The sequence below is a fragment of the Apium graveolens genome, chromosome 8 (assembly GCF_009905375.1).
Source record: "Apium graveolens cultivar Ventura chromosome 8, ASM990537v1, whole genome shotgun sequence".
NCBI lineage: Eukaryota > Viridiplantae > Streptophyta > Magnoliopsida > Apiales > Apiaceae > Apium > Apium graveolens.
The window spans coordinates 260,943,114-261,015,202 of NC_133654.1; the positions used below are offsets into that span (position 1 = coordinate 260,943,114).

At 35.2% G+C, this 72,089-nt stretch overlaps 3 protein-coding genes and 3 long non-coding RNA genes across 8 annotated transcripts in view; 2 read left to right on the forward strand and 4 right to left on the reverse strand.

Moving 5' to 3' along the window:
- Positions 1 to 426, reverse strand: part of LOC141678396 (uncharacterized) — a 912-nt gene extending 486 nt beyond the window's left edge. Inside the window, exons 1-2 of one of the 2 annotated variants that reach the window (XR_012557740.1) lie at positions 170 to 350; positions 1 to 65 (exon numbers count right to left, since the gene is read on the reverse strand). The exon at positions 1 to 65 is cut by the window's left edge and continues 91 nt beyond it. This is a non-coding gene — a long non-coding RNA (uncharacterized LOC141678396). The other variant, XR_012557739.1, reaches the window with a different exon arrangement.
- Positions 427 to 19,414: 18,988 nt separating this feature from the next.
- On the reverse strand, positions 19,415 to 20,320 carry LOC141678459 (uncharacterized). Of its 2 annotated transcripts, XR_012557760.1 has the most exons (3): positions 20,064 to 20,244; positions 19,804 to 19,959; positions 19,415 to 19,661 (listed from the first exon to the last, which is right to left on the reverse strand). It is a non-coding gene; the product is annotated as an uncharacterized LOC141678459 (long non-coding RNA). The 2 variants fall into 2 exon arrangements; XR_012557759.1 differs by having other exon boundaries at positions 19,804 to 20,320.
- Positions 20,321 to 35,166: 14,846 nt separating this feature from the next.
- LOC141680792 (uncharacterized) lies at positions 35,167 to 35,655 on the forward strand. Its single transcript, XM_074486914.1, has one exon. It carries the CDS (start codon positions 35,167 to 35,169, stop codon positions 35,653 to 35,655), a length of 489 nt encoding a protein of 162 aa, XP_074343015.1.
- Positions 35,656 to 38,147: 2,492 nt separating this feature from the next.
- On the reverse strand, positions 38,148 to 38,645 carry LOC141676986 (uncharacterized). Its single transcript, XR_012557275.1, has 2 exons — positions 38,543 to 38,645; positions 38,148 to 38,400 (listed from the first exon to the last, which is right to left on the reverse strand). It is a non-coding gene; the product is annotated as an uncharacterized LOC141676986 (long non-coding RNA).
- Positions 38,646 to 53,908: 15,263 nt separating this feature from the next.
- Positions 53,909 to 54,397, forward strand: LOC141680793 (uncharacterized). The gene has a single exon (XM_074486915.1). It carries the CDS (start codon positions 53,909 to 53,911, stop codon positions 54,395 to 54,397), a length of 489 nt encoding a protein of 162 aa, XP_074343016.1.
- Positions 54,398 to 63,441: 9,044 nt separating this feature from the next.
- On the reverse strand, positions 63,442 to 63,813 carry LOC141680795 (uncharacterized). Its single transcript, XM_074486916.1, has one exon. It carries the CDS (start codon positions 63,811 to 63,813, stop codon positions 63,442 to 63,444), a length of 372 nt encoding a protein of 123 aa, XP_074343017.1.
- Positions 63,814 to 72,089: the final 8,276 nt, after the last annotated feature.

Consider the following 72,089-nt stretch of genomic DNA (forward strand, 5'->3'; position numbering starts at 1 on the left):
GATCAGTACAATACTTACATTAATACTTACACTGAGCTAGTTAGCAAATTTACCCAGAGTTATACCTGTAGAGTTGTAAGAGTAAGCACTTAAATTAATACTTACACTGAGCGCGCACATATATATAGAGAGGAAATTAATACATGTGCAGAAAGGAACCAACGCGGACCTGCCCGGCAATTTACATTATTTGCAGCGAGCTTAATATAGAGAGGAAATTAATACACAGAAAGGAACCAACGCAGAACTTGCCGGGCAATTTACATTATTTGCAGCGAGCTTAGGTGTCATTTAGTTCAAAATATGGTATTGAGTACGAATTAGTAATCCCGTTAGACTGGTATACAGATCAAATATCATATTTGATATCATGTATAATCCATATATACAGAGAGGAAATACATGTACAAAAAGGAACCAACACGGTACCTACCTGGCAATTTACATAATTCTCGGTGCACTTAATATTAAATTGTGTATGCCTAGCTATGAAGTACTCTTTCGTCCCTAAAAACGTTTTCTCTTTGTACTTGACACGTTTGTCAATGCACACTTTTGATCGTTAATATCTTTAATTTCGTATGAATATTAAATGTAAAAATTTCACCCTATTAAAATACTCATAACACGAATCCAACAAAATCACTCATGACTATATTTAGGCTTATAAATTAGATGTAAATTAATAATTTGTCTCATGTTATGAACAGTACCAACATATCATTTAGGAATTGTTTAAAGGAACAGAAGGAGTATCATATTACTTTTGAACCCCAGCCAGCGTTTTGTTTTTTTTAGCAACTTAATTGCACTTCTTATAACGTTTTTTGGTCTACATTTATTAAATACGTAAATTGAAATTTATGTGTACATATGCAAACCTAACTAATGTATACTAAGTCATGTATAAATAAATTAAAAATTTATGTTTACTGACATAATGCAAGAGGCTTACCTGTGTTAAACCTGATCTTTTTTCAAAAAAATTAGGCTTACAGATCTCATGATTAAGTATTTATTCTTAAAAATTCGGCATGACATACAATAATCTCTTACCACTAAAGATATCTCATCACACTTTCAATCATAATTCTAAATTAATAGTGACATGTAAAAAAGTGTTCTAAATCTATTTAAAAAAATTATTTTTAATATCTCATTACACTTTCAAACATGATCTTAAATTAATAGTGGCATGTAAAACAGTGTTCTTAATTCACTACAAAAAAACTGTTAACAAATATCACTTATTTAATATTGGTTGCAACAATGTTATAGGATTTTTAACATCACTGTTTTCAAAAGCGATGTTAAAATAATATTTACACATCGGTTGTAGGCCTTTTTAAAAATTAAAATAAACATGCGGTATACACATTCCCCGAGCTTAATAACATTCCACCTTAGTTAGTTAAAAACATTTAACCCAACCCATTTTCTTTTCCCACGCTTGTGTACAAACTCAAAGGAATTTCCTTTTTTTCCTCACAAACTCACTCTTCTCACAATCTCACCTTTCAGTACTCTCATTCAAGAACTCTAATTCAAACTTTATCAAAGCCCTTAATTTGCACTCTAATTCAAACCGTAGTTTACAGATTCTTAATTCAAACTCTACTTTTCGAACTCCAATGTTGAATCCTAATTACCTTTAACCCTATCTTTTTATTTTAGTAAAACTCTAGATTTTTGTTAGTTCGGTGTAGAGAAAACTTTATATTGGTCGACTGTGATGTTATCTGCTTCGAATCCGCTCAAATTAGTAAGTATTTTTTAATTTTGTTTCAAAATTAAAAATTTGTTTTTAAAAAACTTTTTCTTTATATTGGATCATCTACAAAGTAAGTTATTCTTCGGTTTTAATGTTATTTTTATTTGTATATGTTAAGTAATTCTTGTGTGTTTTGTTATTTGCAGGGCTTTATTTGTAATTTTTGCTTGGCAAGTGAATTGAAAATCCTATTGGTAAGATCGAAGAATCTAAGGTATGTGTGGTGGAGTCATGCTATTACAATATGCTTCTTATTTTACTCAGATGTTACTAGTATGTTGTTGACTGTTAGATCTTCAAATTGTCATTACTGTTATAGCTTATGAGTTACCAATTTAAAAATCTGAATGTTCTTAGCCTTCATATCTATTTGTAGTTATGACTCCACGTGTCTAGTTCTGCCTAAGTGTTCTGTTACTTTCATCTTTTTGTTGTCTTCGAGCTTAAGAGCACCCACAACACGGGGTCATTTACTATCTAGAATTACGTGAAGTGGGTTAAATATGAAAATTGGGCCTTCCCTACCATTGTATGAAAGAGGAGAGAAATGGGCAGTCCCTCCATGCTGGGACTGTCCCAGTTGTTTACTTTAATATATTTTAATAACAATCATAATCATATATTCAAAGTCATTCGGTAGACATTATTTTTGCTTTTTCAATTTAAAGAGTTACTCATTGATATTGCTATAATATAAATATTTTATTACATAAAAAACCGTGAAATGGACCTATCATTGGAGGCGCGTAGCCAAGATTTGTCCGGAAACCATTTTGCTTAGGTGGGGTCAATATATTAGAAAAAAGGTATGAAGCGCTGGGGTTGCTCTAAGGTCGCAGGCTGATGCTAATTATTTCTAATTCTAGTATTTTGCACTGCTTGATACAAAATTGATTGGTATTAAAAAAAAAGAGAATAGACATTATTTACTGAATAGTCTGAGCTTTAATTAGTCATATCCATGCAACAAAGTGTGTTATACTGTTCCTTTTCTTGGCCAGGGTAACTATAGCCATTCAACTTGTGTTTTCAAGCATTGCATGGGGGACTTAAATTGAGCTTTATGAGAAACTGCTCCTCAGTGTCTTTGATGTTATAGATGAAGAGAAGTTCACTAGGATTTTTCTATGCTTTACATAATAAAGGATGATTGTATAAAGTTTTAATCTTGTAAGATATCATATACTATTATTATACATAAGAGAGTTAAACTTTTTGAAGCCCTACAATCGACTTGACATAAGTTAATTATACAGGAATATTTGGTACCATTTAATAAAGAAAAATAAAAAAAAATAATGAGAGTATAGAATTTAATAAAATATGTACGAGCTAAAATACTAAAATTAGTTTGAGAAGTATGGTAATACAAAATATTATATTAATGCACTGAAGTTGACTCGGCATCGGACCTCCCTTAAGTATTGAATAGGATTTTGGTTGTTTTTCTTTCAACTATGGAAGAGTTCTCATGGTTTGATTTTTGTACGTGCGTACATAGTATGCGTTAAGCTCCTCATAAGGTTTTCCATTTGTATATCTGTAATACTAATACTAGACTACTCTGCCCAACTATACTTGTCCAAGTGCCCTTTCACTATAAGCAGCTAGTTGATGGGGTTTCTTGACATGGAGTTGGGAAATGGACTGAGATAAAGAATGCTTGTTTTTCCTCATCTTCCCATCGCTTAACAATTGATCTCAAGGTATTTTTATTTCTTAGTTTTACGGTTTTCCAGCGCTTTTAATTTTGAATCTTAAATCTATTTTCTTTTGGCTATTCAGGATAAATGGCGAAATCTTTTGAGTGCTAGTTGTAGACATTTTGAGACGAACAAAAGGGTAAGTTATATTGTTGTGACGTTCTGCATTTGTACTCCGATAATTGTAACTTTTTGTTCAATGAAAGAGTCAGAGCTATATTGATGGTAGTATGTTTTAAATACCATTTATCAGACTTTAAACCATTATCTCATCTTAATGCCATTAATATAACTGAACAATCATATTATGATTACATTTTTCCTAAAAATGCAAACCTTTATGCCAAATATGATATCATAACTAAATTGTAAAATAATTTACATGTTATTTGTGGGAGCAGTAGACAATCCCTAAACTGCAAGATAATTTATCTAGTAGGCAGTAATTTATGTATAATGCAAAGTAGAGGGGTCGAAGGAGCTAGTTTCTTGCAAGACTTTTGATGTGATTGCATTTATCTTTGTACTGTGACATCATGCTGCAAGGCCAACAATTCAGCATCCATATGAAAAGAAAGAAGAAGGTTGCAAGAGAAAGATATTGATCTGTAGCGTTTGAGAATTTCATTTTGACTTGTAATATTGTCGTTTTGAGAATTATGTTTTTTATTTCGTCAATGTTGTATATCAGAATCCTTTGTATAGTTTGATAAAAATAATAAAATTGTTATTTATATATGATTGACTATGCTTGTTCCTCTTTTCATTTTTGCTTTTGGTATCTTTGGTGCAAATATATATATATATATAACACACACACACACTAGCAGATATCGTAGTATGCCTAATACATCATTTCTATTTACACTAGCAGATATCGTAGTATGCCTAATACATCATTTCTATTTACAGAAGCATTGTTGTACAAGGTAATTGACATAGTTAGAAATGATGTATTAAGTCATCTTTCACATTAGTCCAAAACCGATGTCAAAAACAGGTACATATTTTTTTTTTGCTAAGTTGAGTATATTTAGACAAAAAGGACACGGATTAACCCTTGTTCTAGGATAGGCCCCTAGAAACCACTATCTATAATCAATCTAAATAAAGATTGAGGATAGAAAGCCAAAACAACACAAGGCAAGAACCTAATCTAGGACTACCAATCTGCAATGAGCCCTATACAATCTGAATTTTTAAACCATACAGATGAAGAAATGCGAGCCATAACATCCACTAGGATACCCTGGAAGAGTTTGTTAGGGCCAAACCTCCCAAGTATGATAGCAAAAAATTTGAAGGCATAAGAGGGTCAAGGATTTTAACGATTTATGCTTCACTGCAAGGCAAAATTCCAGGAGCTGCACCCAGGTGGTACTGTCAAGAGTCATCTTTAATTTGCTGAAAATGGACTGCAACACAAAACTACTATAAGAGCAGCTAATGAAAGGATGATCATGGGACTCGAGGCCACCTACACATAGACAACAAAAGCTATCCACTTTCAAACCAAATCTGGTTAGTCTATCTTGAGTTGGGAGACGACCTAGACAGATTAACCATTCCAAAAATGCATAACGCGGAACCACCAAGTTGTGCCAAACACCAAGACTCCGGGAGCATTCTTGACCTCTATACCGAGTCTTGTCCCAAATGAACCAAGTTTTAATTTTCTTTAAATCCAAATCACACCAAGTTAGTGTATCAGATTTTGAGGAATCAATGGCTGGAAAATTAAAAGTATGTATCCAGGAAATTAACTTTGGATTAAGATGGTGAAGACTTGAGTTCAGCTGTGGGAGTCTCCAAGTACCCAAGTTGATAATAGAAGAAACCTTTACAGTCATAGTGGATCTCGCTTGTAAACAAACATTGTCATTGCTATGATTTGCAAGGCATCCATTTTGCCACCAAGGGTCCATCCAAAGAAAAGTGTTAGCACTATTACCACTGTCATAAGAAATAAACCGTCTCGCATTATCACGAAATTGAAGAATTTGGCGCCAGATCCAGGAGCAATCAGTAGGCATGATCACTAACCAGATGGAAGAGTGCTTGAGGTGAGCGGAGAGCACCCATTGCACCCATAGAGAGTCCTTACGGGATACAATCTTACATAGATAGCAAAGTAATTGAGAGTGGTTCCACTCTTCCGGATCCCGAATGCCAAGCCCTCCTTCATATTTTGAAGACAAAGTTTTTGCCAACTTACCTTGGCTCCCCCTTTTTCTTAGTATCTCCTTTTCATAGAAACCTCGTTAGGAGCTTACGGATGTTCCTAATAAACTCCTTTAGGAAGCAAAAAATGGTTTGTCCAAAACGCTTGAATAGAATTAAGGATTACCTTGATGAGCAGTGCTCTACCAGCAAAGGAGAGCAAAAAATTCGTCCAATTGTCCATCTTGGAGAGCAACTTCTCAATGAGAGGCATACAATCATTAGTACTTAATTGGGAAGAAATGAGAGGGATGCCTAAGAATTTCACCGGAAGAGAACCATGCGGGACCCTATAATGTTGATCGAACCAGTGCACAACTTCAGTGGTGCATTTGCTCAAGAAAACAGTGCTTTTGTGTATGCTAGGCTTGAGATCGCTTAATTTGGAGAAAGCATCAAGGCTGCTCATAATATGATAAATCGAGTCTTTGTCCCTTCGAGAGAAAAGCAGCATCATCCACATAGAAAAGGTAGCTGAGTTTGAGGCTCTTGCATTTCCAGTGATGATGAAAGTTACTCGGGCTATTGGAGAGCAAACAAGACAAAACATTCATGCCAATAGAGAATAAATACGGGGAGAGAGGGTCACCTTGACGAAGACCCTTCGCTCCTCTAAAGTAACCTGTCAAAGCACTATTAATCTTCACAGAGAACCGGGGCGTAGTGACACAAGCCCTAAGCCACTGCACAAATTTGTCACGGAACCGCATTTTGTTCAAGGAAGCAAAGATAAAGTCCTAGGTAATCGAGTCAAAGGCTTTGTGAAGGTCAATCTTTAAAGCACATCTTGGCACACCTGATTGACGTTGATAGCCTCTAAACAATTCTTGAGCCAATAAAATCTTATCCGAGATGCTTCTCCCAAGAATGAAAGCTGATTGAGAGGAGTGGATCAATGTTGACATTAGAGGTTTCATACGATTCGCAAGAATTTTTGCAATACACTTGTAGGCAACAGAGCATAGGGAGATTGGCCTATAATCTTTCATGTGAGTTGGGGTTAAAGTTTTCGGAATCAGGGTAATTGTAGTGGAGTTAATTCCAGGGTTAATTTGCCCCGAATCAAAGAAGTGTTTAACAGCCTTGCAGAAAACGTCCCCAACAATGTCCCAAGTGGATAGGAAAAACTTCACATTAAAACCATCAGGTCCCGGGGCACTATTCTTCTTCATGGTCTTGAGAGTACTGAGAATAATTTCTGGAGTAATCCCCATCAAAAAAAGACTCGCCTGATTTTCAGTTACTTGAGCACACTATAAAGATCTAAGATCAATTTCTTGATAAGGAGGAGGAGACCCCAAAGAATTAGAAAAGAATTCTACAGCCACATTAGCAACAGCTTGGTGACCAAACACAATTTCACCACTGTTATTTTTTATGGCTAAAATTTTGTTCCTATTCCATCGACCCTTGGTTTGGTTAAAAAAGAACTTCGAGTTATTGTCTCCCAAGTGAAGCCAGTCAACTCTAGCTTATTGTTGCAAGAGGTTTTCTTCTTCTTCAATGCATTTATCGAGATTTTTTGTAGCCACCGACTCAGACTTGCACAAGTCAGAATTCAAGGGGTCCATGTCAATGGCTTCCTGAATTTCTTGCAGATTAGTACGAGCGATAGAAACATTGGTGAGAACATTACCATGCTGTTTATTGAGAGACTTTAATTTAACCTTGACCTCCTTTAATTTATGGCATAAAATGCTCATCGGGTCCCCAAAGCAAATATAGGCCCATCCTCGCGTCACTGCCTCCTGGAACCCTGTTATATCTCTCATAAAATTAAAAAATTGGAAGGGCTTACGTATCTTTTCAAGCTACATAGGTATGTGGAGCAATAAAGGAGCATGGTCTATGATCCCCTTTATCTTAACATGGACCAAGCTTTCAGAAAAATCGTGGAGCCAAGCTGCATTACGAAGCATTCTGTCAAGGCGCCTATGGACCAAATTATTAGGGCGTTTGTTCGACCACGTGTGGAGAGGCCCTATAGTACGAAGATTGCCAAGGCCAGCTTGTAAAATACTATCTTTAAACTGTTGCATATCCGGGGTCCATTGCTCTCTACCACCAGCCATTTCCTCCATTACAGCGACGCAATTGAAGTCACCACTAACCACCCAAGGAGAAGTGATATCCTGAGATTGCAGTCGTAAGTTATTCCATAGAGGGACTCTTTCATGGGCCTTATTGAAAGCATAGACAGCCGTAAGAGTGAAATGAAGCTGCTTCTCAATATGAGTAACGTGACAGGTAAGATGTTGAGCCGATTTGGAATGGAATGTGACAAACCATACGCTCGGGTCCCAACCAAACCACACTCGGCCGTTATCATGATATTCATAATTAAATAACCATCTCCAGTTTTTATTAATACGCTTTGAAACTGCAGCACTATTAGTAATTTTAACTTTTATTTTAAGACAACACAAAAGAGAAATTTGATTTGCATTAATAAAGTCCTTGACTTCACGTTGATGAGATTTCTTATTTAAACCTCTAACATTCCAAGTGCCTATATTCATTGAGAAGGATGAGTTGTTGTTTTAAGACTAGCGAGTCTCACACTTTTCTTGCCCTGAGCTTTTACTTGCTTACCATTAGCCTTAATGTCCGCATGATCAGTAGAAGAGTCAGTGGGAGGCTTGAGTCTCAGAATAATAGATAGGGAAGGAGGTGAGGCCTTTCCTTTACGTTTACGACTATTAGGGGGCATTCCACCCTCCTCCAACTCATTAAGGGTCCCAAAGGGATTGTGGGTTTCAATAGGTTCCTCAAAATCTTGGGTAGCAACTTGATAGTCCTGAGATGGATATTGGGACTTGGCATGAGATTAAGTAGCGCGAGCGTTGGGCGCCTTGTCTGTGCGTAGAGCTGGGGACTTGACTACGCGCTTCGTAGTTCGAAGGCGGCCTGGCGATTGGTAACAATCTGAAGCCCTAGGTGAGTCCTGGGACTCAACAGGAAAAACTTGTGTTCCCACTGGATCCTTTTGGGCAGATTCACCCACACAGCATTTTGATCCACATCAAATTCATCCAGATTATCTTCATTATTTAGGTTTGCAACTCCACAGTTTGCTAAAACTAAGTCATCATCCATTGTGACGTCACAGCCCAAAAAGGTTCCAGTCACTATTTTAGTCATATCATTATTTGCCACAAAGTCTTCCATTCCTTTCTTGTCTATCAAATCATTCTCAATGACTTCTGTGTTCTCAACAGGGGTTCTAGTACTGGACCTGGTTTCTGCACTCTTGGTTCTCCCTTGATTTTTGTTGACACTATTGTTTGGGTTCTTAGCCCGTGGTGGTTCTCTTTCAGGGTTATCTGAGCATCTAGAGAGAGATTGTACAAATGCCTTGCAAATGTTGCTACGAATAGGGTAACTGAGAGTATTCAACCTCCACCCTAAACTTATCTTCCACTCCTTTGCTATTGAGTAAAGGAACCATAATATAAGGAGGCCTTGGAGAGTTGTACTCGAGTTCCACCAACACCCTAGCAAATTTATAGGGAGAAATCGACTAGTGGCCTCATCAAAATTTCATCACTCTACCAATAAGCTTAGCAATCATAAAAACTCCAGAGCTTGAGCAACAATACGAAGGTGGGATGTTTCACAACTTGATCCAACAAGGAACTTTGTCAAAAACATTTCTTTTAAATTCCGAACTTTCCATCCATGGCTTGAGAAAAAGAGAATAACCTCCCATTTGGATAGAATTAAGATTCAACACTGCTTTCATATGCTCAATAGTATCAAATTTAAAAGTGAAATAGCCCTTCGTATTATAAAAAACATTAAGCAAGCCACGATTTTTCCACAAACCCATAGCTCGTTCTCTAACAAATTTGAAGTCAAAATTTCCCCCAATGAAGTGCCCTATGCAGCTTGTGTCCCATTGTTGACGAGCCAGACTAAAAATTCTCGTTGAGGTATCAAATTCAAAGACCCATCAGGATTAGTTGTAAAGGCAGCCTTGTGTTCAGAGGATGGATTAATATTTGGTATGGACTGTTTAACACGATCACTCCAAGTGACAATTTTTTGACCCCCACATTGTTGTTTGAAAGGGGGGTCCTTAGAACGTTGTTCAGCCCTCATCGCAGTTAGGTTATTAACAGCAACAATATCCGCAGCAGCCGACACAGTGGCCCAGCTGCCCCAAACGCCCCAATATTGGCCACATCCGCATCAACGTTATGTTCCACATTAACATCTTCATTAACTACTTACATGTCTCGCAGTACTTAGAACAGCATTATGTTCACAAACCAACTTAACACCCCATTTTTCACTGCAAAATTATCTAGGAGATTTTCAAGTGATTTTGACATTACCTATCTATACATCGGTTTTCACAGTTTTTAAAATCAACCCAATCGATATATATTGACGTTTTTTTCAGTAGTGATCATTTATGTATATATGCGCATGATAGACTTAGACATTAAATTCTCGATTCCTTTTTTTACCGTCACATTGGATTGTGTGCAGTCAAATTTTCCAAAATTTGATCAAAATTTCTCAATAATTTATAATTAAATGAATTTAAAAAAATTAAATATTTAAAAAGTAGATTCAATCTATTTTAATATATAATATTCAGTTTTATTAATAATACTAGGCCTAAGACCAGTGCACGGTTGTTTTAAATAATTGTTGTTTATTATTTTAATTTAATATTTTATTAATTATATTTGTTAAAAAAGAGTAATGTCTAAATAAGTATAACAGAATATATCTTCCATTAGTATATTATAATAGTTATTTATAATAATTGCAATTAGGTTTTAATATAAATAAGTGTAAAAACTAAGCCCAGTAAATAGATGTTGAAAATATATACTCGGACCCAATTAATAGATCTTGTATTCAAAATAAAATATTTTAATTTAGAATTACTCAGGTTGAAGATGAAATTCAAATCTTGGACTACTTTATATAAATAACTATTACTATTATATCTAATCATACATAATAACTAGGATTTTAGCAATCACACTAAACCGAAGTTTAATGAGATTGAAGTGATTTTTATTAGGTTACCTTGAGAAATATTAGCATGTTGTTGAATGGTGTACTTAAAAACACACACTTAAAATGGACGACGCAAAGTGGTGACATATACAATCTATGTGAGTGAACTAAGACAGCTAGTGTTTTAAGAGTTTGAGTTTAATATCATGTAACTTTTAAAATTTATTTTGAATGAAATTTTAAGATTTGAAATTTAACATTTAAAATATTTAATATTCTAATTTGATAATAATTATATATGCACACACATGACTAATATAATATTTGATAAATAACTAATATTATTGACTTAAATACATATTTTATTGAAATTTATAGGTATGTACACAAATGATAATTATTTTTACATTAGAAAATAAATTTTAGTCTAGATTAAAAATGTGAATTACACAAAGTTTATTTTTAATCTTTTTTAACTCGGATCAATCATACACATTATATTATTTTAGCCTAGTCACATTATACCACTCAAATTCAACTAATTATATTCAAATATAATTTATTTTGTTTGAACTCGGATATATGATGTAATTTGTTAGCCTTGATAAAAGTATATATTATTTTATTATAATTACCCTATTTTTTTAATTTGTATTATCTTAGACTAATTGTATAATCTTTTCACGTGTGGTGAAAGTCTATATAGTTTTTTTTTATTCTGACACTGTTAAACAAAGTGTCGAATTATCTGTAGTTTATTTTAATAAAGTAATATATATATTATAGACATAGACCCGTAATATATAAGCTCCTTATATCAACCAAATCCAAATAATTATATTTAGTTTGTTTTGAATTTTATTTTAGTCCCACAATATTTTATTTTAGCCCGGATGGATGAGTAGTATATTATTTTTTTAGCCCGATATATATCATATTGGCTAACGAATTACATTTCAATTTTAATTTTGTTTTATCTCGGTTCAATAGTTAAATTACTTTAATTGTTTCAGTAGTATTGTATTATTTTGTTTCGGTCGGGGTCTAACATATTTAATTCTATTTTATTTAAAATAAAATGGTATGGATACTATAGTCACTAAAGAAACCCGTAATTATATAAGCCCGTTATATCAACCACATTCAAGTAATTATATTTCGTTTATATTGAAATTTTATTTTAGTCTAGTTTGAATATTATTTTGTTTTATTCCTGATGAGTAGCATATTATTTTTAGCTCGAGCTCACTAATTCACTATATCGACAACGACTTATCTTTCAATTTTAATTTTATTTTTCCAGTTCAATTATTGAATTTTTTTAATTATGTCAATAATATTTATTATTCTGTTTTATTATGATGCGGCAAATTTATGTAACTATATTTAGTTTTTTATTTGTTATTTTAACAAGTATTAATAGTATAAATTTGTTTAAGCCTGGATGAATCCTGTATATTATATTTTATCCCGGGCCATTATACATATTCACGAATCATCTTTTGATTGTTTAAGATGGTTCATTAGTATATTTTTTGGCCCGGGTGAATATTATATATATTTAATTTTGGTCAGAGTCTGTTATACATATTTCGTGAATATTTAACTTTTTTATATAATTATAAATTTAGAGTATGATCAAAATATAGGTGATCAGACTAGACTACCAACAAAACCTTTATTTGTTTCATGTTAAATATAACTGACTAGATAAGCCCGGCCCAATCAGCCAGACCCCAACCCCTAAAAGACCAAAGAACAGGCACAAGTCAATTCCCTATTAAAACACTCACGCTCGGCCATACCGAGCACCACCTGACAAACCCTATAAACACCCTGACATGGGCGACTGATATCCACGTGGGGGATTTTGACATGCCGCTAGCAGTCACTAACCCCCATACCAGACAACCGCCGCCCACGTCAACAGATGGGACAGCTCCTACACACTCCCCCAAACACACGTGATGCCCACATGCTCTCATTCCCTATAAATACCTAAGAAAACAATAGGTAAAGGGGTTCACATTTTTTCTCTATAGTAAGCTTTACCTTTTCTAGCTTTGTCTCTCTAGAGTTTGGCCGGAATACTTACTCTTACACCGGAGGTGTCCCCGGAGATCCCATCTCCGCCAGACATTCTATTTCAGGTACCTCTTTCCTCGAACTTCACCCAACCCAGGATAAAGAAAAGCACACGAAGATCTAGAGGCTTATCATTCGGCGATAGAAGGAGGGGCACCAAAGCTCTTCGGCCCAGCATCCGGTCTTGAACCAAAACTCCACCTCTGTGTTGATTAGTACTTAACTGGGTCAAGACTCAATTAACATCCAATCAACATTCGAGGCTGAATCACAGCATCATGACAATAACCCGATCCAACAACACCCTCAACGACTATCGAGAACCGTCGGCACTTCAACAAACTCCACCCTCTCCACCGGTCGGTGAAACCAAAGTCGAAGACCAGATGCAAAAACTTGACCGGCACGCCGTGGCCCGTGAGAGGGAGCTTGCGCGCAAAAGAACAGTCGAGGCATGTACCCATCCAGACACCGGTCCTCCTGCACTCACACTCGGATCAGCAGTCACTCACAAAATGACCGCACGGCAGCTACAGACACTAACCCAACCCCAGCTAGCAGCCCTCGTGAGCTTCTACCAATCCATAATTACCTATTAAGGATAATTAAGTAATTTCAGTGAATACTGACCGATCGACTACCAAACTTTTAATATTTCATCTATATAATATAGTACTAGCCTAAAATCTGTGTGATACACTGTTTTTTATCATCATAAATTATAAATAATTAAGGCTCTAAGAGATTTTTTTATCAACTCCGTCAAAATTCACGAACAATTAAAATCAACGAAAATCTTTTAAAATCCATGAATTATTATCAATTCTTCAAAATCTCAATTGAATACATCCCTAACTAATTTAAGTTAGTATCGACTGGTCGACTACCAAAATTTTAATATTTCGTCTATCATATCATAATATAGATAATATAGACTTTATAAGCTGTGCGTATATATTGGATTGCAGAGCATTTGGATCAGGTTGATTTTGATTAAAAAAGTGTTCAGTTGGGAGAAAAAAAAAGAGATTTAAGATATTATGGATGTGCTCGTTAACTTGGATAAGAGTGTGACAGAAAAATTTCTAGAAAGTAGAATCAGCAAAGAATAACGGGGTTGAGGTGTGTTTTTTGTTATGTTTTTCATTTTTGTTTCCCGGAAAAAGTGCAATCGAGACATACAAAAATGCAACTACTTTTGCTATGTTGCTTATAATAATTTTCTTAAAATTTCATTCCTTGCTTAGTAAAATTGGAATTGCCCTAATTTGATGACCTACTTAAATTAAGATAGTGTAGGGAATGAAATGATGTTAAAAAGGGTGAGTATGAACAGTATGCCTCATTTAATATGAACCCTTTTTAATGTTTGACTTCAATAAACTAATATAAAAATTAATTCAACTTATGAAAATTCATAACAAAGGTAATTAGATAGATTAAGCGTGTAATATAGTAAATTTTTTAATATTTCAACAATTAAAAAGAAAATGTGTAATTAAAAAGAAAATGTGCCAAAGGGACAGAGTACGCTAGGTAGCAAGAAGCATTTATGTAAACTACTGCATCAGGGAATCGAAAGCTCCCTGGCCTACACGGCATTTTCCACATGGACTGGACTTGGTACTCCTTCCGTCCTTAAAAACATTTTTTATTTGTGTTGAACACGTTTACAAATATATACTTTTGATTGTAATATTTTTAATCTTGTATTAGTATTAAATATAAAAACTTTATTGTATTAAAATACTCATAAATACGAATCCAACAAAATCACTCATTACTATGTTTGATCTTATAGATTAGACGTAAATTAGTAATCAATCGCTTACCATGATCAGTACGAAAAGTCAAAACGGGAAGATAATTTTGGGACGGAGGGGGTATCATTTTGGAGTCCAAAAAATCCCGTATTAACGCTGTTACGTATGTAGATGACGTCTTAGGTCTAGAGAGCCTATCAGGTCTGGAGAGCTAAAACCAGTGTTCTAGTTTTTTTAGAGCATCAATGCATTGTACTATTTTGTTGTGAAATTTACAGGGTCCAAAATTGTGTAAAAGTTACAATATTTTCATATTCATCTTCAATCCATATACATTAAATCTGATACAATTCTTGTAATGTATAGGTTATTTGTTAAGATTAATCTTGAATATTGCTTTACCTATTACTTCAGTCGTATTTAAATAATTGATTTTGTCATTAGAGTGATTTTAGGAGTATCTTCAAATAAAATCAGATTAGCATTAGAGAAGATTGTGTGGTTAATTTGTCTCATGTTTTGTAGCCACAACATGTGGGGTTATTCTCTTTAAAAACCTTGTATTCCTTTCAGTTTGATTATTGAGAAGAGTAAGTTCCAAAAACATATCACTATTTTGCATTGTCTTTACAAGTCCTAAGTTCATATACAGATCAACATTTGGTATAAGAGCGAGGGTTCTCTCTGGAACGACTGAAGCACATATGTCAAAGACACAAGCAATGGGATATGGGAAAAGAATAAGGGAGGATCAATGGTCTGAGTTACCCCATGTTAAACCGAACGAACTACACCGTGTGGGCAATGAAAATGAGAGTGCTAATGCAGGCACATGGAGTCTGGGAGGCGATTGAACAAGCGATCCAAAGACAAGAACCGTAGAAGACCGGGTAGACAGGTGGCTCTTGTAATGATCTATCAGAGTGTCCCAAAGGATATGTTACTCTCTCTTTTGGAGAAGAAGAAGGCAAAAGATGCCTGGGAAGCGCTGCGAATCATAAGGTCAGGGTGCAGACAGGTTTAAGGCGGCTAAAGTACAAACCTTAAAATCAGAATTTGAGACCTTGAGTATGAAAGATACGGAGGCACTGGATGATTTCTGTTTGAAACTCAATGGGTTGGTGACAAACATATGTGTACTGGGAGAGGATGTGAAAGAAGCCTACGGTGGTTAAGAAACTGCTATGTGCAGTTCCACAAAAGTTCCTGTAAATAGCTTCCACTATGGAATAATTTGGAGATTTAGAAACTATGACGTTGGAGGAGGCAATTGGTTCACTAAAGGCGCATGGAGAAAGGATAAAGGGGAACACAGAAATGCCAGGAGGTCAACTATTGCTTACAGAGGAGGAATGGTTGGCCAAAGAGAAAAACGAGGGCAAATTGCTACTAACTAGAGAGGAATGTCAAAGACGCGCGTATCGGGGAAATACTGGAGGAAGCTCAGGGGTGAGAGGAGGTCGTGGAGGAAGAGACAAAAGCAGAATTAAATGTTACAACTGCCACTTATATGGGACATTACGCTGCTGAGTGTAGAAAACCAAAGCGAGAGAATGATGGAAACAGAAGTTTTTATGGTAAAAACAGATGAATATAAGCAAGCACTAGTACTGGCAAAAACACGAATTAATGCTGATGAAACAACGTGACACCAAGATTGATGGCAGAGGGAAAGGTGAATGGTGATAGTTCAAATATATGGTACCTGGACAACGGTGCGAGCAATCATATGACGGGAGAATAAAAGAAAATTCTTGGAACTGAATAGAGACATAACAGGCACTGTGAGATTTGGAGATGGCTCAACTGTGAAGATCGAAGGCAAGGGATCAATATTTTTAAGTGCAGGAATGGCGAAGAAAGGATGCTACATGAGGTATTCTATATCCCTTCTTTACACAGCAATATAATTAGTTTGGGCCAGCTTTCAGAAGAAGGTAACAAAGTTGTGCTGAAAGGTACACACCTATGGGTGTTTGAAAAAAACGGGACTTTACTCATGAAAGTACAACGTTCACTAAACAGATTGTATAGATTGATTGCTGAGACTGTAGAGCAAAATTGCTTACTGTCTAAAGTAGATGAAGTAACTAACTTGTGGCACACTCGTCTGGGACACGTAAATCACCTTTCAATGACCGTGATGAACAAACACAATATGGTGTATGGTTTTCCAAAGGTGTCAGTGCCGAAGGAGGTCTGTAAGGGGTGCTTGGTATCGAAACAAACAAGGAAAAGTTTTCCACAAAAATCAAATTATAGTACAACGAAGGTCCTACAACTAGTGCACGGTGATTTGTGCGGACCCATAGAGCCTACAACACCAGGAGGAAACAAATATTTTCTTCTTCTGGTAGATGACTTTAGTCGTGTGATGTGGGTGTATATGTGAAGAGCAAAGATGAAGCATTGGACGCAATAAGTGCTTTAAAGCAAAGTTGAAGATGGTGCAAAAAAGAAAATAAGAATGCTGCGTACAGACCGTGGAGGGGAATTCACTTCGAATGCGTTTAAGAATTTTTGTGAGAAAGCCGGAATAGAAAGACAATACACAGCACCTTACACACCCCAACAAATGGGTGGTAGAGCGAAGAAACAGAACTGTTGTAGAAATGGCACGTTGTTATTTGAAGGAGAGGAATTTACCAGCATTGTTGTGAGGAGAAACTTTTCGTCATACAGTGTATGTATTAAATCGCTTGCCTACCCGAGCTTTGTCAAATCAAACGCCTTACGAGGCCTGGACGGGAAACAAACCAAACGTAGGACATCTACGGGTGTTTGGATATCTAGCACATATGAAAGTTGATGGTGCTCACATAAAGAAATTAGATAACAGGAGCATTCAGGTAATCAATCTCGGGAGTGAACCAGGCACCAAGGCGTATAGGTTGTTTGATCTAGTTGAAAAAAGGATATATGTGAGTAGAGATGTTGTTTTCGAAGAAACTATGAGCTGGTCTTGGTCAGAACTTGAGGAGTTTAATTCATAGCATGTCAAACACGTTAGTGACGAGGTTGAAGAAGACGATGTATTAGACGTTAGTGAGACATGGGGAGGTGAATTTGAGACACCATCACGCATACAACAAAGCACTACGATTAGATTGTTGAGACTGTGGAGCAAAATTGCTTACGGTCTAAGTAGATGAAGAACTATTATTTATGGGAATCGATGAACCATTGAACTATGAGCAAGCTGAAAAAGAAAGAAACTGGATGGTTGCAATGGACAACGAGATCGAATCAATAGAGACGAATGGCACTTGGAAACTGACTGAACTACCATTGGACACAAAGTGATCGATCTGAATTGGGTGTTTAAAATTGAAAAGGGACGCAGAAGGACGAGTTGTGAAGCATAAAGCTCGCTTAGTAGCAAAGGGATATGTATAAGAGCATGGTATTGATTATGATGAGGTGTATGCCCCGGTTACAAGATTGGAAACGGTCCGGCTCTTACTAGCATTTGCAGCTAAAAACCACTGGCAGGTTCACCATCTTGATATGAAGACGGCGTTTCTTAATGGATATATCAATGAGGAAGTGTATGTCGCACAACCAAAGGGATATGTCAAAGAAGGTCAAGAAACTCCAATATAGGGGTGGGGTATCATTTGTGGTTGATTGCTCAAAACACCAATTGGAGGATTACATGTGTAGATGATGTATGGCTTTTCATTTATTGAATTATTTTCATATTTCAAAAAAAAGTAGATAAGTAAAATATTAGTGATGATATACCTTTCTCAACTTATTTTAATATTTCACCTTTTTATTAACTTTAATTCTAATTTTTTTTTAAATGTTAGTCTTATTTAAAATTCATGAATTCAGATAATTACATTTTAAAAGTTATTTATTTTATTTCATTTAAGTAAAAAAAATCTAACATTTTTTTCAAATTGTCCAAACACTTGTGTAACTTATAAGTATTTATATATTTATATATTTATCACTTTTAAGTTATTTATTCGTTTAAGTTATAAATTATTTACTTTAAAATTTTTTCAAACCGGCACTTAATAAAAGTCACCAAATAAAATTTAGCATAAAAAATCATCAAATAAAATCGATTAAGGTATAATTTTGAGATCATGGTTGACTCGAAGTTAGAAGCTTTTCTGGTCAATCAAAGTGTAAAAAATAAAAAATAAGAAGAGGAAGAAAAACATAAAACTTATTTATATTTTTGCATAATAGCCACGTTCGAACCTCAAACGTTCTTGGATCAAGAATAAGGTTGGCTGCACAAAAACTTATTTTGATTTTTTCGCTTTCTTATTAATTTTTAATTTAAAATTTATGTTTTTACATGTCTTTCTAATTTAAAATTTATGAATTAAATAATTATAATAAAATTTATTTATTTTAGCCCAGTTAAGTAAAAAAATTACATTTAACTAAACACTTATTTAATTTATAAGTATCCATCAATTTATTACTTATAAATCACTTATGAATAAGTCATAAATTAATTATTTTAATATTTCTCAAACAGTCACAACAAGATATCAGTAGGACTGATTGTTAGGAATTCAATCGCCTTTTCTCTATAAAAGTGCAACTTTTATTCAAAAAGCAGAGATTTTTGTATTATTTTTAATTTTTTTATTTTTTATTATCAGTTAATAAATTATGCATGCGTTTTCACCTCTTGTTTACATTAATTATGCTTGACAAAAGAATGACGCGGTGGCCTAGATCGTATGATCATGGGATTATAGTTACAGTATGGATATGCAAAAGCCCGAAAAGTATTTTAATCATGCAGTGGTCAAGAAACTCCAATATAGGGGTGGGGTATCAATGTATAGAATATTGTTTTTCTAATAATTTCTGTTATGCATTTTTGCTATTCAATCAGTAAAATTGGTGAAAGAATAGTGCTAAAATAATATTGAAGAGAATTAATATAAAATATAACATTTTTGAGTACATAGCAAGGTGGAAGACGACTATCACTTGAATTCTCAGAAAAATACTACTTTTATTCTGCCACAAGAACTTATGTTCGCCTAGTAGTTAGGCCTATATATGGAAAATTCTATTTCTTTCCATTCCCAGCCGGCGGCGAACGACTTCTGCGAATAGAACTTAAAGGTGGTGGAGGACTTTCGTAATCTTCACTACCATTCGGACCTGCAAATTTCGATGATAATTAAATATCAAAAAATCAAAATCTAATAATTGTAAGGACCGGCTTTTGTCTGGATAAAAAAGTAGGTGCCAAACATTCACAAAATAATACATGTATACTTCCATTAAAACTAGGGAAAAATACCTAGCCATGCGGAGTATTCGTTATCAGCAGTTGCAGATGATAGAGAAAGTATGAGGAGAAGACTAATGATTAGTAACCAGAGCGAGTTCTTGATCAGTACAATACTTACATTAATACTTACACTGAGCTAGTTAGCAAATTTACCCAGAGTTATACCTGTAGAGTTGTAAGAGTAAGCACTTAAATTAATACTTACACTGAGCGCGCACATATATATAGAGAGGAAATTAATACATGTGCAGAAAGGAACCAACGCGGACCTGCCCGGCAATTTACATTATTTGCAGCGAGCTTAATATAGAGAGGAAATTAATACACAGAAAGGAACCAACGCAGAACTTGCCGGGCAATTTACATTATTTGCAGCGAGCTTAGGTGTCATTTAGTTCAAAATATGGTATTGAGTACGAATTAGTAATCCCGTTAGACTGGTATACAGATCAAATATCATATTTGATATCATGTATAATCCATATATACAGAGAGGAAATACATGTACAAAAAGGAACCAACACGGTACCTACCTGGCAATTTACATAATTCTCGGTGCACTTAATATTAAATTGTGTATGCCTAGCTATGAAGTACTCTTTCGTCCCTAAAAACGTTTTCTCTTTGTACTTGACACGTTTGTCAATGCACACTTTTGATCGTTAATATCTTTAATTTCGTATGAATATTAAATGTAAAAATTTCACCCTATTAAAATACTCATAACACGAATCCAACAAAATCACTCATGACTATATTTAGGCTTATAAATTAGATGTAAATTAATAATTTGTCTCATGTTATGAACAGTACCAACATATCATTTAGGAATTGTTTAAAGGAACAGAAGGAGTATCATATTACTTTTGAACCCCAGCCAGCGTTTTGTTTTTTTTAGCAACTTAATTGCACTTCTTATAACGTTTTTTGGTCTACATTTATTAAATACGTAAATTGAAATTTATGTGTACATATGCAAACCTAACTAATGTATACTAAGTCATGTATAAATAAATTAAAAATTTATGTTTACTGACATAATGCAAGAGGCTTACCTGTGTTAAACCTGATCTTTTTTCAAAAAAATTAGGCTTACAGATCTCATGATTAAGTATTTATTCTTAAAAATTCGGCATGACATACAATAATCTCTTACCACTAAAGATATCTCATCACACTTTCAATCATAATTCTAAATTAATAGTGACATGTAAAAAAGTGTTCTAAATCTATTTAAAAAAATTATTTTTAATATCTCATTACACTTTCAAACATGATCTTAAATTAATAGTGGCATGTAAAACAGTGTTCTTAATTCACTACAAAAAAACTGTTAACAAATATCACTTATTTAATATTGGTTGCAACAATGTTATAGGATTTTTAACATCACTGTTTTCAAAAGCGATGTTAAAATAATATTTACACATCGGTTGTAGGCCTTTTTAAAAATTAAAATAAACATGCGGTATACACATTCCCCGAGCTTAATAACATTCCACCTTAGTTAGTTAAAAACATTTAACCCAACCCATTTTCTTTTCCCACGCTTGTGTACAAACTCAAAGGAATTTCCTTTTTTTTCCTCACAAACTCACTCTTCTCACAATCTCACCTTTCAGTACTCTCATTCAAGAACTCTAATTCAAACTTTATCAAAGCCCTTAATTTGCACTCTAATTCAAACCGTAGTTTACAGATTCTTAATTCAAACTCTACTTTTCGAACTCCAATGTTGAATCCTAATTACCTTTAACCCTATCTTTTTATTTTAGTAAAACTCTAGATTTTTGTTAGTTCGGTGTAGAGAAAACTTTATATTGGTCGACTGTGATGTTATCTGCTTCGAATCCGCTCAAATTAGTAAGTATTTTTTAATTTTGTTTCAAAATTAAAAATTTGTTTTTAAAAAACTTTTTCTTTATATTGGATCATCTACAAAGTAAGTTATTCTTCGGTTTTAATGTTATTTTTATTTGTATATGTTAAGTAATTCTTGTGTGTTTTGTTATTTGCAGGGCTTTATTTGTAATTTTTGCTTGGCAAGTGAATTGAAAATCCTATTGGTAAGATCGAAGAATCTAAGGTATGTGTGGTGGAGTCATGCTATTACAATATGCTTCTTATTTTACTCAGATGTTACTAGTATGTTGTTGACTGTTAGATCTTCAAATTGTCATTACTGTTATAGCTTATGAGTTACCAATTTAAAAATCTGAATGTTCTTAGCCTTCATATCTATTTGTAGTTATGACTCCACGTGTCTAGTTCTGCCTAAGTGTTCTGTTACTTTCATCTTTTTGTTGTCTTCGAGCTTAAGAGCACCCACAACACGGGGTCATTTACTATCTAGAATTACGTGAAGTGGGTTAAATATGAAAATTGGGCCTTCCCTACCATTGTATGAAAGAGGAGAGAAATGGGCAGTCCCTCCATGCTGGGACTGTCCCAGTTGTTTACTTTAATATATTTTAATAACAATCATAATCATATATTCAAAGTCATTCGGTAGACATTATTTTTGCTTTTTCAATTTAAAGAGTTACTCATTGATATTGCTATAATATAAATATTTTATTACATAAAAAACCGTGAAATGGACCTATCATTGGAGGCGCGTAGCCAAGATTTGTCCGGAAACCATTTTGCTTAGGTGGGGTCAATATATTAGAAAAAAGGTATGAAGCGCTGGGGTTGCTCTAAGGTCGCAGGCTGATGCTAATTATTTCTAATTCTAGTATTTGCACTGCTTGATACAAAATTGATTGGTATTAAAAAAAAAGAGAATAGACATTATTTACTGAATAGTCTGAGCTTTAATTAGTCATATCCATGCAACAAAGTGTGTTATACTGTTCCTTTTCTTGGCCAGGGTAACTATAGCCATTCAACTTGTGTTTTCAAGCATTGCATGGGGGACTTAAATTGAGCTTTATGAGAAACTGCTCCTCAGTGTCTTTGATGTTATAGATGAAGAGAAGTTCACTAGGATTTTTCTATGCTTTACATAATAAAGGATGATTGTATAAAGTTTTAATCTTGTAAGATATCATATACTATTATTATACATAAGAGAGTTAAACTTTTTGAAGCCCTACAATCGACTTGACATAAGTTAATTATACAGGAATATTTGGTACCATTTAATAAAGAAAAATAAAAAAAAATAATGAGAGTATAGAATTTAATAAAATATGTACGAGCTAAAATACTAAAATTAGTTTGAGAAGTATGGTAATACAAAATATTATATTAATGCACTGAAGTTGACTCGGCATCGGACCTCCCTTAAGTATTGAATAGGATTTTGGTTGTTTTTCTTTCAACTATGGAAGAGTTCTCATGGTTTGATTTTTGTACGTGCGTACATAGTATGCGTTAAGCTCCTCATAAGGTTTTCCATTTGTATATCTGTAATACTAATACTAGACTACTCTGCCCAACTATACTTGTCCAAGTGCCCTTTCACTATAAGCAGCTAGTTGATGGGGTTTCTTGACATGGAGTTGGGAAATGGACTGAGATAAAGAATGCTTGTTTTTCCTCATCTTCCCATCGCTTAACAATTGATCTCAAGGTATTTTTATTTCTTAGTTTTACGGTTTTCCAGCGCTTTTAATTTTGAATCTTAAATCTATTTTCTTTTGGCTATTCAGGATAAATGGCGAAATCTTTTGAGTGCTAGTTGTAGACATTTTGAGACGAACAAAGGGTAAGTTATATTGTTGTGACGTTCTGCATTTGTACTCCGATAATTGTAACTTTTTGTTCAATGAAAGAGTCAGAGCTATATTGATGGTAGTATGTTTTAAATACCATTTATCAGACTTTTAAACCATTATCTCATCTTAATGCCATTAATATAACTGAACAATCATATTATGATTACATTTTTCCTAAAAATGCAAACCTTTATGCCAAATATGATATCATAACTAAATTGTAAAATAATTTACATGTTATTTGTGGGAGCAGTAGACAATCCCTAAACTGCAAGATAATTTATCTAGTAGGCAGTAATTTATGTATAATGCAAAGTAGAGGGGTCGAAGGAGCTAGTTTCTTGCAAGACTTTTGATGTGATTGCATTTATCTTTGTACTGTGACATCATGCTGCAAGGCCAACAATTCAGCATCCATATGAAAAGAAAGAAGAAGGTTGCAAGAGAAAGATATTGATCTGTAGCGTTTGAGAATTTCATTTTGACTTGTAATATTGTCGTTTTGAGAATTATGTTTTTTATTTCGTCAATGTTGTATATCAGAATCCTTTGTATAGTTTGATAAAAATAATAAAATTGTTATTTATATATGATTGACTATGCTTGTTCCTCTTTTCATTTTTGCTTTTGGTATCTTTGGTGCAAATATATATATATATAAACACACACACACACTAGCAGATATCGTAGTATGCCTAATACATCATTTCTATTTACACTAGCAGATATCGTAGTATGCCTAATACATCATTTCTATTTACAGAAGCATTGTTGTACAAGGTAATTGACATAGTTAGAAATGATGTATTAAGTCATCTTTCACATTAGTCCAAAACCGATGTCAAAAACAGGTACATATTTTTTTTTTGCTAAGTTGAGTATATTTAGACAAAAAGGACACGGATTAACCCTTGTTCTAGGATAGGCCCCTAGAAACCACTATCTATAATCAATCTAAATAAAGATTGAGGATAGAAAGCCAAAACAACACAAGGCAAGAACCTAATCTAGGACTACCAATCTGCAATGAGCCCTATACAATCTGAATTTTTAAACCATACAGATGAAGAAATGCGAGCCATAACATCCACTAGGATACCCTGGAAGAGTTTGTTAGGGCCAAACCTCCCAAGTATGATAGCAAAAAATTTGAAGGCATAAGAGGGTCAAGGATTTTAACGATTTATGCTTCACTGCAAGGCAAAATTCCAGGAGCTGCACCCAGGTGGTACTGTCAAGAGTCATCTTTAATTTGCTGAAAATGGACTGCAACACAAAACTACTATAAGAGCAGCTAATGAAAGGATGATCATGGGACTCGAGGCCACCTACACATAGACAACAAAAGCTATCCACTTTCAAACCAAATCTGGTTAGTCTATCTTGAGTTGGGAGACGACCTAGACAGATTAACCATTCCAAAAATGCATAACGCGGAACCACCAAGTTGTGCCAAACACCAAGACTCCGGGAGCATTCTTGACCTCTATACCGAGTCTTGTCCCAAATGAACCAAGTTTTAATTTTCTTTAAATCCAAATCACACCAAGTTAGTGTATCAGATTTTGAGGAATCAATGGCTGGAAAATTAAAAGTATGTATCCAGGAAATTAACTTTGGATTAAGATGGTGAAGACTTGAGTTCAGCTGTGGGAGTCTCCAAGTACCCAAGTTGATAATAGAAGAAACCTTTACAGTCATAGTGGATCTCGCTTGTAAACAAACATTGTCATTGCTATGATTTGCAAGGCATCCATTTTGCCACCAAGGGTCCATCCAAAGAAAAGTGTTAGCACTATTACCACTGTCATAAGAAATAAACCGTCTCGCATTATCACGAAATTGAAGAATTTGGCGCCAGATCCAGGAGCAATCAGTAGGCATGATCACTAACCAGATGGAAGAGTGCTTGAGGTGAGCGGAGAGCACCCATTGCACCCATAGAGAGTCCTTACGGGATACAATCTTACATAGATAGCAAAGTAATTGAGAGTGGTTCCACTCTTCCGGATCCCGAATGCCAAGCCCTCCTTCATATTTTGAAGACAAAGTTTTTGCCAACTTACCTTGGCTCCCCCTTTTTTCTTAGTATCTCCTTTTCATAGAAACCTCGTTAGGAGCTTACGGATGTTCCTAATAAACTCCTTTAGGAAGCAAAAAATGGTTTGTCCAAAACGCTTGAATAGAATTAAGGATTACCTTGATGAGCAGTGCTCTACCAGCAAAGGAGAGCAAAAAATTCGTCCAATTGTCCATCTTGGAGAGCAACTTCTCAATGAGAGGCATACAATCATTAGTACTTAATTGGGAAGAAATGAGAGGGATGCCTAAGAATTTCACCGGAAGAGAACCATGCGGGACCCTATAATGTTGATCGAACCAGTGCACAACTTCAGTGGTGCATTTGCTCAAGAAAACAGTGCTTTTGTGTATGCTAGGCTTGAGATCGCTTAATTTGGAGAAAGCATCAAGGCTGCTCATAATATGATAAATCGAGTCTTTGTCCCTTCGAGAGAAAAGCAGCATCATCCACATAGAAAAGGTAGCTGAGTTTGAGGCTCTTGCATTTCCAGTGATGATGAAAGTTACTCGGGCTATTGGAGAGCAAACAAGACAAAACATTCATGCCAATAGAGAATAAATACGGGGAGAGAGGGTCACCTTGACGAAGACCCTTCGCTCCTCTAAAGTAACCTGTCAAAGCACTATTAATCTTCACAGAGAACCGGGGCGTAGTGACACAAGCCCTAAGCCACTGCACAAATTTGTCACGGAACCGCATTTTGTTCAAGGAAGCAAAGATAAAGTCCTAGGTAATCGAGTCAAAGGCTTTGTGAAGGTCAATCTTTAAAGCACATCTTGGCACACCTGATTGACGTTGATAGCCTCTAAACAATTCTTGAGCCAATAAAATCTTATCCGAGATGCTTCTCCCAAGAATGAAAGCTGATTGAGAGGAGTGGATCAATGTTGACATTAGAGGTTTCATACGATTCGCAAGAATTTTTGCAATACACTTGTAGGCAACAGAGCATAGGGAGATTGGCCTATAATCTTTCATGTGAGTTGGGGTTAAAGTTTTCGGAATCAGGGTAATTGTAGTGGAGTTAATTCCAGGGTTAATTTGCCCCGAATCAAAGAAGTGTTTAACAGCCTTGCAGAAAACGTCCCCAACAATGTCCCAAGTGGATAGGAAAAACTTCACATTAAAACCATCAGGTCCCGGGGCACTATTCTTCTTCATGGTCTTGAGAGTACTGAGAATAATTTCTGGAGTAATCCCCATCAAAAAAAGACTCGCCTGATTTTCAGTTACTTGAGCACACTATAAAGATCTAAGATCAATTTCTTGATAAGGAGGAGGAGACCCCAAAGAATTAGAAAAGAATTCTACAGCCACATTAGCAACAGCTTGGTGACCAAACACAATTTCACCACTGTTATTTTTTATGGCTAAAATTTTGTTCCTATTCCATCGACCCTTGGTTTGGTTAAAAAAGAACTTCGAGTTATTGTCTCCCAAGTGAAGCCAGTCAACTCTAGCTTATTGTTGCAAGAGGTTTTCTTCTTCTTCAATGCATTTATCGAGATTTTTTGTAGCCACCGACTCAGACTTGCACAAGTCAGAATTCAAGGGGTCCATGTCAATGGCTTCCTGAATTTCTTGCAGATTAGTACGAGCGATAGAAACATTGGTGAGAACATTACCATGCTGTTTATTGAGAGACTTTAATTTAACCTTGACCTCCTTTAATTTATGGCATAAAATGCTCATCGGGTCCCCAAAGCAAATATAGGCCCATCCTCGCGTCACTGCCTCCTGGAACCCTGTTATATCTCTCATAAAATTAAAAAATTGGAAGGGCTTACGTATCTTTTCAAGCTACATAGGTATGTGGAGCAATAAAGGAGCATGGTCTATGATCCCCTTTATCTTAACATGGACCAAGCTTTCAGAAAAATCGTGGAGCCAAGCTGCATTACGAAGCATTCTGTCAAGGCGCCTATGGACCAAATTATTAGGGCGTTTGTTCGACCACGTGTGGAGAGGCCCTATAGTACGAAGATTGCCAAGGCCAGCTTGTAAAATACTATCTTTAAACTGTTGCATATCCGGGGTCCATTGCTCTCTACCACCAGCCATTTCCTCCATTACAGCGACGCAATTGAAGTCACCACTAACCACCCAAGGAGAAGTGATATCCTGAGATTGCAGTCGTAAGTTATTCCATAGAGGGACTCTTTCATGGGCCTTATTGAAAGCATAGACAGCCGTAAGAGTGAAATGAAGCTGCTTCTCAATATGAGTAACGTGACAGGTAAGATGTTGAGCCGATTTGGAATGGAATGTGACAAACCATACGCTCGGGTCCCAACCAAACCACACTCGGCCGTTATCATGATATTCATAATTAAATAACCATCTCCAGTTTTTATTAATACGCTTTGAAACTGCAGCACTATTAGTAATTTTAACTTTTATTTTAAGACAACACAAAAGAGAAATTTGATTTGCATTAATAAAGTCCTTGACTTCACGTTGATGAGATTTCTTATTTAAACCTCTAACATTCCAAGTGCCTATATTCATTGAGAAGGATGAGTTGTTGTTTTAAGACTAGCGAGTCTCACACTTTTCTTGCCCTGAGCTTTTACTTGCTTACCATTAGCCTTAATGTCCGCATGATCAGTAGAAGAGTCAGTGGGAGGCTTGAGTCTCAGAATAATAGATAGGGAAGGAGGTGAGGCCTTTCCTTTACGTTTACGACTATTAGGGGGCATTCCACCCTCCTCCAACTCATTAAGGGTCCCAAAGGGATTGTGGGTTTCAATAGGTTCCTCAAAATCTTGGGTAGCAACTTGATAGTCCTGAGATGGATATTGGGACTTGGCATGAGATTAAGTAGCGCGCGCGTTGGGCGCCTTGTCTGTGCGTAGAGCTGGGGACTTGACTACGCGCTTCGTAGTTCGAAGGCGGCCTGGCGATTGGTAACAATCTGAAGCCCTAGGTGAGTCCTGGGACTCAACAGGAAAAACTTGTGTTCCCACTGGATCCTTTTGGGCAGATTCACCCACAACAGCATTTTGATCCACATCAAATTCATCCAGATTATCTTCATTATTTAGGTTTGCAACTCCACAGTTTGCTAAAACTAAGTCATCATCCATTGTGACGTCACAGCCCAAAAAGGTTCCAGTCACTATTTTAGTCATATCATTATTTGCCACAAAGTCTTCCATTCCTTTCTTGTCTATCAAATCATTCTCAATGACTTCTGTGTTCTCAACAGGGGTTCTAGTACTGGACCTGGTTTCTGCACTCTTGGTTCTCCCTTGATTTTTGTTGACACTATTGTTTGGGTTCTTAGCCCGTGGTGGTTCTCTTTCAGGGTTATCTGAGCATCTAGAGAGAGATTGTACAAATGCCTTGCAAATGTTGCACGAATAGGGTAACTGAGAGTATTCAACCTCCACCCTAAACTTATCTTCCACTCCTTTGCTATTGAGTAAAGGAACCATAATATAAGGAGGCCTTGGAGAGTTGTACTCGAGTTCCACCAACACCCTAGCAAATTTATAGGGAGAAATCGACTAGTGGCCTCATCAAATTTCATCACTCTACCAATAAGCTTAGCAATCATAAAAACTCCAGAGCTTGAGCAACAATACGAAGGTGGGATGTTTCACAACTTGATCCAACAAGGAACTTTGTCAAAAACATTTCTTTTAAATTCCGAACTTTCCATCCATGGCTTGAGAAAAAGAGAATAACCTCCCATTTGGATAGAATTAAGATTCAACACTGCTTTCATATGCTCAATAGTATCAAATTTAAAAGTGAAATAGCCCTTCGTATTATAAAAAACATTAAGCAAGCCACGATTTTTCCACAAACCCATAGCTCGTTCTCTAACAAATTTGAAGTCAAAATTTCCCCCAATGAAGTGCCCTATGCAGCTTGTGTCCCATTGTTGACGAGCCAGAACTAAAAATTCTCGTTGAGGTATCAAATTCAAAGACCCATCAGGATTAGTTGTAAAGGCAGCCTTGTGTTCAGAGGATGGATTAATATTTGGTATGGACTGTTTAACACGATCACTCCAAGTGACAATTTTTTGACCCCCACATTGTTGTTTGAAAGGGGGTCCTTAGAACGTTGTTCAGCCCTCATCGCAGTTAGGTTATTAACAGCAACAATATCCGCAGCAGCCGACACAGTGGCCCAGCTGCCCCAAACGCCCCAATATTGGCCACATCCGCATCAACGTTATGTTCCACATTAACATCTTCATTAACTACTACATGTCTCGCAGTACTTAGAACAGCATTATGTTCACAAACCAAACTTAACACCCCATTTTTCACTGCAAAATTATCTAGGAGATTTTCAAGTGATTTTGACATTACCTATCTATACATCGGTTTTCACAGTTTTTAAAATCAACCCAATCGATATATATTGACGTTTTTTCAGTAGTGATCATTTATGTATATATGCGCATGATAGACTTAGACATTAAATTCTCGATTCCTTTTTTTACCGTCACATTGGATTGTGTGCAGTCAAATTTTCCAAAATTTGATCAAAATTTATCAATAATTTATAATTAAATGAATTTAAAAAATTAAATATTTAAAAAGTAGATTCAATCTATTTTAATATATAATATTCAGTTTTATTAAATAATACTAGCCTAAGACCAGTGCACGGTTGTTTTAAATAATTGTTGTTTTATTATTTTAATTTAATATTTTATTAATTATATTTGTTAAAAAAGAGTAATGTCTAAATAAGTATAACAGAATATATCTTCCATTAGTATATTATAATAGTTATTTATAATAATTGCAATTAGGTTTTAATATAAATAAGTGTAAAAACTAAGCCAGTAAATAGATGTTGAAAAATATATACTCGGACCAATTAATAGATCTTGTATTCAAAATAAAATATTTTAATTTAGAATTACTCAGGTTGAAGATGAAATTCAAATCTTGGACTACTTTATATAAATAACTATTACTATTATATCTAATCATACATAATAACTAGGATTTTAGCAATCAAACTAAAACCGAGTTTAATGAGATTGAAGTGATTTTTATTAGGTTTACCTTGAGAAATATTAGCATGTTGTTGAAATGGTGTACTTAAAAACACACACTTAAAAATGGACGACGCAAAGTGGTGACATATACAATCTATGTGAGTGAACTAAGACAGCTAGTGTTTTAAGAGTTTGAGTTTAATATCATGTAACTTTTTAAAAATTTATTTTGAAATGAAATTTTAAGATTTGAAATTTAACATTTAAAATATTTAATATTATAATTTGATAATAATTATATATGCACACACATGACTAATATAATATTTGATAAATAAATAATATTATTGACTTAAATACATATTTTATTGAAATTTATAGGTATGTACACAAATGATAATTATTTTTAAATTAGAAAATAAATTTTAGTCTAGATTAAAAATGTGAATTACACAAAGTTTATTTTTAATCTTTTTTAACTCGGATCAATCATACACATTATATTATTTTAGCCTAAGTCACATTATACCACTCAAATTCAACTAATTATATTCAAATATAATTTATTTTGTTTGAACTCGGATATATGATGTAATTTGTTAGCCTTGATAAAAGTATATATTATTTTATTATAATTACCCTATTTTTTTAATTTGTATTATCTTAGACTAATTGTATAAATCTTTTCAAGTGTGGTGAAAAGTCTATATAGTTTTTTTTATTCTGACACTGTTAAACAAAGTGTCGAATTATCTGTAGTTTTATTTTAATAAAGTATATATATATTATAGACATAGACCCGTAAATATATAAGCTCCTTATATCAACCAAATCCAAATAATTATATTTAGTTTGTTTTGAATTTTATTTTAGTCCCACAATATTTTATTTTAGCCCGGATGGATGAGTAGTATATATTATTTTTTTAGCCCGATATATATCATTATATTGGCTAACGAATTACATTTCAATTTTAATTTTGTTTTATCTCGGTTCAATAGTTAAATTACTTTAATTGTTTCAGTAGTATTGTATTATTTTGTTTCGGTCGGGGTCTATTAACATATTTAATTCTATTTTTATTTAAAATAAAATGGTATGGATACTATAGTCACTAAAGAAACCCGTAATTATATAAGCCCGTTATATCAACCACATTCAAGTAATTATATTTCGTTTATATTGAAATTTTATTTTAGTCTAGTTTGAATATTATTTTGTTTTATTCCTGATGAGTAGCATATTATTTTTAGCTCGAGCTCACTAATTCACTATATCGACAACGACTTATCTTTCAATTTTAATTTTATTTTTCCCAGTTCAATTATTGAATTTTTTTTAATTATGTCAATAATATTTATTATTCTGTTTTATTATGATGCGGCAAATTTATGTAACTATATTTAGTTTTTTTATTTGTTATTTTAACAAGTATTAATAGTATAAATTTGTTTAAGCCTGGATGAATCCTGTATATTATTATATTTTATCCCGGGCCATTATACATATTCACGAATCATCTTTTGATTGTTTAAGATGGTTCATTAGTATATTTTTTGGCCCGGGTGAATATTATATATTATTTAATTTTGGTCAGAGTCTGTTATACATATTTCGTGAATATTTAACTTTTTTATATAATTATAAATTTAGAGTATGATCAAAATATAGGTGATCAGACTAGACTACCAACAAAACCTTTATTTGTTTCATGTTAAATATAACTGACTAGATAAGCCCGGCCCAATCAGCCAGACCCCAACCCCTAAAAGACCAAAGAACAGGCACAAGTCAATTCCCTATTAAAACACTCACGCTCGGCCATACCGAGCACCACCTGACAAACCCTATAAACACCCTGACATGGGCGACTGATATCCACGTGGGGGATTTTGACATGCCGCTAGCAGTCACTAACCCCCATACCAGACAACCGCCGCCCACGTCAACAGATGGGACAGCTCCTACACACTCCCCCAAACACACGTGATGCCCACATGCTCTCATTCCCTATAAATACCTAAGAAAACAATAGGTAAAGGGGTTCACATTTTTTCTCTATAGTAAGCTTTACCTTTTCTAGCTTTGTCTCTCTAGAGTTTGGCCGGAATACTTACTCTTACACCGGAGGTGTCCCCGGAGATCCCATCTCCGCCAGACATTCTATTTCAGGTACCTCTTTCCTCGAACTTCACCCAACCCAGGATAAAGAAAAGCACACGAAGATCTAGAGGCTTATCATTCGGCGATAGAAGGAGGGGCACCAAAGCTCTTCGGCCCAGCATCCGGTCTTGAACCAAAACTCCACCTCTGTGTTGATTAGTACTTAACTGGGTCAAGACTCAATTAACATCCAATCAACATTCGAGGCTGAATCACAGCATCATGACAATAACCCGATCCAACAACACCCTCAACGACTATCGAGAACCGTCGGCACTTCAACAAACTCCACCCTCTCCACCGGTCGGTGAAACCAAAGTCGAAGACCAGATGCAAAAACTTGACCGGCACGCCGTGGCCCGTGAGAGGGAGCTTGCGCGCAAAAGAACAGTCGAGGCATGTACCCATCCAGACACCGGTCCTCCTGCACTCACACTCGGATCAGCAGTCACTCACAAAATGACCGCACGGCAGCTACAGACACTAACCCAACCCCAGCTAGCAGCCCTCGTGAGCTTCTACCAATCCATAATTACCTATTAAGGATAATTAAGTAATTTCAGTGAATACTGACCGATCGACTACCAAACTTTTAATATTTCATCTATTATAATATAGTACTAGCCTAAAATCTGTGTGATACACTGTTATTTTTATCATCATAAATTATAAATAATTAAGGCTCTAAGAGATTTTTTTATCAACTCCGTCAAAATTCACGAACAATTAAAATCAACGAAAATCTTTTAAAATCCATGAATTATTATCAATTCTTCAAAATCTCAATTGAATACATCCCTAACTAATTTAAGTTAGTATCGACTGGTCGACTACCAAAATTTTAATATTTCGTCTATCATATCATAATATAGATAATATAGACTTTATAAGCTGTGCGTATATATTGGATTGCAGAGCATTTGGATCAGGTTGATTTTGATTAAAAAAGTGTTCAGTTGGGAGAAAAAAAAAAGAGATTTAAGATATTATGGATGTGCTCGTTAACTTGGATAAGAGTGTGACAGAAAAATTTCTAGAAAGTAGAATCAGCAAAGAATAACGGGGTTGAGGTGTGTTTTTTGTTATGTTTTTCATTTTTGTTTCCCGGAAAAAGTGCAATCGAGACATACAAAAATGCAACTACTTTTGCTATGTTGCTTATAATAATTTTCTTAAATTTCATTCCTTGCTTAGTAAAATTTGGAATTGCCCTAATTTGATGACCTACTTAAATTAAGATAGTGTAGGGAATGAAATGATGTTAAAAAGGGTGAGTATGAACAGTATGCCTCATTTAATATGAACCCTTTTTAATGTTTGACTTCAATAAACTAATATAAAAATTAATTCAACTTATGAAAATTCATAACAAAGGATAATTAGATAGATTAAGCGTGTAATATAGTAAATTTTTTAATATTTCAACAATTAAAAAGAAAATGTGTAATTAAAAAGAAAATGTGCCAAAGGGACAGAGTACGCTAGGTAGCAAGAAGCATTTATGTAAACTACTGCATCAGGGAATCGAAAGCTCCCTGGCCTACACGGCATTTTTCCACATGGACTGGACTTGGTACTCCTTCCGTCCTTAAAAACATTTTTTATTTGTGTTGAACACGTTTACAAATATATACTTTTGATTGTTAATATTTTTAATCTTGTATTAGTATTAAATATAAAAACTTTATTGTATTAAAATACTCATAAATACGAATCCAACAAAATCACTCATTACTATGTTTGATCTTATAGATTAGACGTAAATTAGTAATCAATCGCTTACCATGATCAGTACGAAAAGTCAAAACGGGAAGATAATTTTGGGACGGAGGGGGTATCATTTTGGAGTCCAAAAAATCCCGTATTAACGCTGTTACGTATGTAGATGACGTCTTAGGTCTAGAGAGCCTATCAGGTCTGGAGAGCTAAAACCAGTGTTCTAGTTTTTTTAGAGCATCAATGCATTGTACTATTTTGTTGTGAAATTTACAGGGTCCAAAATTGTGTAAAAGTTACAATATTTTCATATTCATCTTCAATCCATATACATTAAATCTGATACAATTCTTGTAATGTATAGGTTATTTGTTAAGATTAATCTTGAATATTTGCTTTACCTATTTACTTCAGTCGTATTTAAATAATTGATTTTGTCATTAGAGTGATTTTAGGAGTATCTTCAAATAAAATCAGATTAGCATTAGAGAAGATTGTGTGGTTAATTTGTCTCATGTTTTGTAGCCACAACATGTGGGGTTATTCTCTTTAAAACCTTGTATTCCTTTCAGTTTGATTATTGAGAAGAGTAGTTCCAAAAACATATCACTATTTTGCATTGTCTTTACAAGTCCTAAGTTCATATACAGATACAACATTTGGTATAAGAGCGAGGGTTTCTCTCTGGAACGACTGAAGCACATATGTCAAAGACACAAGCAATGGATATGGGAAAGAATAAGGGAGGATCAATGGGTCTGAGTTACCCCATGTTAAACCGAACGAACTACACCGTGTGGGCAATGAAAATGAGAGTGCTAATGCAGGCACATGGAGTCTGGGAGGCGATTGAACAAGCCGATCCAAAGACAAGAACCGTAGAAGACCGGGTAGACAAGGTGGCTCTTGTAATGATCTATCAGAGTGTCCCAAAGGATATGTTACTCTCTCTTTTGGAGAAGAAGAAGGCAAAAGATGCCTGGGAAGCGCTGCGAATCATAAGTCAGGGTGCAGACAGGGTTAAGGCGGCTAAAGTACAAACCTTAAAATCAGAATTTGAGACCTTGAGTATGAAAGATACGGAGGCACTGGATGATTTCTGTTTGAAACTCAATGGGTTGGTGACAAACATATGTGTACTGGGAGAGGATGTGAAAGAAGCCTACGTGGTTAAGAAACTGCTATGTGCAGTTCCACAAAAGTTCCTGTAAATAGCTTCCACTATGGAATAATTTGGAGATTTAGAAACTATGACGTTGGAGGAGGCAATTGGTTCACTAAAGGCGCATGGAGAAAGGATAAAGGGGAACACAGAAATGCCAGGAGGTCAACTATTGCTTACAGAGGAGGAATGGTTGGCCAAAGAGAAAAACGAGGGCAAATTGCTACTAACTAGAGAGGAATGTCAAAGACGCGCGTATCGGGGAAATACTGGAGGAAGCTCAGGGGTGAGAGGAGGTCGTGGAGGAAGAGACAAAAGCAGAATTAAATGTTACAACTGCCACTTATATGGACATTACGCTGCTGAGTGTAGAAAACCAAAGCGAGAGAATGATGGAAAACAAGAAGTTTTTATGGTAAAAACAGATGAATATGAGCAAGCACTAGTACTGGCAAAACACGAATTAATGCTGAATGAAAACAACGTGACACCAAGATTGATGGCAGAGGGAAAGGTGAATGGTGATAGTTCAAATATATGGTACCTGGACAACGGTGCGAGCAATCATATGACGGGAGATAAAAGAAAATTCTTGGAACTGAATAGAGACATAACAGGCACTGTGAGATTTGGAGATGGCTCAACTGTGAAGATCGAAGGCAAGGGATCAATAATTTTTAAGTGCAGGAATGGCGAAGAAAGGATGCTACATGAGGTATTCTATATCCCTTCTTTACACAGCAATATAATTAGTTTGGGCCAGCTTTCAGAAGAAGGTAACAAAGTTGTGCTGAAAGGTACACACCTATGGGTGTTTGAAAAAAACGGGACTTTACTCATGAAAGTACAACGTTCACTAAACAGATTGTATAGATTGATTGCTGAGACTGTAGAGCAAAATTGCTTACTGTCTAAAGTAGATGAAGTAACTAACTTGTGGCACACTCGTCTGGGACACGTAAATCACCTTTCAATGACCGTGATGAACAAACACAATATGGTGTATGGTTTTCCAAAGGTGTCAGTGCCGAAGGAGGTCTGTAAGGGGTGCTTGGTATCGAAACAAACAAGGAAAAGTTTTCCACAAAAATCAAATTATAGTACAACGAAGGTCCTACAACTAGTGCACGGTGATTTGTGCGGACCCATAGAGCCTACAACACCAGGAGGAAACAAATATTTTCTTCTTCTGGTAGATGACTTTAGTCGTGTGATGTGGGTGTATATGTTGAAGAGCAAAGATGAAGCATTGGACGCAATTAAGTGCTTTAAAGCAAAGGTTGAAGATGGTGCAAAAAAGAAAATAAGAATGCTGCGTACAGACCGTGGAGGGGAATTCACTTCGAATGCGTTTAAGAATTTTTGTGAGAAAGCCGGAATAGAAAGACAATACACAGCACCTTACACACCCCAACAAAATGGGTGGTAGAGCGAAGAAACAGAACTGTTGTAGAAATGGCACGTTGTTATTTGAAGGAGAGGAATTTACCAGCATTGTTGTGAGGAGAAACTTTTCGTCATACAGTGTATGTATTAAATCGCTTGCCTACCCGAGCTTTGTCAAATCAAACGCCTTACGAGGCCTGGACGGGAAACAAACCAAACGTAGGACATCTACGGGTGTTTGGATATCTAGCACATATGAAAGTTGATGGTGCTCACATAAAGAAATTAGATAACAGGAGCATTCAGGTAATCAATCTCGGGAGTGAACCAGGCACCAAGGCGTATAGGCTGTTTGATCTAGTTGAAAAAAGGATATATGTGAGTAGAGATGTTATTTTCGAAGAAACTATGAGCTGGTCTTGGTCAGAACTTGAGGAGTTTAATTCATGCATGTCAAACACGTTAGTGACGAGGTTGAAGAAGACGATGTATTAGACGTTAGTGAGACATGGGGAGGTGAATTTGAGACACCATCACGCATACAACAAAGCACTACGATTAGATTGTTGAGACTGTGGAGCAAAATTGCTTACGGTCTAAAGTAGATGAAGAACTATTATTTATGGGAATCGATGAACCATTGAACTATGAGCAAGCTGAAAAAGAAAGAAACTGGATGGTTGCAATGGACAACGAGATCGAATCAATAGAGAAGAATGGCACTTGGAAACTGACTGAACTACCAATTGGACACAAAGTGATCGATCTGAATTGGGTGTTTAAATTGAAAAGGGACGCAGAAGGACGAGTTGTGAAGCATAAAGCTCGCTTAGTAGCAAAGGGATATGTATAAGAGCATGGTATTGATTATGATGAGGTGTATGCCCCGGTTACAAGATTGGAAACGGTCCGGCTCTTACTAGCATTTGCAGCTAAAAACCACTGGCAGGTTCACCATCTTGATATGAAGACGGCGTTTCTTAATGGATATATCAATGAGGAAGTGTATGTCGCACAACCAAAGGGATATGTCAAAGAAGGTCAAGAAACTCCAATATAGGGGTGGGGTATCAATGTATAGAATATTGTTTTTCTAATAAATTTCTGTTATGCATTTTTGCTATTCAATCAGTAAAATTGGTGAAAGAATAGTGCTAAAAATAATATTGAAGAGAATTAATATAAAATATAACATTTTTGAGTACATAGCAAGGTGGAAGACGACTATCACTTGAATTCTCAGAAAAATACTACTTTTATTCTGCCACAAGAACTTATGTTCGCCTAGTAGTTAGGCCTATATATGGAAAATTCTATTTCTTTCCATTCCCAGCCGGCGGCGAACGACTTCTGCGAATAGAACTTAAAGGTGGTGGAGGACTTTCGTAATCTTCACTACCATTCGGACCTGCAAATTTCGATGATAATTAAATATCAAAAAATCAAAATCTAATAATTGTAAGGACCGGCTTTTGTCTGGATAAAAAAGTAGGTGCCAAACATTCACAAAATAATACATGTATACTTCCATTAAAACTAGGGAAAAATACCTAGCCATGCGGAGTATTCGTTATCAGCAGTTGCAGATGATAGAGAAAGTATGAGGAGAAGACTAATGATTAGTAACCAGAGCGAGTTCTTGATCAGTACAATACTTACATTAATACTTACACTGAGCTAGTTAGCAAATTTACCCAGAGTTATACCTGTAGAGTTGTAAGAGTAAGCACTTAAATTAATACTTACACTGAGCGCGCACATATATATAGAGAGGAAATTAATACATGTGCAGAAAGGAACCAACGCGGACCTGCCCGGCAATTTACATTATTTGCAGCGAGCTTAATATAGAGAGGAAATTAATACACAGAAAGGAACCAACGCAGAACTTGCCGGGCAATTTACATTATTTGCAGCGAGCTTAGGTGTCATTTAGTTCAAAATATGGTATTGAGTACGAATTAGTAATCCCGTTAGACTGGTATACAGATCAAATATCATATTTGATATCATGTATAATCCATATATACAGAGAGGAAATACATGTACAAAAAGGAACCAACACGGTACCTACCTGGCAATTTACATAATTCTCGGTGCACTTAATATTAAATTGTGTATGCCTAGCTATGAAGTACTCTTTCGTCCCTAAAAACGTTTTCTCTTTGTACTTGACACGTTTGTCAATGCACACTTTTGATCGTTAATATCTTTAATTTCGTATGAATATTAAATGTAAAAATTTCACCCTATTAAAATACTCATAACACGAATCCAACAAAATCACTCATGACTATATTTAGGCTTATAAATTAGATGTAAATTAATAATTTGTCTCATGTTATGAACAGTACCAACATATCATTTAGGAATTGTTTAAAGGAACAGAAGGAGTATCATATTACTTTTGAACCCCAGCCAGCGTTTTGTTTTTTTTAGCAACTTAATTGCACTTCTTATAACGTTTTTTGGTCTACATTTATTAAATACGTAAATTGAAATTTATGTGTACATATGCAAACCTAACTAATGTATACTAAGTCATGTATAAATAAATTAAAAATTTATGTTTACTGACATAATGCAAGAGGCTTACCTGTGTTAAACCTGATCTTTTTTCAAAAAAATTAGGCTTACAGATCTCATGATTAAGTATTTATTCTTAAAAATTCGGCATGACATACAATAATCTCTTACCACTAAAGATATCTCATCACACTTTCAATCATAATTCTAAATTAATAGTGACATGTAAAAAAGTGTTCTAAATCTATTTAAAAAAATTATTTTTAATATCTCATTACACTTTCAAACATGATCTTAAATTAATAGTGGCATGTAAAACAGTGTTCTTAATTCACTACAAAAAAACTGTTAACAAATATCACTTATTTAATATTGGTTGCAACAATGTTATAGGATTTTTAACATCACTGTTTTCAAAAGCGATGTTAAAATAATATTTACACATCGGTTGTAGGCCTTTTTAAAAATTAAAATAAACATGCGGTATACACATTCCCCGAGCTTAATAACATTCCACCTTAGTTAGTTAAAAACATTTAACCCAACCCATTTTCTTTTCCCACGCTTGTGTACAAACTCAAAGGAATTTCCTTTTTTTCCTCACAAACTCACTCTTCTCACAATCTCACCTTTCAGTACTCTCATTCAAGAACTCTAATTCAAACTTTATCAAAGCCCTTAATTTGCACTCTAATTCAAACCGTAGTTTACAGATTCTTAATTCAAACTCTACTTTTCGAACTCCAATGTTGAATCCTAATTACCTTTAACCCTATCTTTTTATTTTAGTAAAACTCTAGATTTTTGTTAGTTCGGTGTAGAGAAAACTTTATATTGGTCGACTGTGATGTTATCTGCTTCGAATCCGCTCAAATTAGTAAGTATTTTTTAATTTTGTTTCAAAATTAAAAATTTGTTTTTAAAAAACTTTTTCTTTATATTGGATCATCTACAAAGTAAGTTATTCTTCGGTTTTAATGTTATTTTTATTTGTATATGTTAAGTAATTCTTGTGTGTTTTGTTATTTGCAGGGCTTTATTTGTAATTTTTGCTTGGCAAGTGAATTGAAAATCCTATTGGTAAGATCGAAGAATCTAAGGTATGTGTGGTGGAGTCATGCTATTACAATATGCTTCTTATTTTACTCAGATGTTACTAGTATGTTGTTGACTGTTAGATCTTCAAATTGTCATTACTGTTATAGCTTATGAGTTACCAATTTAAAAATCTGAATGTTCTTAGCCTTCATATCTATTTGTAGTTATGACTCCACGTGTCTAGTTCTGCCTAAGTGTTCTGTTACTTTCATCTTTTTGTTGTCTTCGAGCTTAAGAGCACCCACAACACGGGGTCATTTACTATCTAGAATTACGTGAAGTGGGTTAAATATGAAAATTGGGCCTTCCCTACCATTGTATGAAAGAGGAGAGAAATGGGCAGTCCCTCCATGCTGGGACTGTCCCAGTTGTTTACTTTAATATATTTTAATAACAATCATAATCATATATTCAAAGTCATTCGGTAGACATTATTTTTGCTTTTTCAATTTAAAGAGTTACTCATTGATATTGCTATAATATAAATATTTTATTACATAAAAAACCGTGAAATGGACCTATCATTGGAGGCGCGTAGCCAAGATTTGTCCGGAAACCATTTTGCTTAGGTGGGGTCAATATATTAGAAAAAAGGTATGAAGCGCTGGGGTTGCTCTAAGGTCGCAGGCTGATGCTAATTATTTCTAATTCTAGTATTTTGCACTGCTTGATACAAAATTGATTGGTATTAAAAAAAAAGAGAATAGACATTATTTACTGAATAGTCTGAGCTTTAATTAGTCATATCCATGCAACAAAGTGTGTTATACTGTTCCTTTTCTTGGCCAGGGTAACTATAGCCATTCAACTTGTGTTTTCAAGCATTGCATGGGGGACTTAAATTGAGCTTTATGAGAAACTGCTCCTCAGTGTCTTTGATGTTATAGATGAAGAGAAGTTCACTAGGATTTTTCTATGCTTTACATAATAAAGGATGATTGTATAAAGTTTTAATCTTGTAAGATATCATATACTATTATTATACATAAGAGAGTTAAACTTTTTGAAGCCCTACAATCGACTTGACATAAGTTAATTATACAGGAATATTTGGTACCATTTAATAAAGAAAAATAAAAAAAAATAATGAGAGTATAGAATTTAATAAAATATGTACGAGCTAAAATACTAAAATTAGTTTGAGAAGTATGGTAATACAAAATATTATATCAATACACTGAAGTTGACTCGGCATCGGACCTCCCTTAAGTATTGAATAGGATTTTGGTTGTTTTTCTTTCAACTATGGAAGAGTTCTCATGGTTTGATTTTTGTACGTGCGTACATAGTATGCGTTAAGCTCCTCATAAGGTTTTCCATTTGTATATCTGTAATACTAATACTAGACTACTCTGCCCAACTATACTTGTCCAAGTGCCCTTTCACTATAAGCAGCTAGTTGATGGGGTTTCTTGACATGGAGTTGGGAAATGGACTGAGATAAAGAATGCTTGTTTTTCCTCATCTTCCCATCGCTTAACAATTGATCTCAAGGTATTTTTATTTCTTAGTTTTACGGTTTTCCAGCGCTTTTAATTTTGAATCTTAAATCTATTTTCTTTTGGCTATTCAGGATAAATGGCGAAATCTTTTGAGTGCTAGTTGTAGACATTTTGAGACGAACAAAAGGGTAAGTTATATTGTTGTGACGTTCTGCATTTGTACTCCGATAATTGTAACTTTTTGTTCAATGAAAGAGTCAGAGCTATATTGATGGTAGTATGTTTTAAATACCATTTATCAGACTTTTAAACCATTATCTCATCTTAATGCCATTAATATAACTGAACAATCATATTATGATTACATTTTTCCTAAAAATGCAAACCTTTATGCCAAATATGATATCATAACTAAATTGTAAAATAATTTACATGTTATTTGTGGGAGCAGTAGACAATCCCTAAACTGCAAGATAATTTATCTAGTAGGCAGTAATTTATGTATAATGCAAAGTAGAGGGGTCGAAGGAGCTAGTTTCTTGCAAGACTTTTGATGTGATTGCATTTATCTTTGTACTGTGACATCATGCTGCAAGGCCAACAATTCAGCATCCATATGAAAAGAAAGAAGAAGGTTGCAAGAGAAAGATATTGATCTGTAGCGTTTGAGAATTTCATTTTGACTTGTAATATTGTCGTTTTGAGAATTATGTTTTTTATTTCGTCAATGTTGTATATCAGAATCCTTTGTATAGTTTGATAAAAATAATAAAATTGTTATTTATATATGATTGACTATGCTTGTTCCTCTTTTCATTTTTGCTTTTGGTATCTTTGGTGCAAATATATATATATATATAAACACACACACACACTAGCAGATATCGTAGTATGCCTAATACATCATTTCTATTTACACTAGCAGATATCGTAGTATGCCTAATACATCATTTCTATTTACAGAAGCATTGTTGTACAAGGTAATTGACATAGTTAGAAATGATGTATTAAGTCATCTTTCACATTAGTCCAAAACCGATGTCAAAAACAGGTACATATTTTTTTTTTGCTAAGTTGAGTATATTTAGACAAAAAGGACACGGATTAACCCTTGTTCTAGGATAGGCCCCTAGAAACCACTATCTATAATCAATCTAAATAAAGATTGAGGATAGAAAGCCAAAACAACACAAGGCAAGAACCTAATCTAGGACTACCAATCTGCAATGAGCCCTATACAATCTGAATTTTTAAACCATACAGATGAAGAAATGCGAGCCATAACATCCACTAGGATACCCTGGAAGAGTTTGTTAGGGCCAAACCTCCCAAGTATGATAGCAAAAAATTTGAAGGCATAAGAGGGTCAAGGATTTTAACGATTTATGCTTCACTGCAAGGCAAAATTCCAGGAGCTGCACCCAGGTGGTACTGTCAAGAGTCATCTTTAATTTGCTGAAAATGGACTGCAACACAAAACTACTATAAGAGCAGCTAATGAAAGGATGATCATGGGACTCGAGGCCACCTACACATAGACAACAAAAGCTATCCACTTTCAAACCAAATCTGGTTAGTCTATCTTGAGTTGGGAGACGACCTAGACAGATTAACCATTCCAAAAATGCATAACGCGGAACCACCAAGTTGTGCCAAACACCAGGACTCCGGGAGCATTCTTGACCTCTATACCGAGTCTTGTCCCAAATGAACCAAGTTTTAATTTTCTTTAAATCCAAATCACACCAAGTTAGTGTATCAGATTTTGAGGAATCAATGGCTGGAAAATTAAAAGTATGTATCCAGGAAATTAACTTTGGATTAAGATGGTGAAGACTTGAGTTCAGCTGTGGGAGTCTCCAAGTACCCAAGTTGATAATAGAAGAAACCTTTACAGTCATAGTGGATCTCGCTTGTAAACAAACATTGCCATTGCTATGATTTGCAAGGCATCCATTTTGCCACCAAGGGTCCATCCAAAGAAAAGTGTTAGCACTATTACCACTGTCATAAGAAATAAACCGTCTCGCATTATCACGAAATTGAAGAATTTGGCGCCAGATCCAGGAGCAATCAGTAGGCATGATCACTAACCAGATGGAAGAGTGCTTGAGGTGAGCGGAGAGCACCCATTGCACCCATAGAGAGTCCTTACGGGATACAATCTTACATAGATAGCAAAGTAATTGAGAGTGGTTCCACTCTTCCGGATCCCGAATGCCAAGCCCTCCTTCATATTTTGAAGACAAAGTTTTTGCCAACTTACCTTGGCTCCCCCTTTTTTCTTAGTATCTCCTTTTCATAGAAACCTCGTTAGGAGCTTACGGATGTTCCTATAAACTCCTTTAGGAAGCAAAAAATGGTTTGTCCAAAACGCTTGAATAGAATTAAGGATTACCTTGATGAGCAGTGCTCTACCAGCAAAGGAGAGCAAAAAATTCGTCCAATTGTCCATCTTGGAGAGCAACTTCTCAATGAGAGGCATACAATCATTAGTACTTAATTGGGAAGAAATGAGAGGGATGCCTAAGAATTTCACCGGAAGAGAACCATGCGGGACCCTATAATGTTGATCGAACCAGTGCACAACTTCAGTGGTGCATTTGCTCAAGAAAACAGTGCTTTTGTGTATGCTAGGCTTGAGATCGCTTAATTTGGAGAAAGCATCAAGGCTGCTCATAATATGATAAATCGAGTCTTTGTCCCTTCGAGAGAAAAGCAGCATCATCCACATAGAAAAGGTAGCTGAGTTTGAGGCTCTTGCATTTCCAGTGATGATGAAAGTTACTCGGGCTATTGGAGAGCAAACAAGACAAAACATTCATGCCAATAGAGAATAAATACGGGGAGAGAGGGTCACCTTGACGAAGACCCTTCGCTCCTCTAAAGTAACCTGTCAAAGCACTATTAATCTTCACAGAGAACCGGGGCGTAGTGACACAAGCCCTAAGCCACTGCACAAATTTGTCACGGAACCGCATTTTGTTCAAGGAAGCAAAGATAAAGTCCTAGGTAATCGAGTCAAAGGCTTTGTGAAGGTCAATCTTTAAAGCACATCTTGGCACACCTGATTGACGTTGATAGCCTCTAAACAATTCTTGAGCCAATAAAATCTTATCCGAGATGCTTCTCCCAAGAATGAAAGCTGATTGAGAGGAGTGGATCAATGTTGACATTAGAGGTTTCATACGATTCGCAAGAATTTTTGCAATACACTTGTAGGCAACAGAGCATAGGGAGATTGGCCTATAATCTTTCATGTGAGTTGGGGTTAAAGTTTTCGGAATCAGGGTAATTGTAGTGGAGTTAATTCCAGGGTTAATTTGCCCCGAATCAAAGAAGTGTTTAACAGCCTTGCAGAAAACGTCCCCAACAATGTCCCAAGTGGATAGGAAAAACTTCACATTAAAACCATCAGGTCCCGGGGCACTATTCTTCTTCATGGTCTTGAGAGTACTGAGAATAATTTCTGGAGTAATCCCCATCAAAAAAAGACTCGCCTGATTTTCAGTTACTTGAGCACACTATAAAGATCTAAGATCAATTTCTTGATAAGGAGGAGGAGACCCCAAAGAATTAGAAAAGAATTCTACAGCCACATTAGCAACAGCTTGGTGACCAAACACAATTTCACCACTGTTATTTTTTATGGCTAAAATTTTGTTCCTATTCCATCGACCCTTGGTTTGGTTAAAAAAGAACTTCGAGTTATTGTCTCCCAAGTGAAGCCAGTCAACTCTAGCTTATTGTTGCAAGAGGTTTTCTTCTTCTTCAATGCATTTATCGAGATTTTTTGCAGCCACCGACTCAGACTTGCACAAGTCAGAATTCAAGGGGTCCATGTCAATGGCTTCCTGAATTTCTTGCAGATTAGTACGAGCGATAGAAACATTGGTGAGAACATTACCATGCTGTTTATTGAGAGACTTTAATTTAACCTTGACCTCCTTTAATTTATGGCATAAAATGCTCATCGGGTCCCCAAAGCAAATATAGGCCCATCCTCGCGTCACTGCCTCCTGGAACCCTGTTATATCTCTCATAAAATTAAAAAATTGGAAGGGCTTACGTATCTTTTCAAGCTACATAGGTATGTGGAGCAATAAAGGAGCATGGTCTATGATCCCCTTTATCTTAACATGGACCAAGCTTTCAGAAAAATCGTGGAGCCAAGCTGCATTACGAAGCATTCTGTCAAGGCGCCTATGGACCAAATTATTAGGGCGTTTGTTCGACCACGTGTGGAGAGGCCCTATAGTACGAAGATTGCCAAGGCCAGCTTGTAAAATACTATCTTTAAACTGTTGCATATCCGGGGTCCATTGCTCTCTACCACCAGCCATTTCCTCCATTACAGCGACGCAATTGAAGTCACCACTAACCACCCAAGGAGAAGTGATATCCTGAGATTGCAGTCGTAAGTTATTCCATAGAGGGACTCTTTCATGGGCCTTATTGAAAGCATAGACAGCCGTAAGAGTGAAATGAAGCTGCTTCTCAATATGAGTAACGTGACAGGTAAGATGTTGAGCCGATTTGGAATGGAATGTGACAAACCATACGCTCGGGTCCCAACCAAACCACACTCGGCCGTTATCATGATATTCATAATTAAATAACCATCTCCAGTTTTTATTAATACGCTTTGAAACTGCAGCACTATTAGTAATTTTAACTTTTATTTTAAGACAACACAAAAGAGAAATTTGATTTGCATTAATAAAGTCCTTGACTTCACGTTGATGAGATTTCTTATTTAAACCTCTAACATTCCAAGTGCCTATATTCATTGAGAAGGATGAGTTGCTGTTTTAAGACTAGCGAGTCTCACACTTTTCTTGCCTTGAGCTTTTACTTGCTTACCATTAGCCTTAATGTCCGCATGATCAGTAGAAGAGTCAGTGGGAGGCTTGAGTCTCAGAATAATAGATAGGGAAGGAGGTGAGGCCTTTCCTTTACGTTTACGACTATTAGGGGGCATTCCACCCTCCTCCAACTCATTAAGGGTCCCAAAGGGATTGTGGGTTTCAATAGGTTCCTCAAAATCTTGGGTAGCAACTTGATAGTCCTGAGATGGATATTGGGACTTGGCATGAGATTAAGTAGCGCGCGCGTTGGGCGCCTTGTCTGTGCGTAGAGCTGGGGACTTGACTACGCGCTTCGTAGTTCGAAGGCGGCCTGGCGATTGGTAACAATCTGAAGCCCTAGGTGAGTCCTGGGACTCAACAGGAAAAACTTGTGTTCCCACTGGATCCTTTTGGGCAGATTCACCCACAACAGCATTTTGATCCACATCAAATTCATCCAGATTATCTTCATTATTTAGGTTTGCAACTCCACAGTTTGCTAAAACTAAGTCATCATCCATTGTGACGTCACAGCCCAAAAAGGTTCCAGTCACTATTTTAGTCATATCATTATTTGCCACAAAGTCTTCCATTCCTTTCTTGTCTATCAAATCATTCTCAATGACTTCTGTGTTCTCAACAGGGGTTCTAGTACTGGACCTGGTTTCTGCACTCTTGGTTCTCCCTTGATTTTTGTTGACACTATTGTTTGGGTTCTTAGCCCGTGGTGGTTCTCTTTCAGGGTTATCTGAGCATCTAGAGAGAGATTGTACAAATGCCTTGCAAATGTTGCACGAATAGGGTAACTGAGAGTATTCAACCTCCACCCTAAACTTATCTTCCACTCCTTTGCTATTGAGTAAAGGAACCATAATATAAGGAGGCCTTGGAGAGTTGTACTCGAGTTCCACCAACACCCTAGCAAATTTATAGGGAGAAATCGACTAGTGGCCTCATCAAATTTCATCACTCTACCAATAAGCTTAGCAATCATAAAAACTCCAGAGCTTGAGCAACAATACGAAGGTGGGATGTTTCACAACTTGATCCAACAAGGAACTTTGTCAAAAACATTTCTTTTAAATTCCGAACTTTCCATCCATGGCTTGAGAAAAAGAGAATAACCTCCCATTTGGATAGAATTAAGATTCAACACTGCTTTCATATGCTCAATAGTATCAAATTTAAAAGTGAAATAGCCCTTCGTATTATAAAAAACATTAAGCAAGCCACGATTTTTCCACAAACCCATAGCTCGTTCTCTAACAAATTTGAAGTCAAAATTTCCCCCAATGAAGTGCCCTATGCAGCTTGTGTCCCATTGTTGACGAGCCAGAACTAAAAATTCTCGTTGAGGTATCAAATTCAAAGACCCATCAGGATTAGTTGTAAAGGCAGCCTTGTGTTCAGAGGATGGATTAATATTTGGTATGGACTGTTTAACACGATCACTCCAAGTGACAATTTTTTGACCCCCACATTGTTGTTTGAAAGGGGGTCCTTAGAACGTTGTTCAGCCCTCATCGCAGTTAGGTTATTAACAGCAACAATATCCGCAGCAGCCGACACAGTGGCCCAGCTGCCCCAAACGCCCCAATATTGGCCACATCCGCATCAACGTTATGTTCCATATTAACATCTTCATTAACTACTACATGTCTCGCAGTACTTAGAACAGCATTATGTTCACAAACCAAACTTAACACCCCATTTTTCACTGCAAAATTATCTAGGAGATTTTCAAGTGATTTTGACATTACCTATCTATACATCGGTTTTCACAGTTTTTAAAATCAACCCAATCGATATATATTGACGTTTTTTCAGTAGTGATCATTTATGTATATATGCGCATGATAGACTTAGACATTAAATTCTCGATTCCTTTTTTTACCGTCACATTGGATTGTGTGCAGTCAAATTTTCCAAAATTTGATCAAAATTTATCAATAATTTATAATTAAATGAATTTAAAAAATTAAATATTTAAAAAGTAGATTCAATCTATTTTAATATATAATATTCAGTTTTATTAAATAATACTAGCCTAAGACCAGTGCACGGTTGTTTTAAATAATTGTTGTTTTATTATTTTAATTTAATATTTTATTAATTATATTTGTTAAAAAAGAGTAATGTCTAAATAAGTATAACAGAATATATCTTCCATTAGTATATTATAATAGTTATTTATAATAATTGCAATTAGGTTTTAATATAAATAAGTGTAAAAACTAAGCCAGTAAATAGATGTTGAAAAATATATACTCGGACCAATTAATAGATCTTGTATTCAAAATAAAATATTTTAATTTAGAATTACTCAGGTTGAAGATGAAATTCAAATCTTGGACTACTTTATATAAATAACTATTACTATTATATCTAATCATACATAATAACTAGGATTTTAGCAATCAAACTAAAACCGAGTTTAATGAGATTGAAGTGATTTTTATTAGGTTTACCTTGAGAAATATTAGCATGTTGTTGAAATGGTGTACTTAAAAACACACACTTAAAAATGGACGACGCAAAGTGGTGACATATACAATCTATGTGAGTGAACTAAGACAGCTAGTGTTTTAAGAGTTTGAGTTTAATATCATGTAACTTTTTAAAAATTTATTTTGAAATGAAATTTTAAGATTTGAAATTTAACATTTAAAATATTTAATATTATAATTTGATAATAATTATATATGCACACACATGACTAATATAATATTTGATAAATAAATAATATTATTGACTTAAATACATATTTTATTGAAATTTATAGGTATGTACACAAATGATAATTATTTTTAAATTAGAAAATAAATTTTAGTCTAGATTAAAAATGTGAATTACACAAAGTTTATTTTTAATCTTTTTTAACTCGGATCAATCATACACATTATATTATTTTAGCCTAAGTCACATTATACCACTCAAATTCAACTAATTATATTCAAATATAATTTATTTTGTTTGAACTCGGATATATGATGTAATTTGTTAGCCTTGATAAAAGTATATATTATTTTATTATAATTACCCTATTTTTTTAATTTGTATTATCTTAGACTAATTGTATAAATCTTTTCAAGTGTGGTGAAAAGTCTATATAGTTTTTTTTATTCTGACACTGTTAAACAAAGTGTCGAATTATCTGTAGTTTTATTTTAATAAAGTAATATATATATTATAGACATAGACCCGTAAATATATAAGCTCCTTATATCAACCAAATCCAAATAATTATATTTAGTTTGTTTTGAATTTTATTTTAGTCCCACAATATTTTATTTTAGCCCGGATGGATGAGTAGTATATATTATTTTTTTAGCCCGATATATATCATTATATTGGCTAACGAATTACATTTCAATTTTAATTTTGTTTTATCTCGGTTCAATAGTTAAATTACTTTAATTGTTTCAGTAGTATTGTATTATTTTGTTTCGGTCGGGGTCTATTAACATATTTAATTCTATTTTTATTTAAAATAAAATGGTATGGATACTATAGTCACTAAAGAAACCCGTAATTATATAAGCCCGTTATATCAACCACATTCAAGTAATTATATTTCGTTTATATTGAAATTTTATTTTAGTCTAGTTTGAATATTATTTTGTTTTATTCCTGATGAGTAGCATATTATTTTTAGCTCGAGCTCACTAATTCACTATATCGACAACGACTTATCTTTCAATTTTAATTTTATTTTTCCCAGTTCAATTATTGAATTTTTTTTAATTATGTCAATAATATTTATTATTCTGTTTTATTATGATGCGGCAAATTTATGTAACTATATTTAGTTTTTTTATTTGTTATTTTAACAAGTATTAATAGTATAAATTTGTTTAAGCCTGGATGAATCCTGTATATTATTATATTTTATCCCGGGCCATTATACATATTCACGAATCATCTTTTGATTGTTTAAGATGGTTCATTAGTATATTTTTTGGCCCGGGTGAATATTATATATTATTTAATTTTGGTCAGAGTCTGTTATACATATTTCGTGAATATTTAACTTTTTTATATAATTATAAATTTAGAGTATGATCAAAATATAGGTGATCAGACTAGACTACCAACAAAACCTTTATTTGTTTCATGTTAAATATAACTGACTAGATAAGCCCGGCCCAATCAGCCAGACCCCAACCCCTAAAAGACCAAAGAACAGGCACAAGTCAATTCCCTATTAAAACACTCACGCTCGGCCATACCGAGCACCACCTGACAAACCCTATAAACACCCTGACATGGGCGACTGATATCCACGTGGGGGATTTTGACTTGCCGCTAGCAGTCACTAACCCCCATACCAGACAACCGCCGCCCACGTCAACAGATGGGACAGCTCCTACACACTCCCCCAAACACACGTGATGCCCACATGCTCTCATTCCCTATAAATACCTAAGAAAACAATAGGTAAAGGGGTTCACATTTTTTCTCTATAGTAAGCTTTACCTTTTCTAGCTTTGTCTCTCTAGAGTTTGGCCGGAATACTTACTCTTACACCGGAGGTGTCCCCGGAGATCCCATCTCCGCCAGACATTCTATTTCAGGTACCTCTTTCCTCGAACTTCACCCAACCCAGGATAAAGAAAAGCACATGAAGATCTAGAGGCTTATCATTCGGCGATAGAAGGAGGGGCACCAAAGCTCTTCGGCCCAGCATCCGGTCTTGAACCAAAACTCCACCTCTGTGTTGATTAGTACTTAACTGGGTCAAGACTCAATTAACATCCAATCAACATTCGAGGCTGAATCACAGCATCATGACAATAACCCGATCCAACAACACCCTCAACGACTATCGAGAACCGTCGGCACTTCAACAAACTCCACCCTCTCCACCGGTCGGTGAAACCAAAGTCGAAGACCAGATGCAAAAACTTGACCGGCACGCCGTGGCCCGTGAGAGGGAGCTTGCGCGCAAAAGAACAGTCGAGGCATGTACCCATCCAGACACCGGTCCTCCTGCACTCACACTCGGATCAGCAGTCACTCACAAAATGACCGCACGGCAGCTACAGACACTAACCCAACCCCAGCTAGCAGCCCTCGTGAGCTTCTACCAATCCATAATTACCTATTAAGGATAATTAAGTAATTTCAGTGAATACTGACCGATCGACTACCAAACTTTTAATATTTCATCTATTATAATATAGTACTAGCCTAAAATCTGTGTGATACACTGTTATTTTTATCATCATAAATTATAAATAATTAAGGCTCTAAGAGATTTTTTTTATCAACTCCGTCAAAATTCACGAACAATTAAAATCAACGAAAATCTTTTAAAATCCATGAATTATTATCAATTCTTCAAAATCTCAATTGAATACATCCCTAACTAATTTAAGTTAGTATCGACTGGTCGACTACCAAAATTTTAATATTTCGTCTATCATATCATAATATAGATAATATAGACTTTATAAGCTGTGCGTATATATTGGATTGCAGAGCATTTGGATCAGGTTGATTTTGATTAAAAAAGTGTTCAGTTGGGAGAAAAAAAAAGAGATTTAAGATATTATGGATGTGCTCGTTAACTTGGATAAGAGTGTGACAGAAAAATTTCTAGAAAGTAGAATCAGCAAAGAATAACGGGGTTGAGGTGTGTTTTTTGTTATGTTTTTCATTTTTGTTTCCCGGAAAAAGTGCAATCGAGACATACAAAAATGCAACTACTTTTGCTATGTTGCTTATAATAATTTTCTTAAATTTCATTCCTTGCTTAGTAAAATTTGGAATTGCCCTAATTTGATGACCTACTTAAATTAAGATAGTGTAGGGAATGAAATGATGTTAAAAAGGGTGAGTATGAACAGTATGCCTCATTTAATATGAACCCTTTTTAATGTTTGACTTCAATAAACTAATATAAAAATTAATTCAACTTATGAAAATTCATAACAAAGGATAATTAGATAGATTAAGCGTGTAATATAGTAAATTTTTTAATATTTCAACAATTAAAAAGAAAATGTGTAATTAAAAAGAAAATGTGCCAAAGGGACAGAGTACGCTAGGTAGCAAGAAGCATTTATGTAAACTACTGCATCAGGGAATCGAAAGCTCCCTGGCCTACACGGCATTTTTCCACATGGACTGGACTTGGTACTCCTTCCGTCCTTAAAAACATTTTTTATTTGTGTTGAACACGTTTACAAATATATACTTTTGATTGTTAATATTTTTAATCTTGTATTAGTATTAAATATAAAAACTTTATTGTATTAAAATACTCATAAATACGAATCCAACAAAATCACTCATTACTATGTTTGATCTTATAGATTAGACGTAAATTAGTAATCAATCGCTTACCATGATCAGTACGAAAAGTCAAAACGGGAAGATAATTTTGGGACGGAGGGGGTATCATTTTGGAGTCCAAAAAATCCCGTATTAACGCTGTTACGTATGTAGATGACGTCTTAGGTCTAGAGAGCCTATCAGGTCTGGAGAGCTAAAACCAGTGTTCTAGTTTTTTTAGAGCATCAATGCATTGTACTATTTTGTTGTGAAATTTACAGGGTCCAAAATTGTGTAAAAGTTACAATATTTTCATATTCATCTTCAATCCATATACATTAAATCTGATACAATTCTTGTAATGTATAGGTTATTTGTTAAGATTAATCTTGAATATTTGCTTTACCTATTTACTTCAGTCGTATTTAAATAATTGATTTTGTCATTAGAGTGATTTTAGGAGTATCTTCAAATAAAATCAGATTAGCATTAGAGAAGATTGTGTGGTTAATTTGTCTCATGTTTTGTAGCCACAACATGTGGGGTTATTCTCTTTAAAACCTTGTATTCCTTTCAGTTTGATTATTGAGAAGAGTAGTTCCAAAAACATATCACTATTTTGCATTGTCTTTACAAGTCCTAAGTTCATATACAGATACAACATTTGGTATAAGAGCGAGGGTTTCTCTCTGGAACGACTGAAGCACATATGTCAAAGACACAAGCAATGGATATGGGAAAGAATAAGGGAGGATCAATGGGTCTGAGTTACCCCATGTTAAACCGAACGAACTACACCGTGTGGGCAATGAAAATGAGAGTGCTAATGCAGGCACATGGAGTCTGGGAGGCGATTGAACAAGCCGATCCAAAGACAAGAACCGTAGAAGACCGGGTAGACAAGGTGGCTCTTGTAATGATCTATCAGAGTGTCCCAAAGGATATGTTACTCTCTCTTTTGGAGAAGAAGAAGGCAAAAGATGCCTGGGAAGCGCTGCGAATCATAAGTCAGGGTGCAGACAGGGTTAAGGCGGCTAAAGTACAAACCTTAAAATCAGAATTTGAGACCTTGAGTATGAAAGATACGGAGGCACTGGATGATTTCTGTTTGAAACTCAATGGGTTGGTGACAAACATATGTGTACTGGGAGAGGATGTGAAAGAAGCCTACGTGGTTAAGAAACTGCTATGTGCAGTTCCACAAAAGTTCCTGTAAATAGCTTCCACTATGGAATAATTTGGAGATTTAGAAACTATGACGTTGGAGGAGGCAATTGGTTCACTAAAGGCGCATGGAGAAAGGATAAAGGGGAACACAGAAATGCCAGGAGGTCAACTATTGCTTACAGAGGAGGAATGGTTGGCCAAAGAGAAAAACGAGGGCAAATTGCTACTAACTAGAGAGGAATGTCAAAGACGCGCGTATCGGGGAAATACTGGAGGAAGCTCAGGGGTGAGAGGAGGTCGTGGAGGAAGAGACAAAAGCAGAATTAAATGTTACAACTGCCACTTATATGGACATTACGCTGCTGAGTGTAGAAAACCAAAGCGAGAGAATGATGGAAAACAAGAAGTTTTTATGGTAAAAACAGATGAATATGAGCAAGCACTAGTACTGGCAAAACACGAATTAATGCTGAATGAAAACAACGTGACACCAAGATTGATGGCAGAGGGAAAGGTGAATGGTGATAGTTCAAATATATGGTACCTGGACAACGGTGCGAGCAATCATATGACGGGAGATAAAAGAAAATTCTTGGAACTGAATAGAGACATAACAGGCACTGTGAGATTTGGAGATGGCTCAACTGTGAAGATCGAAGGCAAGGGATCAATAATTTTTAAGTGCAGGAATGGCGAAGAAAGGATGCTACATGAGGTATTCTATATCCCTTCTTTACACAGCAATATAATTAGTTTGGGCCAGCTTTCAGAAGAAGGTAACAAAGTTGTGCTGAAAGGTACACACCTATGGGTGTTTGAAAAAAACGGGACTTTACTCATGAAAGTACAACGTTCACTAAACAGATTGTATAGATTGATTGCTGAGACTGTAGAGCAAAATTGCTTACTGTCTAAAGTAGATGAAGTAACTAACTTGTGGCACACTCGTCTGGGACACGTAAATCACCTTTCAATGACCGTGATGAACAAACACAATATGGTGTATGGTTTTCCAAAGGTGTCAGTGCCGAAGGAGGTCTGTAAGGGGTGCTTGGTATCGAAACAAACAAGGAAAAGTTTTCCACAAAAATCAAATTATAGTACAACGAAGGTCCTACAACTAGTGCACGGTGATTTGTGCGGACCCATAGAGCCTACAACACCAGGAGGAAACAAATATTTTCTTCTTCTGGTAGATGACTTTAGTCGTGTGATGTGGGTGTATATGTTGAAGAGCAAAGATGAAGCATTGGACGCAATTAAGTGCTTTAAAGCAAAGGTTGAAGATGGTGCAAAAAGAAAATAAGAATGCTGCGTACAGACCGTGGAGGGGAATTCACTTCGAATGCGTTTAAGAATTTTTGTGAGAAAGCCGGAATAGAAAGACAATACACAGCACCTTACACACCCCAACAAAATGGGTGGTAGAGCGAAGAAACAGAACTGTTGTAAGAAATGGCACGTTGTTATTTGAAGGAGAGGAATTTACCAGCATTGTTGTGAGGAGAAACTTTTCGTCATACAGTGTATGTATTAAATCGCTTGCCTACCCGAGCTTTGTCAAATCAAACGCCTTACGAGGCCTGGACGGGAAACAAACCAAACGTAGGACATCTACGGGTGTTTGGATATCTAGCACATATGAAAGTTGATGGTGCTCACATAAAGAATTAGATAACAGGAGCATTCAGGTAATCAATCTTCGGGAGTGAACCAGGCACCAAGGCGTATAGGCTGTGTTTGATCTAGTATGAAAAAAGGATATATGTGAGTAGAGATGTTTTTTTCTTTTTTTTTTTTTTTTGCGAAGAAAAGAAACTATGAGCTGGTCTGGTCAGAACTTGAGGAGTTTAATTCCTGCATGTCAAACACGTTAGTGACGAGTTGAAGAGAAGAAGACGATGTATTAGACGTTAGTGAGGACATGGGGAGGTGAATTTGATGACACCATCACGCATACAACAAAGCACTACGATTAGATTGTTGAGACTGTGGAAGCAAAATTGCTTACGGTCTAAAGTAGATGAAGAACCTATTATTTATGGGAAATCGATGAACCATTGAACTATGGAGCAAGCTGAAAAAGAAAGAAACTGGATGGTTTGCCAATGGACAACGAGATCGAATCAATAGAGAAGAATGGCACTTGAAACTGACTGAACTACCAATTGGACACAAAGTGATCGATCTGAATTGGGTGTTTTAAATTGAAAAGGGACGCAGAAGGACGAGTTGTGAAGCATAAAGCTCGCTTAGTAGCAAAGGGATCTGTATAAGAGCATGGTATTGATTATGATGAGGTGTATGCCCGGTTACAAGATTGGAAACGGTCCGGCTCTTACTAGCATTTGCAGCTAAAAACCACTGGCAGGTTCACCATCTTGATATGAAGACGGCGTTTCTTAATGGATATATCAATGAGGAAGTGTATGTCGCACAACCAAAGGGATATGTCAAAGAAGGTCAAGAAACTCCAATATAGGGGTGGGGTATCAATGTATAGAATATTGTTTTTCTAATAAATTTCTGTTATGGCATTTTTGCTATTCAATCAGTAAAATTGGTGAAAGAATAGTGCTAAAATAATATTGAAGAGAATTAATATAAAATATAACATTTTTGAGTACATAGCAAGGTGGAAGACGACTATCACTTGAATTCTCAGAAAAAATACTACTTTTATTCTGCCACAAGAACTTATGTTCGCCTAGTAGTTAGGCCTATAATGGAAAATTCTATTTCTTTCCATTCCCAGCCGGCGGCGAACGACTTTCTGCGAATAGAACTTAAAGGTGGTGGAGGACTTTCGTAATCTTCACTACCATTCGGACCTGCAAATTTCGATGATAATTAAATATCAAAAAAATCAAATCTAATAATTGTAAGGACCGGCTTTTGTCTGGATAAAAAGTAGGTGCCAACATTCACAAAATAATACATGTATACTTCCATTAAAACTAGGGAAAAATACCTAGCCATGCGGAGTATTCGTTTATCAGCAGTTGCAGATGATAGAGAAAGTATGAGGAGAAGACAATGATAGTAACCAGAGCGAGTTCTTGATCAGTACAATACTTACATTAATACTTACACTGAGCTAGTTAGCAAATTTACCCAGAGTTATACCTGTAGAGTTGTAGAGTAAGCACTTTAAATTAATACTTACACTGAGCGCGCACTATATATAGAGAGGAAATTAATACATGTGCAGAAAGGAACCAACGCGGACCTGCCCGGCAATTTACATTATTTGCAGCGAGCTTAATATAGAGAGGAAATTAATACACAGAAAGGAACCAACGCAGAACTTGCCGGGCAATTTACAATTATTTGCAGCGAGCTTAGGTGTCATTTAGTTCAAAATATGGTATTGAGTCGAATTAGTAATCCCGTTTAGACTGGTATACAGATCAAATATCATATTGATATCATGTATAATCCATATATACAGAGAGGGAAATACATGTACAAAAAGGAACCAACACGGTACCTACCTGGCAATTTACATAATTCTCGGTGCACTTAATATTAAATGTGTATGCCTAGCTATGAAGTACTCTTTCGTCCCTAAAAACGTTTTCTCTTTGTACTTGACACGTTTGTCAATGCACACTTTTGATCGTTAATATCTTTAATTTCGTATGAATATTAAATGTAAAAATTTCACCCTATTAAAATACTCATAACACGAATCCAACAAAATCACTCATGACTATATTTAGGCTTATAAATTAGATGTAAATTAATAATTTGTCTCATGTTATGAACAGTACCAAACATATCATTTAGGAATTGTTTAAAGGAACAGAAGGAGTATCATATTACTTTTGAACCCCAGCCAGCGTTTTGTTTTTTTTAGCAACTTAATTGCACTTCTTATAACGTTTTTTTGGTCTACATTTATTAAATACGTAAATTGAAATTTATGTGTACATATGCAAACCTAACTAATGTATACTAAGTCATGTATAAATAAATTAAAATTTATGTTTACTGACATAATGCAAGAGGCTTACCTGTGTTAAACCTGATCTTTTTTCAAAAAAAAATTAGGCTTACAGATCTCATGATTAAGTATTTATTCTTAAAAATTCGGCATGACATACAATAATCTCTTACCACTAAAGATATCTCATCACACTTTCAATCATAATTCTAAATTAATAGTGACATGTAAAAAGTGTTCTAAATCTATTTAAAAAAATTATTTTTAATATCTCATTACACTTTCAAACATGATCTTAAATTAATAGTGGCATGTAAAACAGTGTTCTTAATTCACTACAAAAAAACTGTTAACAAATATCACTTATTTAATATTGGTTGCAACAATGTTATAGGATTTTTAACATCACTGTTTTCAAAAGCGATGTTAAAATAATATTTACACATCGGTTGTAGCCTTTTTAAAAATTAAAATAAACATGCGGTATACACATTCCCCGAGCTTAATAACATTCCACCTTAGTTAGTTAAAAACATTTAACCCAACCCATTTTCTTTTCCCACGCTTGTGTACAAACTCAAAGGAATTTCCTTTTTTTTCCTCACAAACTCACTCTTCTCACAATCTCACCTTTCAGTACTCTCATTCAAGAACTCTAATTCAACTTTATCAAAGCCCTTAATTTGCACTCTAATTCAAACCGTAGTTTACAGATTCTTAATTCAAACTCTACTTTTCGAACTCCAATGTTGAATCCTAATTACCTTTAACCCTATCTTTTTATTTTAGTAAAACTCTAGATTTTTGTTAGTTCGGTGTAGAGAAAACTTTATATTGGTCGACTGTGATGTTATCTGCTTCGAATCCGCTCAAATTAGTAAGTATTTTTTAATTTTGTTTCAAAATTAAAAATTTGTTTTTAAAAAACTTTTTCTTTATATTGGATCATCTACAAAGTAAGTTATTCTTCGGTTTTAATGTTATTTTTATTTGTATATGTTAAGTAATTCTTGGTGTTTTGTTATTTGCAGGGCTTTATTTGTAATTTTGCTTGGCAAGTGAATTGAAAATCCTATTGGTAAGATCGAAGAATCTAAGGTATGTGTGGTGGAGTCATGCTATTACAATATGCTTCTTATTTTACTCAGATGTTACTAGTATGTTGTTGACTGTTAGATCTTCAAATTGTCATTACTGTTATAGCTTATGAGTACCAATTTAAAAATCTGAATGTTCTTAGCCTTCATATCTATTTGTAGTTATGACTCCACGTGTCTAGTTCTGCCTAAGTGTTCTGTTACTTTCATCTTTTTGTTGTCTTCGAGCTTAAGAGCACCCACAACACGGGGTCATTTACTATCTAGAATTACGTGAAGTGGGTTAAATATGAAAATTGGGCCTTCCCTACCATTGTATGAAAGAGGAGAGAAATGGGCAGTCCCTCCATGCTGGGACTGTCCCAGTTGTTTACTTTAATATATTTTAATAACAATCATAATCATATATTCAAAGTCATTCGGTAGACATTATTTTTGCTTTTTCAATTTAAAGAGTTACTTCATTGATATTGCTATAATATAAATATTTTATTACATAAAAAACCGTGAAATGGACCTATCATTGGAGGCGCGTAGCCAAGATTTGTCCGGAAACCATTTTGCTTAGGTGGGGTCAATATATTAGAAAAAAGGTATGAAGCGCTGGGGTTGCTCTAAGGTCGCAGGCTGATGCTAATTATTTCTAATTCTAGTATTTTGCACTGCTTGATACAAAATTGATTGGTATTAAAAAAAAAAGAGAATAGACATTATTTACTGAATAGTCTGAGCTTTAATTAGTCATATCCATGCAACAAAGTGTGTTATACTGTTCCTTTTCTTGGCCAGGGTAACTATAGCCATTCAACTTGTGTTTTCAAGCATTGCATGGGGGGACTTAAATTGAGCTTTATGAGAAACTGCTCCTCAGTGTCTTTGATGTTATAGATGAAGAGAAGTTCACTAGGATTTTTCTATGCTTTACATAATAAAGGATGATTGTATAAAGTTTTAATCTTGTAAGATATCATATACTATTATTATACATAAGAGAGTTAAACTTTTTGAAGCCCTACAATCGACTTGACATAAGTTAATTATACAGGAATATTTGGTACCATTTAATAAAGAAAATAAAAAAAAATAATGAGAGTATAGAATTTTAATAAAATATGTACGAGCTAAAATACTAAAATTAGTTTGAGAAGTATGGTAATACAAATAATTATATCAATACACTGAAGTTGACTCGGCATCGGACCTCCCTTAAGTATTGAATAGGATTTTGGTTGTTTTTCTTTCAACTATGGAAGAGTTCTCATGGTTTGATGATTTTGTACGTGCGTACATAGTATGCGTTAAGCTCCTCATAAGGTTTTCCATTTGTATATCTGTAATACTAATACTAGAGCTACTCTGCCCAACTATACTTGTCCAAGTGCCCTTTCACTATAAGCAGCTAGTTGATGGGGTTTCTTGACATGGAGTTGGGAAATGGACTGAGATAAAGAATGCTTGTTTTTCCTCATCTTCCCATCGCTTAACAATTGATCTCAAGGTATTTTATTTCTTAGTTTACGGTTTTCCAGCGCTTTTTAATTTTGAATCTTAAATCTATTTTCTTTGGCTATTCAGGATAAATGGCGAAATCTTTGAGTGCTAGTTGTAGACATTTTGAGACGAACAAAAGGGTAAGTTATATTGTTGTGACGTTCTGCATTTGTACTCCGATAATTGTAACTTTTTGTTCAATGAAAGAGTCAGAGCTATATTGATGGTAGTATGTTTTAAATACCATTTATCAGACTTTTAAACCATTATCTCATCTTAATGCCATTAATATAACTGAACAATCATATTATGATTACATTTTTCCTAAAAATGCAAACCTTTATGCCAAATATGATATCATAACTAAATTGTAAAATAATTTACATGTTATTTGTGGGAGCAGTAGACAATCCCTAAACTGCAAGATAATTTATCTAGTAGGCAGTAATTTATGTATAATGCAAAGTAGAGGGGTCGAAGGAGCTAGTTTCTTGCAAGACTTTTGATGTGATTGCATTTATCTTTGTACTGTGACATCATGCTGCAAGGCCAACAATTCAGCATCCATATGAAAGAAAGAAGAAGGTTGCAAGAGAAAGATATTGATCTGTAGCGTTTGAGAATTTCATTTTGACTTGTAATATTGTCGTTTTGAGAATTATGTTTTTTATTTCGTCAATGTTGTATATCAGAATCCTTTGTATAGTTTGATAAAAATAATAAAATTGTTATTTATATATGATTGACTATGCTTGTTCCTCTTTTCATTTTTGCTTTTGGTATCTTTGGTGCAAATATATATATATATATAAACACACACACACACTAGCAGATATCGTAGTATGCCTAATACATCATTTCTATTTTACACTAGCAGATATCGTAGTATGCCTAATACATCATTTCTATTTACAGAAGCATTGTTGTACAAGGTAATTGACATAGTTAGAAATGATGTATTAAGTCATCTTTCACATTAGTCCAAAACCGATGTCAAAAACAGGTACATATTTTTTTTTTGCTAAGTTGAGTATATTTAGACAAAAAGGACACGGATTAACCCTTGTTCTAGGATAGGCCCCTAGAAACCACTATCTATAATCAATCTAAATAAAGATTGAGGATAGAAAGCCAAAACAACACAAGGCAAGAACCTAATCTAGGACTACCAATCTGCAATGAGCCCTATACAATCTGAATTTTTAAACCATACAGATGAAGAAATGCGAGCCATAACATCCACTAGGATACCCTGGAAGAGTTTGTTAGGGCCAAACCTCCCAAGTATGATAGCAAAAAATTTGAAGGCATAAGAGGGTCAAGGATTTTAACGATTTATGCTTCACTGCAAGGCAAAATTCCAGGAGCTGCACCCAGGTGGTACTGTCAAGAGTCATCTTTAATTTGCTGAAAATGGACTGCAACACAAAACTACTATAAGAGCAGCTAATGAAAGGATGATCATGGGACTCGAGGCCACCTACACATAGACAACAAAAGCTATCCACTTTCAAACCAAATCTGGTTAGTCTATCTTGAGTTGGGAGACGACCTAGACAGATTAACCATTCCAAAAATGCATAACGCGGAACCACCAAGTTGTGCCAAACACCAGGACTCCGGGAGCATTCTTGACCTCTATACCGAGTCTTGTCCCAAATGAACCAAGTTTTAATTTTCTTTAAATCCAAATCACACCAAGTTAGTGTATCAGATTTTGAGGAATCAATGGCTGGAAAATTAAAAGTATGTATCCAGGAAATTAACTTTGGATTAAGATGGTGAAGACTTGAGTTCAGCTGTGGGAGTCTCCAAGTACCCAAGTTGATAATAGAAGAAACCTTTACAGTCATAGTGGATCTCGCTTGTAAACAAACATTGCCATTGCTATGATTTGCAAGGCATCCATTTTGCCACCAAGGGTCCATCCAAAGAAAAGTGTTAGCACTATTACCACTGTCATAAGAAATAAACCGTCTCGCATTATCACGAAATTGAAGAATTTGGCGCCAGATCCAGGAGCAATCAGTAGGCATGATCACTAACCAGATGGAAGAGTGCTTGAGGTGAGCGGAGAGCACCCATTGCACCCATAGAGAGTCCTTACGGGATACAATCTTACATAGATAGCAAAGTAATTGAGAGTGGTTCCACTCTTCCGGATCCCGAATGCCAAGCCCTCCTTCATATTTTGAAGACAAAGTTTTTGCCAACTTACCTTGGCTCCCCCTTTTTTCTTAGTATCTCCTTTTCATAGAAACCTCGTTAGGAGCTTACGGATGTTCCTATAAACTCCTTTAGGAAGCAAAAAATGGTTTGTCCAAAACGCTTGAATAGAATTAAGGATTACCTTGATGAGCAGTGCTCTACCAGCAAAGGAGAGCAAAAAATTCGTCCAATTGTCCATCTTGGAGAGCAACTTCTCAATGAGAGGCATACAATCATTAGTACTTAATTGGGAAGAAATGAGAGGGATGCCTAAGAATTTCACCGGAAGAGAACCATGCGGGACCCTATAATGTTGATCGAACCAGTGCACAACTTCAGTGGTGCATTTGCTCAAGAAACAGTGCTTTTGTGTATGCTAGGCTTGAGATCGCTTAATTTGGAGAAAGCATCAAGGCTGCTCATAATATGATAAATCGAGTCTTTGTCCCTTCGAGAGAAAAGCAGCATCATCCACATAGAAAAGGTAGCTGAGTTTGAGGCTCTTGCATTTCCAGTGATGATGAAAGTTACTCGGGCTATTGGAGAGCAAACAAGACAAACATTCATGCCAATAGAGAATAAATACGGGGAGAGAGGGTCACCTTGACGAAGACCCTTCGCTCCTCTAAAGTAACCTGTCAAAGCACTATTAATCTTCACAGAGAACCGGGGCGTAGTGACACAAGCCCTAAGCCACTGCACAAATTTGTCACGGAACCGCATTTTGTTCAAGGAAGCAAAGATAAAGTCCTAGGTAATCGAGTCAAGGCTTTGTGAAGGTCAATCTTTAAAGCACATCTTGGCACACCTGATTGACGTTGATAGCCTCTAAACAATTCTTGAGCCAATAAAATCTTATCCGAGATGCTTCTCCCAAGAATGAAAGCTGATTGAGAGGAGTGGATCAATGTTGACATTAGAGGTTTCATACGATTCGCAAGAATTTTTGCAATACACTTGTAGGCAACAGAGCATAGGGAGATTGGCCTATAATCTTTCATGTGAGTTGGGGTTAAAGTTTTCGGAATCAGGGTAATTGTAGTGGAGTTAATTCCAGGGTTAATTTGCCCCGAATCAAAGAAGTGTTTAACAGCCTTGCAGAAAACGTCCCCAACAATGTCCCAAGTGGATAGGAAAAACTTCACATTAAAACCATCAGGTCCCGGGGCACTATTCTTCTTCATGGTCTTGAGAGTACTGAGAATAATTTCTGGAGTAATCCCCATCAAAAAAAGACTCGCCTGATTTTCAGTTACTTGAGCACACTATAAAGATCTAAGATCAATTTCTTGATAAGGAGGAGGAGACCCCAAAGAATTAGAAAAGAATTCTACAGCCACATTAGCAACAGCTTGGTGACCAAACACAATTTCACCACTGTTATTTTTTATGGCTAAATTTTGTTCCTATTCCATCGACCCTTGGTTTGGTTAAAAAAGAACTTCGAGTTATTGTCTCCCAAGTGAAGCCAGTCAACTCTAGCTTATTGTTGCAAGAGGTTTTCTTCTTCTTCAATGCATTTATCGAGATTTTTTGCAGCCACCGACTCAGACTTGCACAAGTCAGAATTCAAGGGGTCCATGTCAATGGCTTCCTGAATTTCTTGCAGATTAGTACGAGCGATAGAAACATTGGTGAGAACATTACCATGCTGTTTATTGAGAGACTTTAATTTAACCTTGACCTCCTTTAATTTATGGCATAAAATGCTCATCGGGTCCCCAAAGCAAATATAGGCCCATCCTCGCGTCACTGCCTCCTGGAACCCTGTTATATCTCTCATAAAATTAAAAAATTGGAAGGGCTTACGTATCTTTTCAAGCTACATAGGTATGTGGAGCAATAAAGGAGCATGGTCTATGATCCCCTTTATCTTAACATGGACCAAGCTTTCAGAAAAATCGTGGAGCCAAGCTGCATTACGAAGCATTCTGTCAAGGCGCCTATGGACCAAATTATTAGGGCGTTTGTTCGACCACGTGTGGAGAGGCCCTATAGTACGAAGATTGCCAAGGCCAGCTTGTAAAATACTATCTTTAAACTGTTGCATATCCGGGGTCCATTGCTCTCTACCCACCAGCCATTTCCTCCATTACAGCGACGCAATTGAAGTCACCACTAACCACCCAAGGAGAAGTGATATCCTGAGATTGCAGTCGTAAGTTATTCCATAGAGGGACTCTTTCATGGGCCTTATTGAAAGCATAGACAGCCGTAAGAGTGAAATGAAGCTGCTTCTCAATATGAGTAACGTGACAGGTAAGATGTTGAGCCGATTTGGAATGGAATGTGACAAACCATACGCTCGGGTCCCAACCAAACCACACTCGGCCGTTATCATGATATTCATAATTAAATAACCATCTCCAGTTTTTATTAATACGCTTTGAAACTGCAGCACTATTAGTAATTTTAACTTTTATTTAAGACAACACAAAAGAGAAATTTGATTTGCATTAATAAAGTCCTTGACTTCACGTTGATGAGATTTCTTATTTAAACCTCTAACATTCCAAGTGCCTATATTCATTGAGAAGGATGAGTTGCTGTTTTAAGACTAGCGAGTCTCACACTTTTCTTGCCTTGAGCTTTTACTTGCTTACCATTAGCCTTAATGTCCGCATGATCAGTAGAAGAGTCAGTGGGAGGCTTGAGTCTCAGAATAATAGATAGGGAAGGAGGTGAGGCCTTTCCTTTACGTTTACGACTATTAGGGGGCATTCCACCCTCCTCCAACTCATTAAGGGTCCCAAAGGGATTGTGGGTTTCAATAGGTTCCTCAAAATCTTGGGTAGCAACTTGATAGTCCTGAGATGGATATTGGGACTTGGCATGAGATTAAGTAGCGCGCGCGTTGGGCGCCTTGTCTGTGCGTAGAGCTGGGGACTTGACTACGCGCTTCGTAGTTCGAAGGCGGCCTGGCGATTGGTAACAATCTGAAGCCCTAGGTGAGTCCTGGGACTCAACAGGAAAAACTTGTGTTCCCACTGGATCCTTTTGGGCAGATTCACCCACAACAGCATTTTGATCCACATCAATTCATCCAGATTATCTTCATTATTTAGGTTTGCAACTCCACAGTTTGCTAAAACTAAGTCATCATCCATTGTGACGTCACAGCCCAAAAAGGTTCCAGTCACTATTTTAGTCATATCATTATTTGCCACAAAGTCTTCCATTCCTTTCTTGTCTATCAAATCATTCTCAATGACTTCTGTGTTCTCAACAGGGGTTCTAGTACTGGACCTGGTTTCTGCACTCTTGGTTCTCCCTTGATTTTTGTTGACACTATTGTTTGGGTTCTTAGCCCGTGGTGGTTCTCTTTCAGGGTTATCTGAGCATCTAGAGAGAGATTGTACAAATGCCTTGCAAATGTTGCACGAATAGGGTAACTGAGAGTATTCAACCTCCACCCTAAACTTATCTTCCACTCCTTTGCTATTGAGTAAAGGAACCATAATATAAGGAGGCCTTGGAGAGTTGTACTCGAGTTCCACCAACACCCTAGCAAATTTATAGGGAGAAATCGACTAGTGGCCTCATCAAATTTCATCACTCTACCAATAAGCTTAGCAATCATAAAAACTCCAGAGCTTGAGCAACAATACGAAGGTGGGATGTTTCACAACTTGATCCAACAAGGAACTTTGTCAAAAACATTTCTTTTAAATTCCGAACTTTCCATCCATGGCTTGAGAAAAAGAGAATAACCTCCCATTTGGATAGAATTAAGATTCAACACTGCTTTCATATGCTCAATAGTATCAAATTTAAAAGTGAAATAGCCCTTCGTATTATAAAAAACATTAAGCAAGCCACGATTTTTCCACAAACCATAGCTCGTTCTCTAACAAATTTGAAGTCAAAATTTCCCCCAATGAAGTGCCCTATGCAGCTTGTGTCCCATTGTTGACGAGCCAGAACTAAAAATTCTCGTTGAGGTATCAAATTCAAAGACCCATCAGGATTAGTTGTAAAGGCAGCCTTGTGTTCAGAGGATGGATTAATATTTGGTATGGACTGTTTAACACGATCACTCCAAGTGACAATTTTTTGACCCCCACATTGTTGTTTGAAAGGGGGTCCTTAGAACGTTGTTCAGCCCTCATCGCAGTTAGGTTATTAACAGCAACAATATCCGCAGCAGCCGACACAGTGGCCCAGCTGCCCCAAACGCCCCAATATTGGCCACATCCGCATCAACGTTATGTTCCATATTAACATCTTCATTAACTACTACATGTCTCGCAGTACTTAGAACAGCATTATGTTCACAAACCAAACTTAACACCCCATTTTTCACTGCAAAATTATCTAGGAGATTTTCAAGTGATTTTGACATTACCTATCTATACATCGGTTTTCACAGTTTTTAAAATCAACCCAATCGATATATATTGACGTTTTTTCAGTAGTGATCATTTATGTATATATGCGCATGATAGACTTAGACATTAAATTCTCGATTCCTTTTTTTTACCGTCACATTGGATTGTGTGCAGTCAAATTTTCCAAAATTTGATCAAAATTTATCAATAATTTATAATTAAATGAATTTAAAAAATTAAATATTTAAAAAGTAGATTCAATCTATTTTAATATATAATATTCAGTTTTATTAAATAATACTAGCCTAAGACCAGTGCACGGTTGTTTTAAATAATTGTTGTTTTATTATTTTAATTTAATATTTTATTAATTATATTTGTTAAAAAAGAGTAATGTCTAAATAAGTATAACAGAATATATCTTCCATTAGTATATTATAATAGTTATTTATAATAATTGCAATTAGGTTTTAATATAAATAAGTGTAAAACTAAGCCAGTAAATAGATGTTGAAAAATATATACTCGGACCAATTAATAGATCTTGTATTCAAAATAAAATATTTTAATTTAGAATTACTCAGGTTGAAGATGAAATTCAAATCTTGGACTACTTTATATAAATAACTATTACTATTATATCTAATCATACATAATAACTAGGATTTTAGCAATCAAACTAAAACCGAGTTTAATGAGATTGAAGTGATTTTTATTAGGTTTACCTTGAGAAATATTAGCATGTTGTTGAAATGGTGTACTTAAAACACACACTTAAAAATGGACGACGCAAAGTGGTGACATATACAATCTATGTGAGTGAACTAAGACAGCTAGTGTTTTAAGAGTTTGAGTTTAATATCATGTAACTTTTTAAAATTTATTTTGAAATGAAATTTTAAGATTTGAAATTTAACATTTAAAATATTTAATATTATAATTTGATAATAATTATATATGCACACACATGACTAATATAATATTTGATAAATAAATAATATTATTGACTTAAATACATATTTTATTGAAATTTATAGGTATGTACACAAATGATAATTATTTTTAAATTAGAAAATAAATTTTAGTCTAGATTAAAAATGTGAATTACACAAAGTTTATTTTTAATCTTTTTTAACTCGGATCAATCATACACATTATATTATTTTAGCCTAAGTCACATTATACCACTCAAATTCAACTAATTATATTCAAATATAATTTATTTTGTTTGAACTCGGATATATGATGTAATTTGTTAGCCTTGATAAAAGTATATATTATTTTATTATAATTACCCTATTTTTTTAATTTGTATTATCTTAGACTAATTGTATAAATCTTTTCAAGTGTGGTGAAAAGTCTATATAGTTTTTTTTATTCTGACACTGTTAAACAAAGTGTCGAATTATCTGTAGTTTTATTTTAATAAAGTAATATATATATTATAGACATAGACCCGTAAATATATAAGCTCCTTATATCAACCAAATCCAAATAATTATATTTAGTTTGTTTTGAATTTTATTTTAGTCCCACAATATTTTATTTTAGCCCGGATGGATGAGTAGTATATATTATTTTTTTAGCCCGATATATATCATTATATTGGCTAACGAATTACATTTCAATTTTAATTTTGTTTTATCTCGGTTCAATAGTTAAATTACTTTAATTGTTTCAGTAGTATTGTATTATTTTGTTTCGGTCGGGGTCTATTAACATATTTAATTCTATTTTTATTTAAAATAAAATGGTATGGATACTATAGTCACTAAAGAAACCCGTAATTATATAAGCCCGTTATATCAACCACATTCAAGTAATTATATTTCGTTTATATTGAAATTTTATTTTAGTCTAGTTTGAATATTATTTTGTTTTATTCCTGATGAGTAGCATATTATTTTTAGCTCGAGCTCACTAATTCACTATATCGACAACGACTTATCTTTCAATTTTAATTTTATTTTTCCCAGTTCAATTATTGAATTTTTTTTAATTATGTCAATAATATTTATTATTCTGTTTTATTATGATGCGGCAAATTTATGTAACTATATTTAGTTTTTTTATTTGTTATTTTAACAAGTATTAATAGTATAAATTTGTTTAAGCCTGGATGAATCCTGTATATTATTATATTTTATCCCGGGCCATTATACATATTCACGAATCATCTTTTGATTGTTTAAGATGGTTCATTAGTATATTTTTTGGCCCGGGTGAATATTATATATTATTTAATTTTGGTCAGAGTCTGTTATACATATTTCGTGAATATTTAACTTTTTTATATAATTATAAATTTAGAGTATGATCAAAATATAGGTGATCAGACTAGACTACCAACAAAACCTTTATTTGTTTCATGTTAAATATAACTGACTAGATAAGCCCGGCCCAATCAGCCAGACCCCAACCCCTAAAAGACCAAAGAACAGGCACAAGTCAATTCCCTATTAAAACACTCACGCTCGGCCATACCGAGCACCACCTGACAAACCCTATAAACACCCTGACATGGGCGACTGATATCCACGTGGGGGATTTTGACTTGCCGCTAGCAGTCACTAACCCCCCATACCAGACAACCGCCGCCCACGTCAACAGATGGGACAGCTCCTACACACTCCCCCAAACACACGTGATGCCCACATGCTCTCATTCCCTATAAATACCTAAGAAAACAATAGGTAAAGGGGTTCACATTTTTTCTCTATAGTAAGCTTTACCTTTTCTAGCTTTGTCTCTCTAGAGTTTGGCCGGAATACTTACTCTTACACCGGAGGTGTCCCCGGAGATCCCATCTCCGCCAGACATTCTATTTCAGGTACCTCTTTCCTCGAACTTCACCCAACCCAGGATAAAGAAAAGCACATGAAGATCTAGAGGCTTATCATTCGGCGATAGAAGGAGGGGCACCAAAGCTCTTCGGCCCAGCATCCGGTCTTGAACCAAAACTCCACCTCTGTGTTGATTAGTACTTAACTGGGTCAAGACTCAATTAACATCCAATCAACATTCGAGGCTGAATCACAGCATCATGACAATAACCCGATCCAACAACACCCTCAACGACTATCGAGAACCGTCGGCACTTCAACAAACTCCACCCTCTCCACCGGTCGGTGAAACCAAAGTCGAAGACCAGATGCAAAAACTTGACCGGCACGCCGTGGCCCGTGAGAGGGAGCTTGCGCGCAAAAGAACAGTCGAGGCATGTACCCATCCAGACACCGGTCCTCCTGCACTCACACTCGGATCAGCAGTCACTCACAAAATGACCGCACGGCAGCTACAGACACTAACCCAACCCCAGCTAGCAGCCCTCGTGAGCTTCTACCAATCCATAATTACCTATTAAGGATAATTAAGTAATTTCAGTGAATACTGACCGATCGACTACCAAACTTTTAATATTTCATCTATTATAATATAGTACTAGCCTAAAATCTGTGTGATACACTGTTATTTTTATCATCATAAATTATAAATAATTAAGGCTCTAAGAGATTTTTTTATCAACTCCGTCAAAATTCACGAACAATTAAAATCAACGAAAATCTTTTAAAATCCATGAATTATTATCAATTCTTCAAAATCTCAATTGAATACATCCCTAACTAATTTAAGTTAGTATCGACTGGTCGACTACCAAAATTTTAATATTTCGTCTATCATATCATAATATAGATAATATAGACTTTATAAGCTGTGCGTATATATTGGATTGCAGAGCATTTGGATCAGGTTGATTTTGATTAAAAAAGTGTTCAGTTGGGAGAAAAAAAAAGAGATTTAAGATATTATGGATGTGCTCGTTAACTTGGATAAGAGTGTGACAGAAAAATTTCTAGAAAGTAGAATCAGCAAAGAATAACGGGGTTGAGGTGTGTTTTTTGTTATGTTTTTCATTTTTGTTTCCCGGAAAAAGTGCAATCGAGACATACAAAAATGCAACTACTTTTGCTATGTTGCTTATAATAATTTTCTTAAATTTCATTCCTTGCTTAGTAAAATTTGGAATTGCCCTAATTTGATGACCTACTTAAATTAAGATAGTGTAGGGAATGAAATGATGTTAAAAAGGGTGAGTATGAACAGTATGCCTCATTTAATATGAACCCTTTTTAATGTTTGACTTCAATAAACTAATATAAAAATTAATTCAACTTATGAAAATTCATAACAAAGGATAATTAGATAGATTAAGCGTGTAATATAGTAAATTTTTTAATATTTCAACAATTAAAAAGAAAATGTGTAATTAAAAAGAAAATGTGCCAAAGGGACAGAGTACGCTAGGTAGCAAGAAGCATTTATGTAAACTACTGCATCAGGGAATCGAAAGCTCCCTGGCCTACACGGCATTTTTCCACATGGACTGGACTTGGTACTCCTTCCGTCCTTAAAAACATTTTTTATTTGTGTTGAACACGTTTACAAATATATACTTTTGATTGTTAATATTTTTAATCTTGTATTAGTATTAAATATAAAAACTTTATTGTATTAAAATACTCATAAATACGAATCCAACAAAATCACTCATTACTATGTTTGATCTTATAGATTAGACGTAAATTAGTAATCAATCGCTTACCATGATCAGTACGAAAAGTCAAAACGGGAAGATAATTTTGGGACGGAGGGGGTATCATTTTGGAGTCC

Bases quoted from the DNA above. Each gene is read 5' to 3' on its own strand.
- LOC141680792 (XM_074486914.1), top strand. From the start codon at position 35,167: ATGGATATGGGAAAGAATAAGGGAGGATCAATGGGTCTGAGTTACCCC.
- LOC141680793 (XM_074486915.1), top strand. From the start codon at position 53,909: ATGGATATGGGAAAGAATAAGGGAGGATCAATGGGTCTGAGTTACCCC.
- LOC141680795 (XM_074486916.1), bottom strand. From the start codon at position 63,813: ATGCGGTTCCGTGACAAATTTGTGCAGTGGCTTAGGGCTTGTGTCACT.